The following is a 72,089-nucleotide window of genomic DNA, read 5'->3' on the forward strand; positions in this document are numbered from 1 at the left end:
GCACGCAACGAAATTCGTTAGAATTATTTATATGTTTACTCACCTGTAATCCTCCGTAATCCATAGATTACTGCTCCCCACCCTGCCCCTCCCCCTCCCCACATCACCTCCCAACAGCTACTCCCACCACCGACTGCTAATGGCAGTTTTATTTTTGTATTATTTATTGTCCACTTAAAATACAATTGCTTTACCTCCCGACAGTTTTGAAAATACGTTATTTAAAGAAATATCAGGGATTACTGGTGCAACAACTGGTACAGTTTTAAAACTTTGTTTTACATTTAATATAGGCAGTGTCTCTCCTAATGCTGGCTTGCTTCTACCTGCTAGCTGGCAGCTTTACAGCGGTCTTTTGATGCACATGAGTTGTAGACCTAGCATCTCTAGCCAGTAGTTGTACTGTTGGAGCAGTGTTAAATGCAGGAACTGGGTGAGTGTCCTAGTTTCTTCACTGGAGATAGTGCTATGGTTGTGTCCCTCTATAGCTGCATAGTGGGGGCAAATTTAGGCACTATGAGTGAGCTTCATTGATGACCTTTGCTGGATAGAGCGCCACGGTTGGTTCTTTCAGGCTCTAGCTCAGTGCGATATTAGAGGCAGGGATTGGGTGAGATTCATCACTGGTCTACCCTGGGGCTCATGGCATTGTTTGGCTGGTAGGACTGCCCTGGCTGGAGGCCTTGCCCACCTGCTTTCTTTTCCCCATGATCAGTTTTTTTTCTAATTCTACCTCTGACAGATCAACAGCTATGACAATTTTGCACACAAGCCGCAATACCGAGCCTCACTGTTTGCAAGAGTTGGGGGTTACATTCAGCAGTTAAGTGTTGTGTGGAGGTTTTTAAAGATTTTAAATTCACAGGTGGTGTAAATTGAGGTGTTTTAGAGAAGCGATTTAGAAGCTGGAGAATACAAACCCCAAATGCATATCTGTAATTCAAGATGGCATACTGGGTTATTTACTGTCTTCCCCTTCTGTGAAATGTCAGTTTTGTTTTTCTGCATTAACTCCTTTTTTTTAGAGGAGGCCACTCTTGTTTCTATAGGCATAAAACTATCCCTGGAGTAATCAGAATGTGCTCTACGACAGACACGCACCATTCATTTTCCATTTATCCGGGTCTGATGACTCCGTGGACTAATGCTTCCACTGCAGGAGCCTGTGCTTGACCTCATGGTCACAGGTTCATATCCATCTGAGGTCGATGAAATGAGTACCATTTAGTTGGGTAACAATAAACATCTGTTTCTGAAAGATGAGTGGCAATGGAGCACACTACAGCTCAGGCAGACAAATACAAGACTGCTCTAACGGGCTGGGCATGCGCCTGGGAACTGGCTAGGTCAAGATGCAGCTGTGGGAGCTGGGCTCAGACATTTGCTGCTCGGGCACTTTTTTCAGTTTCTTCAAGAGCTGCTCCTTGTTTGCCTGTGCCCAAATACTTTATTTTTACAAAATTATGTTCTTCATTATCGCACATGAAAGCGCTTTCAAATATGTGAGTTCAAAATACAGATGAGTGTGCTGTTGCCCAAATATTTTATTTCACCAAACTTTTTTTTTCATGATCGAGCAATAAAAGCGCTTTCAAATATGTGAGTTCAAAATACAGCGCAGGCGGGGTCATAGCGCGTTTATACATGACTTTCGCCAATGCTGAACAGCAGCTGTGCTGCTATTCAACGTGGCTAAGAGGCACTGACATTGAAAACGCCAATATCTCTCGAATTTGCTGCGAGCTGTTGGCGTTGCAATGCTTATTTCAATGACTCTATCCCAATAGCTTGGTTCAGTCTCTAAACCCGATACATGCATACATATCTATAGGTGCTGAAGTTTGTATTTCTTTATATTTGCACTGATTCATCTAACATGCTCAGTTCACTTCAGACAGTTACCCTGTGATGCATTACAGTGGTTTTTAAAAAAATATCGTTTTTCAGTTTTGATATAGAGGTGATTGACGAACTGGCTTGCATGGTACAATGATTAAGATAGTACAGTGGCCTGATAAACTGCCTCTGACGTCGATAAGTAAATCTCAGATAACAGGCTGGTTCCTCACAGCATCGGCTCACCCTTTCGTCCTTCTAAGATCAAGGAGTTGAGCAAGAAAAGTTATTTTATTCAAAGCGCCCAGGGCCAATTCCGTTTGGTTAAGCACTCTGTTAATGGTGAGCTTTAATCTAATGACCGTTCTCAACTTCCCGCCGCCCATAACTTACACTCAGCCTCCAACGCACTGTGGGGCAGACTTATGTTAACTGGCGCATCCCCAGGGATGCGCCAGTTAATGTCCGCCACAGTGCGCCACAGCTCCGCCACCCATGGTGCGCCGCATTTATAATGCGGCGCACCATGGGGCAAAAACGGCACAGATGCGTCACGCATCTGTGCCGTAAAGGTGGCGCATTGCTGGAGTTGCATCGCAAGCGCGACGCAGCTCCAGCAAGGCTCGGGGGTGCCCCATCTTAACAATGCTGCATCAAGACCTACGCCTGCTTCAAGCAGGCGCAGGCTTTTGACGCAGCATTGGCCTGAAAGTGAGTGAGTGAAATCTTATAGATTTCACTCAGCCACTTTTGCGAGGCGCACCTGCCCCGGAACGCCCACCCTGCGCCGGAACGCCCACAAGCGGCGCAGGGCTTTACAACGTGACGCATCTGCCTAGATGCGTCACGTTGTAAATCGTTCGTAGGGATGCGCCACGTTTACGCCGCCTTGCTTGACGCAACAGCGGCGTAAACGTGGCGCAAGGGCCTCATAAATCTGCCCCTGTGTCTTTGTGTGCTTCCAGTTAAGCACCATAAAAAGAGAAATATTTGGGGGAAAAGACAAAACCCTTACGTTCTCGTTTATTATTAGCAGTCATTATGTTGCTCTGACGTGACAGAATTCCAGATACGTCTGTGCAAATTCCAACATCTGCTCCCGTCGTACCTCGCAGACATGTTGACAGGTGTAGTCTCAGTGTAAATGTTGCCTGGAAAGTGACAGATGGACCGTCAGCAGTAAATAGAGTGCAAAACCAGCTCAGGGGGATAGGTTGATTGGGGGAGGGGGCGGTGGCGAGGGAAGCTCCCACTCGCAAAAAATAATCTGCATTTTCATTAATTTGCTTCATATTTCCAACTCACCTCCCTCCCTCTGGTTTAACCCCCATGCCGCCCACCCTTCATTTCTGAGGTGCGATGGCATTTGGCGTGCCTGTTTATCTTCCCCTCCTCCCAGGGGACCGCGACAAGTTAAATGATGTCAATCTGCCAGAGGGATCTGATTATTAAAGGCAGCAGAGAAAATTAGCATAACGGGTCTATGCAATTATTTGCAGAAACAGAAGGGCTTCGGAATGGATGGGGGAGGCGGGAGGAGGGAGAGCTGGCGGCCGGCAGCAGATTTTCTGCTTGTGTTTGGACTCACAGTGGTGGTGACCCAGGCGGCCTTGCTCAGCTTGGGGTCATCTTGTCACATTAGCCCAGCCCATATTCACAGGTGTTTCCAGATTAATTTAGGGAATTTATTCTGCACAGTTGTTCACCAAATGTTGAAATCATGGGCATTCTTCTGGGTCCATTGGCCAAGGGAGCAGCCACAATACATAAAATACTTCGCCTTGAGAAAAACCTCAAATGACTCACCGTGAGCAGGGTCGGATTGGGATCACAATTCGGCCAGGCACTCCCAAAAAAGCGGCCCACATTCCTGAATCACCCCCATTCACAAAACAACATTTGGCTAGTTTCATCTGGCTCATTTTTAGAGAAATGTTTTATAAATTATGGGGCATATTAGCAAGAACCTCGTTCAAATTATTACAGTTTTAGCGTCAGGAAACTGCAGATAAAAAGGCGATAATGGGCTTACTAATATGCTTCATAGATTTCCAATAAAAGCCCAGGTTAGATGTCCTGCACATCTAACCTGGGCTTCTATTGGAATTCTATAACGCATATTAGCAAGACCATTATCGCTGTTTTAGTAGCAGTTTCCTATCGCTAAAATGGCGATAATTTGAACGAGGTTCTTGCTAATATGCCCCAATGTATTTTAAAACTCATAGAGCCAGAAACATTGGTGAAAACTAGAAGTACTACATTTTGGCAGGGTGGGCATGTGAAATAAAATGGCCCAAAGGCCACAACTCCTGATTTGGCTATGTTTGCCACTTTTTTTTTTTCAACCCCTTAACTGATGGGCCTTCCACCCCCCACCCCCGTGCTGAGCCCTTTTTTCACTGTTCGGGGTAGCTCAAGCTTAGGCCCCTATAACTTTTTGTCCACATAAGGTATCCACGTCAAATTTGCGTCCTTTTCTACCAACATCCCGTGGATTGTAAAGATACCCAGGGTTTGTGGATTCCCCCAGAGGGGACCCAGATATTAGCCAAAAAACAGCAAAAGTTTAGGTTTTAGGTGAAAAATTTGAAAAAAGTGCTGAAGAAGAAAGCGTCTGTATTTTTCCCTGCAAATGGTATCAATAAAGCATTTGTGGTGATAAAACACTATTTTCCCAGCTTTCAGGAACAGGCAGACTTTTGTTAGAAAACCAATGTTTTCAACAGAGTTTTGCCATTTTAGTGGAACTTAGCCTATTTTTTTGATTTTTTGTGCTTTTAACCTCCTTTCAGTTAGTGCTAGAAATTCATGTAAAACCAATAATGGATCGCAGAAAGCTCTACATTTCAAAAGCAGACAAAAGTAATCATTTTAAAACATATTGAAAATAAGTTGAAAATAGCTGCTATTTGTGTCTGCATTTTCACCTGTAACTTCTTCTAACTTTGACAGATTCTTCCAAGCAATATACCGTTATGTCCACTGGAGCCTTATGGTTGCAACGGTATATAGGACTTGTAGGTTCACCAAGAATCCGAAGTGCCCAGAGGCAATAACTGAGCTGCACCTTGCTATGGTATTTCATTGTGTACCAGGTATACAGTAGTTCACTTGGTAAAATAAAAAGTGTGAAAATAGGTATGAAGGACAACTATGTATTTCCGAAATGGGAACAACATATGGAGTTTAGAAGCAGTGTTTATTTGTACGACTCCAGATATGTGGGTACCTATACCAATGTGACTTAGAGGACATTTTTGGAAATTAATGCTTTTTTAAACACTGTCTTATATTTGGAAGGGATAAATGCATAGAAAGTCAATTGGCAAACACACTTGTTCTACTATTCTCTGTTTCTCTAAATCTCCCGGTAAAAACGGTACCTCACTTGTGTGGTTAGGCATAGTGCACGCAACAAGACACAGCCCAAAATCCAACATGGAAACATCATTTTTTTTCCCGGGAAAATTCACCCTTTTTTTGCAGTGTGCCTAGTTGTGGTTTTTAGACCCTCGCTCTACCGGCACCTCGGGAACCCTAGCAAACCTATACATTTTTTTAAAACTAGACACCCAGAAAAATCCAGTATGAGGTGACTTGTGTGGCTCTCACCAGGTTCTGTTACCCAGAATCTCTTGCAAACCTCAAACTTTGTAATAAAAACACATTTACTAATATTTCTGTGGTGGAAAGTTCTGGAATCAGAGTGGATCCACAAAATTCCCCCCACCCCTTATTCCCCAAAGTCTCTCAATAAAAACGGAACCTCACTTGTCTGGTTAGGCATAGTGCCCATGACAGGAAACGGCCCAGAACGCAACGTGGACACACCACATTTTTACAGTCAAAACAGACCCTTTTTTTGCAAAGTGCCTAGCTGTAGATCATGAACCCTAGCAGCTCTGCCAGCACCTAGGGAAACCTGGAAAACCTATACATTTTTGAAAAATAGACAACCAGGGGAATCCAGGATGGGGTGACTTGTCTGGCTCTCACCAGGTTCTGTTACCCAGAATCACTTGCAAACCTCATACTTTGTAAAAAAAAAGAGCATATTTTCCTCACATTTCTGTGATGGAAAGTTCTGGAATCTGCATGGATCCACACAATTCCACCCACCCCACATGCCCCAAAGTCTTCAGATAAAAATGGTACCTCATTTGTGTTGGTATCCCTAGTGCTCGCAGCAGGAACCGGCCCAAAACACAATGTGGACACGCCACATTTTTACAGTCAAAACGGACCCTTTTTTTGCAAAGTGCCTAGCTGTAGATTTTGAACCCTAGCTCTGCCGGCACCTAGGGAAACCTAGCCATCCTATACATTTTTGAAAACCAGACACCCAGGGGAATCCAGGATGGGGTGACTTGTCTGGCTCTCACCAGGTTCTGTTACCCAGAATCCCTTGCAAACCTCAAACTTTGTAAAAAAAAACCACATTTTCCTCACATTTCTGTGGTGGAAAGTTCTGGAATCTGCGTGGATCCACAAAGTTCCACCCATCCCCGCATTCCCCAAAGTCTTCTGAGAGAAACTGTACCTCACTTGTGTGGTTAGGCCTAGTGCCCATGACAGGAAACGGCCCAGAACACAACGTGGACACACCACATTTTTACAGTCAAAACTGACCCTTTTTTGCAAAGTGCCTAGCTGTAGATTATGAACCCTAGCTCTGCCAGCACCTAGGGAAACCTGGAAAACCTATACATTTTTGAAAACCAGACACCCAGGGGAATCCAGGATGGGGTGACTTGTCTGGTTCTCACCAGGTTCTGTTACCCAGAATCACTTGCAAACCTCAAACTTTGTACAAAAAAACAAATTTTACTCACATTTCTGTGGTGGAAAGTTCAGGAATCTGCGTGGATCCACAAAGATCCACCCATCCCCGCATTCCCCAAAGTCTTCTGAGAAAAATTGTACCTCACTTGTGTGGGTAGTCCTAGTGCCCGCGATAGGAAACGGTCCAAAATGCAAGGTGGACACATCACATTTTCACAGTGGAAACAGACTCTTTTTTCACAAAGTGCCTAGCTGTAGATTTTGAACCCTAGCTTTGCCGGCACCTAGGGTAACCTAGCAAACCTATACATTTGTGAAAACTAGACACCCATGGGAATCCAGGATGGGGTGACTTGTCTGGCTCTCACCAGGTTCTGTTACCCAGAATCCCTTGCAAAGCTTACATTTTGTCAAAAAACCCATACGTTTCACACATTTCTGTGGTGGAAAGTTCTGGAATCTGAGTGGGTCCACAAAATTCCACCCACCCCGCATTCCCTAAAGTCTCTCAATAAAAATAGTACCTCACTTGTGTGGGTAGGCCTAGGGCCCGCAACAGGAAATGGCCCAAAATGTAACGTGGAGCCACCACATTATTACAGTCAAAATGGACCCTTTTTTTGCAAAGTGCCTAGCTGTAGATTTTGAACCTTAGCTCTGCCGGCACCTAGGGAAACCTAGCAAACCTATACATTTGTGACAACTAGACACCCAGGGAATTCCAGGTAGGTATGGCTTGCGGGGCCACCCAACAATTTCCTACCCAGAGTCCCATGCAAACCTCAAATTTAGCTGAACCAATCACTTTTTTCTCAAATTTCTGTGTGGGAAAGTTGTGGGATCACCAGGTTATCTCCCTGGACTCCCCCGGGTGTCTAGTTTTCAGAAACGTGAGGGATTGGTAGGTTTCCATAGATGGCCACCGGGCATGGGCCAAATACCCCAGGGGTCCCTCTTGCAAAACCAGGTTGTTTTGTGATAGGCAATTTTAATGTCTCCTCAATAAGTTTTGGGCCCTTGCCTGTCACGGGTACTTTGGCCACCCAAACGAGTCAGGTAGCATTTTTATCGGGAGACCTGAGGGAACGCTTTGTGGTAGGAAATTTGTGTCAGCCTAGTGATCCCACAACTTTCTCACACTAAAATTTGAGAAAAAAAATATTTTTGCTGCTTAAAGTGAGGTTTGCAGGGAATTCTGGGTAGGAAAATGTTGGGGGGGCTATGCAAGCCATGCCTCCCTGGACTCCACTAGGTGTCTAGCTTTCAGAAATGTGTGGGGTTTGTAGGTTTCCCTCATGGCCGCCGAGCATGGGGGTAAAAATCCAGGTGACCCTCTTTGCAAAACTGAGTTGTTTTGTGATAAGAAATGTATGTTTTGGGCCCCTGCCTGTTGCGGGTACTTGGGCTACCCACAAGAGTAAGGTACCATTTTTATCTGAAAACCTGGGGAAATGCTAGGTAGATGGAAGGTTTGTAGGTCACCGCAGATTCCTGAACTTTCCATCACTTAAATGTGAAGAAATGTTGAATTTGAGCTAAATTTTGAGGTTTGCAGGTGATGCTGGCAAAAATAAAACCAGCGAGAGCCACGCAAGTCATTCACCCCTGTACTTCCCTCATTGTCTACTATTCAAAAATGTGAAGATGTACCTATGTGAGCACTCAGCTAAGGCAAAAAGTCCCCTGCTACCCATGTTGACAAATAAATGGTCTTACGTAAGGCTATTAAACAGCCACAAATATAAATCTGACACTAATTTGATAAAGTTTTTTTTTTTTGTTTCCTCATAACCACCATGTAGACGTAATGCCTGAACGGATTGACAGAAATCAGCTGTCTCAGTTTATCAGAAAACTGGAAGGGATGCAGACATAGTGGGGGCCATCCATCCCACAGCTGTCATCAACGTTCCGGAAAGGCACGAAGTCCACCATTTACCAAGCTACGGTAAACCTTGGTGTATGTAACAGCCAAGTCGGGCCGGACTAAGACCAGGTATCGGCTGCACCAATGGTGCATGTAGGAGGGGCACCATGGCAGATCAATCATTGGACCCGGGGGAAAAAAAAAGAAAAACCCCGGTCATTTCAGTGGACCCATGATAATGGATAATAGATGCCAGAAAGCCCTTTTATTCTGATTGCCCGACCTGACCAAATCATTGCGTGAGGTCTGCAGGACTGAGGTTTGCCAGTCTCTAAAGGTAGGAGATGAAGAGTCCTTCCATTTCCTGCAGATCTCCCTTCTTGCTAACAATATTGGAAAAAACACTAGGCTTTTGGCTGAACTCTGAACACCCTCCAGAATGCCAAATATCACAAGAGATAAGTCTATGGTGACGGAGGCTCCCAATGATGTTGTGAGGGAATTGCCAATCTCCTCCCAAAATGTGGCTCAGCGCGGGCATTCAAAAAACATATGTTCATCTGATGCTGCAACAAGCCAGCATTTGGCACAAGACACTGGATTGCCTTCGGAAAACTTAGACAGCCTGAAAGGGGATTAATATGCCCAATGCAGGGTGAAGATGTGGTTTCTGCGTAGCCAAGAAGGCTTCACGATGTTCCACAAGAGTCCAAATGATGCCGACCAAAGATCCTGTAAATTGTGGTCCGTCAATGAGGAGCCCCACAGCGACTCCGGCAAAACGAAGTCACCATCCGACTTATCCAATATAAGATTATACCACTTGGATATCTCTTTTTTTGCTGGACCGCGATTTACCATGTTAAACACCAGTGGGCTGTGACCTCCAATTCTAGGCTTGCTCCTATTAGGGGCAGAGATTTTGTAAGCTTGAGTCCAGCTGGCCATTTGCAAATATTTGAACCGAGAGAGGTTAGGGCGGATCTTGGCCTGCAGGTGTTCCCACGAGAGGAGGTCCCCCTTATAAAAGAGATCTCCCAAAACTTCCAGCCCAGCCTCTCTCAAGGGAATAGCTATACTGTCTTCAAGCCAAGCAGGACTTTCAGGTAGACCCCACAACAATGTTTTTTCACAGAGGTAATTTTGCTTTATAGATTTTATAAGTTCGGCCCATGTTCTTGCAAGACCTTGTAGGACCTTTAGTTTGATTTTTTTAATGAATTTGGGATTGCCACATTTAAAAAGAAAGCCCAAACAATTCACACTCTCCCCGTCCAACATAGCTGCAAACATTGGGCCCGTCCCAGAATCTGTGGGCATTTTCAGCAACATTCGGGAATGGGATAGTTGGAAGGCCCAGGAATAGATCTTCAAGTCTGGAGCCGCCAGACCCCCCCTTATCTCTTCGCCGTAGTAGTTTTTTCCATGCTATTCTTGGGAGCTTGTTGTTCCAGATGAAAGATGTAATGTTAGACTGAAACCTAGTTAAAATGGCTTGATCAAAATATAAGGGAATGGTATTAAATAAAAAATAAATTTTGGGTAGGATCGACATTTTGATAAGATTGATCCTTCCTAATAATGAAAGTGGAAGGTGCGACCATGATTGAAGCAGCTTACGGCATTCTTTAACAACTGCTAATAAATTAACCTGGGCAAGTTTGTTAATATCCTTCACAATCGTCAAGCCCAGGTATCGCAGTGAAGTGCCTGCCTGCAAATCTGTCACACATTCATCATCATTCTAGATCAGCATTTCAGTCTTTGCCGCATTAATCTCATATCCTGACATCTGTCCAAATATATGAGCCAGCCTCAGGATAGCCGGTAGTGCGGTGGTAACATCTGATGTCAAGACAAGCACATCATCGGCATATAATGCTACTTTCCTCATCCACCCCTGATAGATAAATGGTTTGATGGTAACCTCCTCCCTCAGTTGTTGCGCGAAAGGTTCGATATAAAAATCGAAAAGCAGGGCAGAGAGCGGGCAACCCTGTCGGGTCGGGTCCCCCTTGATATAGAGAAAGGGTCCGACAGGTCACCATTAACTAGTAGGCGGGCAGATGAATTATTATACAGCAAGGCCACCGCCCGGCGAAACCCCTCACCCACGCCGAATTTGGCCAGGGCCTCCGACAGGTACACCCAGTTAACTCTGTCGAAGGCGTTGGTTGCATCCAGCGTGAGCGCGGCCAACGGAAGATCGCCAGCTGCTGCCATATCCATTGTGCCAATTAAATCGTATGTCAATTCATAAAGTTGTCTTCCCTTCAGGAAGACCTTCTGATCAGAATGAAGAACCGAAGTAGCAATAGAGGCCAACCTAGTTGACAAAACTGTGGTAAAGATGTTATAGTCCACATTTAATATAGAGATAGGCCTATACGACCCACAGGCCTCCTTAGGTTTACCAGGTTTTAAAATAAGGGAAATAGAGGCATTGTCCCACGACGCTGGAAGTGGCAATCCTTCAAGAAGGATTTGATTAAAAAGGATAGTGAGGAAGGGAACAACTTCTGATTCTAAGGCCTTGTATAACTCAGCCGGCAACCCATTGGGTCCAGACGCCTTCCCCTTCTTTCCCTTCCTGATGGCTGATCTTACCTCATCCTCTGTGATAATACTATCCAGATATTGAGACTGGTCAGGGGAGAAAGAGGGAAGATCGATGTTACTCAACCAGCCAACAATGGAGTCTTTTGGAATTACCTTATCCTCTTGGTATATCACTTGAACGAACTCCCTGAGGGCCCCCCTGATTTCCTCGTCCGATGAAAAGGTGAACGCAGGTATATTATTGCGAACCTGATCTACTTTGGTCTTCCACACCAGTAGTTTCCCCGCACCCTCGCCGTATTCAAAATGTGCCAATTTGCTGGCCTTCAATCTCTGTTGGACTCTAAGGTTCAAGACCGAAGCTAGGCTACCTTTTAATACCAACAGTTGATTCTGAAGAGGGTCTAATACAGACCCTGAGGCTGTGCGATTAATATCTATTTCCCGTTGGAGTTGGGCTATATCTGCTTCGATAGAAGAAATCTCCTCTCTGTATTGCTTCCTACGATGGACAACTTTACTCGTAATAAGCCCCCTCAAATTAGCCTTGAATGAGTCCCAAATAATTCTATTTGTTGCGGAGCCACTGTTAGATATAAAAAAATTGTGAGTCTCCGATTTTAGATATGAGATATCCTCAGAATGGGAAAGAAAAGAGCGATCAAAAGACCACATACCGGGGGGCTTCTTAGTATGAAGGACCAATTCCATCTCAACCGCCGAGTGATCTGAGAGGTGAGACGGAAGATAGTCAATGGTCTTAACAGAATCTACCAGTCCCTGACTAATTTGAATAAAGTCAATCCTTGACTGGTGGTGATATTTAAAGTTACGGAAAGAGACCCCTTGTTGTTGTCCGATTCTCTGTCGCCAGATATCCATTTGGTTGAGAATTTAAAGTGTTCATTACTGTAAGAGGGAGTTAGGTTTGTAACTGCTGTCACCATGCAGAATGTCACGGCTCCGCCCTTCTTCCTTTCTGAGCCCGGTGATCCCCCCATCCCTTGGCTTAAATGGAAAAAAGTTTTTGCTCACTACGCCAGGGTTTGTGGGACTTCACTCAGTGCAGAGAGACAGTCCTCTCTGTTCATGCACTGTCTAGGCTCAGAGGGGCAAGACGTTTTTGAAAATCTTCCTGATTTACCAGATGCTGTTTCGCTTAACGAATATGAGATATGCATAAAAAAAAATGGATTTGCATTATCTTCCCAAGCTGAGTATGGTATTAGAACGTTTCCAATTTAGGAAGAGGATGCAGAGGCAGGATGAAACTGTTGAGCAATATGTTACAGCTCTTCGTAAACTTGCTTCCACTTGCTCTTTTGCTGGGGCCTTAGATGAACGGCTCAGAGACCAACGTATGCTTGGTTCTTCTCTTGAAAAAGCGAAGGACAATCTGTGGCAAAAAGACAACCCCACTCTTCAAGAAGTGATAACTGCACTTAAGCTACATGAACATTCTAACACATGCTCTGAAGTGATTCGTAAGAATAGTTCTGAAGAAAAAAAGGGGGCTACTGAGGTCAAGGAGATAAAAACATCGTCAGTTGCTACGTCTCAAAAATCAGCTTCTCATGAGACGGGGAATTCTACTGACAACAAAAGCACAGGTTCAAATCCCAGATTAGCTAATGTCAAGTGTTTTCGTTGTGGCAATTTGGGCCATTTGTCCAACGCCAAAGATTGTCCAGGGTGGAAAATGACATGTTCTGTATGTAAGAGAAAAGGTCATTTTTCAAAATGTTGTAGGTCAAACAAGGGTCAAAATAAAGTGAGAGAGGTAGACATTTACGATCAAACTCAAGAAGAATCTGTGGTGTGTTAAATTAATACTGTTGGGGTGGATGGTCCTATGGAAAAGATATTGATTGACGAATGTCCTGTAGACATGTTATTTGATTCTGGGGCAAAATTCACCTTGATACCCATGCTCTTCTAGAGAAGTATCTTCTAGGTAAGGTTAAACTGCTCAAACCAGACATAATTCCTAGAGGGTATGGTGGTCAAAATGATCAGGGTTAGGGAGGAGGAATGAATGTCCTATCGATTCCCCAAATTATATACAATTAATCAAAAGGTGGATAGGACACTTGTAACTACGTTACACGGAGGTATGTTAGATAACCCTCATAAACGCTGTGTATTGATTGTGCGGTTTATATCTTTTTCTCCACCCCACACTCGCGTTGTGGCATTTATCATCGGGTTAACTAACGTGCTTCATGCCCGCCTCACCCAGAGGCATTCTCTAGTGTTGCGTGGCAGTATCCAGAGAAACTCCGTGCTAATGCCCTCACATGAAGGTTATAGTTAAAAAACGTCTAGTCTCCATGCAACCAATGGACTTTTTATTTATCGCTTGAACATACAAAAAAAACGTCGACATGTTTCAGCTCCTTATGGCCCAGCCGCGTCTGGTGCTGGCTCTGCCCCTCGTCCATGGGGCAGAGCCAGCACCAGACGCGGAATCAACCTTCCTCGCGGCCTGGGACGAAGCAGTCCTTCCCCCCTGAGGACGATTACTGTTTGAGAAACTAAGCGTTTTTTCTGGGAGAGATCACCACAAAATAAGGTGAGGAATACCGAGAAAAACTGTGGGTAAGAAAATCAAATAACCCAGATATACTGCACAAATCGTGTAAGTAACTTTTAAACCTTTCTGTCCTGACGAAGGCTCCACAGACCCTGCTGGGCCATAAGGAGCTGAAACATGTCGACGTTTTTTTGTATGTTCCGGCGAGATGCAACAGACCTAGTTACGCGGTTTGTCTAGCATACCCACCATTTTTTAAGTGGTCATCCATCCAACAAAATAAAAAGTCCATTGGTTGCATGGAGACTAGAAGTTTTTTAACTATAACCTTCATGTGAGGGCATTAGCACGGAGTTTCTCTGGATACTGCCACGCAACACTAGAGAATGCCTCTGGGTGAGGCGGGCATGACGCACGTTAGTTAACCCGATGATAAATGCCACAACGCGAGTGTGGGGCGGAGAAAAAGATATAAACCGCACGATCAATACACAGCGTTTATGAGGGTTATCTAACATACCTCCGTGTAACGTGGTTACAAGTGTCCTATCCACCTTTTGATTAATTGGTATGGTGGTCAAGTCATAAACTTGTTGGGATATTTTCAAAGGAAGACTTACTGCTAGAAAAATGTATGTTTCTATGAAAGGAGATTCATTCATTAGTTGGACTGATCAAAGGGACCTTGGTGTTTACCTTGACCCCAACCAGGTTCCGTCTGTGTGCTTGAGGGATTTGTCCCCTGGTGTGGCAGATAACTGTCACTGGGCCAAGAAATTTCCAAGCGTCTTCACTGAAAGAACTAGGGTGCCTCAAGAAGTATCTGCATCTTATAAAATTAAGAAAGGATGCTATCCCTAAAGTAGCCAAAGTTAGAAACGTCCCTTTTTTGGTTCATGATAAAATGAAGGTTGAGTTGGACAAGTTGATAAGCAATGGAGTGATAGAAGAGGTGGAGGGCACGGAGTGGGTTTTTCCGGTCGTGATGGCCCGGTAAGCCAATGGCCAGGCAAGATTGTGTATTGATATGAGAGAGCTGAATAAAGCTGTGATAGTTGACCATTATCCATTACCCAACATAACAGAAATTATGTCTTCTTTGGGTGGTGCCACACATTTCTCCACACTAGATCTCTCATCCGCTTATCACCAGGTCAGATTGCACCCATCATGTCAAGACTTCACAACCTTTATCACTCCTTTCGGCACCTATAGGTTCCTTAGAATGCCTTTCGGTTTGATATCAGCTACCTCGGTATTCCAAAGGGTGATGGAAGGCGTTTTAGTTGGCATCCAAGGGGTTAAAGTTTATCAGGACGACATTTTAGTGCATGGGGTGAGCCGTGAAGAACAAGATGGAAGGGTTTCTGCAGTCTTGGAAAGATTGCAAGACGCAGGACTCACTCTTAGACTTGACAAGTGTAAACTTTGTGTTGAAACTATTGAGTATCTTGGGCATCTGGTTTCAGGGTCTGGTATTAGACCTAAACCATTATTGGTAGAAGCAATTTCCAATCTTAATTATCCTAGCTGTAAAGATGAATTAGTCAAGTTTCTGGGAATGTCAGAATTCTACAATAAATTTGTTCCAGGGTTTGCACAGAAGACAGAGAGGATGAGAAGTTTGTTGAAGAAGGGTCAAGAATTTTTCTGGGACAAAGGTTGTTTCGACGAGTATGATCACATCAAGAGTTGTCTTAGTCATGCTCAAGATCTAGCTAGTTTTGATCCCACTAAAGACTCATACATTATGACAGATGCCAGCTGTAAAGGGATTGGAGCTGTTCTACCGAAAGGTGAGAAAGTAGACAACACCATCCTTTTTATTTCAAGACCATTAAGAGTTGCCGAGTGCAATTACTCGGTTGTTGAAAAGGAAGCCTTAGCTGTGTACTGGGCTGTTCACAAGCTTAAAACATTTGTGTGGGGTAAAAGCTTTTCGGTCATTTCGGACCATAAACCTCTTAAAGAAGTTTTTGAAAAGAAGGGTATAGATTGTATTTTACACAGGATAAGGAAATGGGTTGTTGCCCTACAAGACTTTGAATTTAGGGTTTCATATTTACCTGGCTCCAACAATATTCTAGCTGACTGTTTGTCCAGACTTACGGGTGATTGTGTTCCTGATGAACTGGATGATCCTTCCTTTTGCAATGAAGACTCTTCTGAGAATTTTAAAGTGTGTATTGTTACGGAGGGTGTAATCACGGAGAGTGAATGGACTACTGAATTAAATTCTGATGTTGATCTGCAGCTAGTCATTGAATTTGTATGTGATGGTTGGTGTCAAAAGAAGGACTGTAGAGAAGAAATTAAGGGGTTTTGGTGTGTGAAGGATCAATTGTCTATGCTCAATGGTTTGTTGGTTAGGGGCAGTAGACTTACTCCTCCTGTGAAACTATTATTTACTTCACCTCTGCCTACCTGCTCATCATTTCATCAGCAACACTACACACTGATGTTATTTTCTTATAAGGAGTGAGAGTTGAATTGGCCACCTGTCTAGAGCACAGTGTTCTACACTCTGAACCTTTGTGTATGAACGCTGGAACTTTAGCATGGATGGCTCTAAATGTGATGTAAAGGAACTAACTTCAAAATGTAGTGTTTAGTAATGGGAAGAGTGCCTAGAGAGCTAGTGAGATGTGATCATGTAGATGGACCTGTAGAAGTAGTTCTTGGTGCAGCACACTGAATTCTCAAGTCTTTGGGGCTAGTTTAGAAGTAATGGATATCCGTCCACTGTATTACGATCCCCACAGGATAGAATATGATCATAAAGCAGCAGAAGGGATATCCATCACGTTTGGGATGGAGTATTTCCCCACCAACTTCTAAATCAGGCCTTTATTTTGTTAAAGCAAGGTGCCTTTGAGAGAGGGAGAGGATGACACTCCAGGCACAAATCACTATCTATTACTTTGAGGAGAACTTGAACTCTGGATTGGCAGCTGTAACACAATAGGAGGCATACAATACCGCCTTGAAGGGTCACCCGATCCCCAAAATCTCTGGGAAATACAAGGCATTTCTCAAAGGTAGATGATGTTAGAAGTCCAGTGCACACTACATATCTACACACTAGGAAACTGCTGTTTCACAGCAAGCGTTACAACGCATTCCATTACCCTGCATGCCGTTGCGACGTGAAAGGTGTGTAGCAGGGGGTAGAAGGTGTTGGATTTAACTCCAACACCTTCCCTACTGTTGCACACACTGGAGTTGGAATAGTAAATTAAACTATTCCAACTTACAGAGCACCCTCAACTGCAAGTTGAGGTAAAGATTTGCGTTACAACGGCATGCGGGGTAATGGCATGCACTGTAACGTCATACAACCCTACACACTACATCATAACTCTCAATGTAAACAATGCAGAGCATTAATAAAAATTGTTCATAGAGTTCACTTTTATTCTGTTGGCAGTAAGGCCAGTAAGCTATTGATTTGGCTCAGTAGGCAGGACAAGGCTTGTCAGTGTCCAGTCCAATACTTACTTTGAAGAGAAAAATAAGTATTTTATTTCTAACTCTACATATTCAAAGGAATATTGACATTCATGAGCAATAAAACAATCTCCTTGATGTCCGGGCTCTAGTAGTTGTTAGGCAAATTCCTTATAACATATTTGGGGTTATTACCCATTCACTGATGGTCGCATCCATGAAATGCTCTCTTATAATCAGTACTCAATAGTTTCCCTTTGACTCTTTAACAATTAGTCAGACATGTCTATGGTGCAACAGCACTGTTAGCAGTGACTCCTCTGGGGCCCAAGAGGCTCAAATTTAGTTTTATCGGCTCCAGCGATATGAAAGCATTCAACAGTGCAGTGAGTGTCCAGTCCACGGGAGATCACAAGTCTTGATCTTGTTTGACAAAACCGGGCTGCTCTTGGTACATGGGGCATCAGCTGACAGGCACATTCTCTCCATTCTTTCTCCTTCAAGTCGTGCTGCCAGCTTTTCTCGGCAATAACAGCTACTTCCGCTCCGTGAAGATGAGGTAAATCACTCTTTTCCTCATGGGGAGTGGAGCAGGTTTGATCCTCCAGCTCCTCACTGGAGTCCAGTGAAGGTGCTATGTCTCAGGATGCATCCTTCATTGTCCTCCGGAAATCAGTCAGGTATAGGCCTTGGTGTGCGGGTATGACCCTTCGGTCACAGCTTCAATCTTTTGCCTGGGTAATGACCTGAACCTCTGGTAATATGGGTACTAGTAGCGCCATATGATCGACAGGGTTGCTACAGTCCCCCCAGTTGAAGGACAAACTCATCCAGTACACTCACCCTCACCATTGTAGACCCTCTTGGCACAGAGGATTGCTGAATAAGACGGTAACAAGTGTTGATGCTTTGGCAACAAATAGTTCCATGGTAGCCCTTTTTGGCATATCTCCATATCTACCTGATGTGAGCCAAAGTTGAGTTAAGCAACTTTAAAAAAGGTGAGAAACTGCAGAGGGATTGCAGCCGCAGGCCCCGAACCTCATCATTTGTGTTAGGTTAGCCTGCTCCAACCAATACAGATTGATTGATTTAGTGTTGTACAAGAGAGGAAGTCCTTCCCTTTCTGCCTAGGTGAGTGCAATGGAGAGCGGCAGCACAAATGAGACCACTTCCAGAGCTTGTGTGCCAGCAAGTCCAACCTACATGGTGAGTGTTTTGATCATTGTGCCTCATCATGTTGTAATGTTGCCGGCCGCCGCTGGGTAGCACTTTGGACCCCCTCCTGGTCCAACAAGACCGCAATCTGTGAGAAAGGCCTTTGTCATGGCTCACATGCATTCATGGTCTGTTTTTACCTAGAATACAAAAATCAGCATTAGGGATAAAAAGAACAGTATAATTGGGCACTCAAGGCAGGGGTTCATGTCTTGATCCCTCCAACGCTCTCCCCTTCCTCCCAGATCACACTGATCTTCGTGAGCAGACAGGAGCTGGTGCTCCAGGCTTCCGTGCTTGTGATCTTGGGTACCCTGGGTGATGTCCTCGCACACAGTGGGAGGCTAGTACACATTGCTTACCTTAAAGAGGACTTTTCCATCCTAACAAAGGTTTTCATTGTGTTCATCGTGGGAGAGGTCCAGGTAGGAGGGACATTAGGAGGATATGGACATCATTGAAACCTTTGCCTTTGTTACTAGTCACTTTAAATGTCTGCAGTAAAAAATAAAGGCATACCGTTGTGTCAATGGTGAACCTCTCAAGACTTAAACCTTGTAGTTAATGAATTGTAAGAGCAATTGCTTAGTTTAAACTTGGGAAGGTTCTGCGACACAATGACTTTCCTGATGAACGCTATAAAAGATTGTCTAATAGGTTGGTTGACACTACAGGTTCGGTGGTAACCTGTCTCTTCTATAGGAATCATAGATTTGAGAAAATTCCTTATTTGGTAAGCATGGTTTTCAATGTTTTTCTTTCGTTTTTTTACTTGTGGGACAATAGATCGTTTTGATTCCATGATCACTCAAAGGTTTTTCAGTTCTGTCAATGATGCTGCTTACAACAAGTTCCTGTGAAGATTATTGAGGGTTGGTACCTCCTTGTTCTCTGCATGTCAGGAACACTGTTTTCAATGAGTCAACTTTAAGATGATTACTCAATGCCCATTGGCTAATGGCTCAGTGGACTGATTCTAAGCACTGAAGTTTCCTTTCAAATTCCAGTTTTAGATTTACTGAGTGTTGTCAACAAAGTTGTATGTCAGAGTGACAGATATGATGACATACAGTAGTGGGCCGAGGTAGGCACTGAATAGTTGTGTACTAATGATTGATGGTACCTACCGCATTATGTAATAACATAAATGGAGACAACTGTGCATGAGGAGATCCAGTCAATGATACTTCCCTTAATGCCAAATTCCTGTAGTCTATATTGGTGAGATGGGTGGTGGACTGTATCAAAAGAAGTGGGCATGGTCAGTACAAGCACTGCAGCCACTCATCTGCTGTCTATTATGAGCTTCACATTAGCCCAGAAGTTTGGATGAGAGAGATGGAAAATGCAAGAATGAGACAAGCGTTCAAAGAATATATGGAAGGATGAGTGATGGGGTCATTTATAAATGGCTGAATGAGTGTATAGGTGCATAGAGTGATGAAAGAGTTAGTACTTGGATCAACAAATAAGTGACATCATGAGTAAGAGGACTGGCAAAAGAATGAGTGTGATGTTTTTGAAATGTTTATATAACAGCCAGGAAAACAGTTGTACATGCCTTAGTCACATCACAAATAGACTATTGCAACATCCTATACCTAGGAGCCACCACAGTGAGTCTAACTAAATTCCAAAACAATCAATATGCAGCTGCTCACTTGGTCCTAAATCTAAACAGTGGAGCATCTACCTCAAAAGCTCTGACTACCTTAAACTGGCTGCCAGTGAATAAGAGGATTATCTATTGAGCCATTTGTTCCTGCCACAGAATCATAAGGCCCTAGCTACTTACGACCCATGATAACACCCTACACACCTTCACGTAATCTAATATCTGTAGGTGCTCAACTTGTAAAGGTGTCCAGAGTGCAGGGGGCCAGGATGGGAGCCCGGTCCTTTAGCTATCTAGTGGCCAAAACGTGGAATACCCTGCCGTCTAATTAGGGATCAGAACCTACAGGAAAGACTTTCCACAAGGGTCTACAGAACTGGCTTTTTTGTAAGCAGACAGGGACTGTTTAGCCTTACCTCACTTTATTGTCTTGCTCACTTATGGCTTCAGGTTTATCCCCCTCTTCCCTCTCCCATCTCTCCCTTCTTCTTACGGGGTTAGAATCCTAGAATGTGGACACACCAGTGGGTGTAACCAGGTGCTTTATAAATGGTAAATAAATAAAATAAATAATTCAACGCAGAAATGTGTCAATTTAAAGAAGAACAGTCATTAATTTCAAGAATACAACGTGAAAAATCCTCAAACCAAATTAGCATAAATAATGAGAAAAAACACTAATGTTATTAAAATCAGAGAAGGGAATCAAATATTTGTTTTTACATTTGTATAGCAAAAAGTGGCAACTGAAACACATCGTTCGCAGCTCAGCAGGTCTTAGATGTTACTTCAGTCTGACTAGTAATATGGACAATAAATTCTCTGATATAACTCGTTCAGCTGACCTGGATTTCCCATGGGTCTTCTCTTTGGGGATATTGTCTTCAAGAAGATAAAAAAATGTCTCTTGACCAGACTCAATCATTCCTTCTATGAAAGATGTGATTTTGGCTCAGCTAGTGAGAGAGACAAGTATGCCGCACCAGAAGCAGAGTGCAATTTAGATATAATGGTTGTTTAGGCTTTGGAAGTGGAGCAAATTCCAGTCTTCAGTCTAACCAGAGGAACTTCAAAAAGAGAGGTACCACAAGAGGTAGAAGAGGCAGAAACACTATCCGTACTGATTCTTTGGAGCTAAATCAAATAAGCTTCAGCTCTCCATTGACACAGGAAAGGTAAGTGGGCATTTATTGCTATTTCTGAAATGTGAAATTGGAACAATACAACTGGCACTTTAAGCCATCACCGTCGAGGTTATCGAATACATTTTCTTTAAATCATGCTATTAAGTACTGACATCGCTGTGCTGTTTCTTTTCTACTGAAGAAAACTTGCTGAAGAACCAGAATGGGGCATAACTGGTATAAAAATGAGGCTAGTCCTCCTGCAACAGATTCATGTAGCTTTGCTGGTTAAAATTTATTTTGCAAAGGAAATGTAAAGGATAATCTTCTCAGACATTCCCTTGTTGGCATATTTTCATTGGTAGATCTAGGTATAAAAACTATTTTCTCTACATCCTCCTTTAAGTAGGAGCAAATCTTTCTCTAAAGCTTCAGTAAGATCTTGTGTGCTGCAGCTCCCTTGCATTGCCTCTTAAGGCATCACTAAGCAGGTCTTGTCTGGCACAGGCCATCTCTGTGCCAGCAGATTGTTTATGATCTACTAGATGACATTATGTTGATTGCTCTATGCCATCTCTTGATTCAGGGACAGCGTCGTCAGGCTGTAGATCTGCATTGCCTAGGCTCCCAAGTTAACGTCAAGAAGCCAGTTTGCTGTGAACACCTAACTATACCTGCTCAAGCCTATGTCACGTGAAGAAGGGCATTCGTGTGTGAGTACACTGGAAACTCCTATCCCCAACGGATCTTGCTTGAGTGATAGATCCCCTCACGTATCCAAACACGTAATTTAACCTCGGCCCCCCTTTAGCACTGGCTGACCCTTCACTTTAAGAAGGGCATTTGCTAGTCAGGTGTTAACACCCCTAGAGAATCAATGTTTTAAATGAGTAAAACTAGCGGCAGAACAGGGTATGTGTTAAATTCCAAGTAGCATTTAATGCAAGAAAGCAGGCAGCTCAGAAAAAAGATCAGAGCCAATTGTCTTTTCAACTGACCATGGCTCTCGTTAGAAAATCATCATCTAAAAATACACAAAAATTAAACCAGCCTATAATTATGTTTTCTATCAATACAAGTCAACAGAGCTTAATCACAAAACAGAAATGTGTTAATCTCAGTGAAAATGTACCGAATGAGCAGGTGTCAGAATCTTCTTCAGGAATCAGTGGTAGACGCCCTTGAGGAAAAACCATCATTCATACATAGAGTTCCAGGCTCTCCTGAATCCTGCTGTCACTGGCTAGGTTTAAAAGAAAGATTGCGCCTTTGCAATCATTTCCCCTCCTCCTCTAATTTCGCCTCCCCTTTTTGCTTCTGTTTTTCTCAACACGAGCTATTGAACATCTACTGTGTGGTGCTAGTCCTGACATTAGCTTCTTTTTAGGTTTATGATTTTACAAGGTGAATCACTTTTGTGGATAATTCTATTATGCTTCGGTACCTTTCATGATACGTTAAAACAAAAGTCTTCAATTGTTCTATGAATGCGCATCTTTGACCTAACCTCAATGCGATCCCTCAAAATACTTGAAAGCCATTTCTGTTACACAAATTCAACACCAACTATCGCCACCGTATCAACATCAACACACATATAACATCTAGCAGACAAAGACACATATTATTCACTAAACTATTTTAGAATTGAATTGAGAATATTTTGACTTTACGGTTGATATGATATAGTGCTACCATGTTGACTGCAGCCCATCTGTGGGCAGGAAAGCGGTGAAGTCTCCTGAGAAATAAATAATATTACAGCACATAGTGTAGTAAGCTCCAGAGTGCGAGCTTTGAGGTGATGCATGAACACACGTGGGATGTGTTCTGTGCCAGAGATAGCAACATCCAGCAACGTCCTACTCTGCAACAGAGTCCCTTTTTTCATTGCAGGTAGCAGCGCTCTACGTCAATCAAGTAACTTGTACTGGCAGCAATAGGACTGACTTTTGGATAAGACACAGCACACACAACTACCCGCAGTACTACTGTTGGTTGACGCTGAGAAGGCTTTAGACCGGGTCTACTGGCCCTACTGAAGACAGGTCCTGCGGTATTGGGGAGCGATATTCGTGCTGGGTGAATTGTATTTACAATGATCGAGAGGTGCGTACCTGAGTAAACAGGGTTGCTTCCCATCCCTTCTGGATTGGGAGGGGAACTAGGAAGGGATGCCCGTTTTCACCTCTTCTGTTTGCGTTCTATATGGAGCCTCTCACTGAGAGAATTAGGCAGCACCCGACCATCACTGGGATTCGGATGGGAGATAGAGAGGGTTCCATGATGAAATATCGATTACTAAAACATCGACCTACAAAAATATCGCCACAAATACATCGTCTACAAAAATATCGTCACCATATACTTAACCCTGGGCGGGCGGCTACGTTCCGTGCACGGAGTGTGCGTAGTGCCGGCTTCTACGCATTTTGCGTAGCAGGCGTAGAATCCGGCACTATGCACGCTCCGCAGACGGAGCGTAGCTGGCCGCCACCCGCCTCCCTCCCGCCCTCCCTAAATACTTTAAATTAAAAGCGGAAAAGAATTAAAAGGCACTTACCTTGCCCGCCGCTGCCCGCCGCGTCCCCGGGGCTCGCTATCTTCATGGCTTCCGTCTTGTGTATCTAATGCGCATGCGCGAGCGGCCGCGCATGCGCATTTCTCATGGTGAGTACCAAGAAACAAATATCCCTTTAATTTATACACTGCTGCCAAATAAAACAAATGCTACCTACGTAGAAATTTTAACAACTATCAAAGAATTTACTGATAATTACTATCCACAAAGAATAATAATAGACTTTGAAATAGCCATGATTCAAGCTATACTTAAAATATTTCCTCACACATCAATACAAGGGTGTTATTATCACTACAACCAAAGTATATGGAGGCACTTACAAAAATCTACTTTAAGCATTGAATATTCAACAAACAGTAACTTTGCTTATCAGATTAAAAAGTTAATAGCATTGGCATTTGTACCAACAACAGAAGTTGCTAACTATTACAATTTACTACTTGACAGCCCTTTCTACCGCACCAATGAGACAAAATTAACTCCCTTCTTAGACTATTTTGAAGATACCTGGGTGGGAAGATTACATCGTTCGGGCCACCGCAGACAACCTAAATTCCAAATTCCATGGTGGAATGTGTATGCTAGTACTATGGCACAGAAAGCCAAAACCAACAACGCGGTCGAAGGATGGCATAATGCCTTCCAAGCCACAATAGGAAGAACACAACCCACACTTCATAAACTAATCCAAAGCATCAAAAAAGAGCAAAGCTACCAAGAACTAAGAATAGAGCAATCTCTATCTAAAATCGGCCCTAAACTAAGTAAACAAACATTAAATATGTACAAATACCTACAGCAAAAAGTCAGAATGTACCCAAGTATTGAAGGTATTGAATACTTAGAACTAATAGCAAAATCTATCCTTTAACAAGCAACACATAAAAACATTTCAAACAATAAATAAAACAAACCTTTTTATTTAATGTAGTTACATTATGTCATGTAAAAATAAATGTAATCTATTATTACAAGACATAATAAAACGACATTAAACAAAATTGCACAATATAGCTCAATCCACCCCAATCTAAAATATAATAATAACTTAAGTGTTGTGCAGCTGTAGAATGTGTTCCAAAAAGATGGTTTCAAGACGAATAGAACATAAATAAATCCACATGGTTTAAAAAAATCCCCACAAAATAGAAAAAAACAACTGTTTTATAAGGGTCCCATGTAGCAATCCTCTCGAGAACAGAACCATAAAAAACGAGAAAAATAATGACGATAAAAACGCTCCAAAACCCCGAAAAATCAAGAAATGTAGTTAAACATTTAGCTGTATTTAACCAAAATTACGCGATAAAATCCCTCAGCTCACCAAAACGAACACCTGTAAATAAATACAAACAAAACTCACCCACAATAAATACGAAAGCCACTAAGCCTAAACATAACATATAAAACATAGGAAAACACCTAAATTAATTCATTTACACAATACATAAACCTTAATTTCATAATAAATATCTTACAAAGTACGTTATCAATAAAGACCTTAAATAACACGTATTTTTCACATAAACTGTAAAGTACAACACATACCAACACTTACACAATACAATTAGCTCTATAATGTCTTAAAATGTAGTTAAAAATAATGTAAAATAAACTTACATTCACCAACACGAAGCAGCTCCCAACCGCGAGGTTCCGTTTTCTGAATTGACCCAAACAACGATGTAGATAGACAAAAAAGTGAAGTTCAAAAATTAAAATGGCAGCACAATAAAAACTAAAATAGGACTAAATCCCCATAATTTAAACAAAAATAGAGATGAATAGCATTATTTTTTCCATGTATTGTAATAAATGTATTATTGTTTGTAAAGAACCTTTTGATTAATGTAAAATATACAATAATATTTTTAATATAATTATATATTAAATAATTATAGTATATTAAAAATATGTTTTTGATTGTTATTTTTTTTATATGTATAACACTGAACACAATTGTATGTACATACTGTAGAAAAATACAATTACATGTAAATTAATTAACATATTAAATTTTAATTTAAAATTTTAAAATTTAATATAGTAATTAATGTAATATAACAATGTATATATGATAAAAATTGCAATGTAGAATGTAAACAAATATTTGAAAAAAGTGTATTAAAAAATATGAAAATGTTTGCATCAACAACTGAAAAGTATGAATAAAAAAAGTGTCCAAAACTATATTACCATTGTACTTAATAAATGTTGACACTTGTGATATATATGTAAAAATGTACAAAAGAATCATATTTGTTTATTATTAAAAAAAATATAGCAAAATTATATATCATAATAATTGTAAAATATTAAAAAAAAATTAATTTCTTTTTTTTATAAAATATAAAATATAAAACATAACACATAGAAAATACTTAACAGTAAGCAAAAATAAATCACAATTTTAACTCCAATCCTACATAAGTCAGGTAAAGTGCTGGACAAGAAACCATAATAAAGAATTATTCTAACTCCAATCCTACATAAGTCAGGTAAAGTGCTGGACAGTGATATTATAACACATAAACATCACTATATATATTAATAACCACTCTTATCTATTATACTACAAAATAGACTATTAAATTACAATCACACAATATTTTATTTTGAACATAACAATACCAATTTTTTTAACCAAAATGTAAAATTTCAAAAATCTAAATTTTTTAACAATTTAAAAAAAGTTTTAAAATTTTTAAAAATGTAACCCAAACTTTGTATATTTGTATTTTGACTCATTCTTAGCATATATTATAACAAATACACAAACATAAAATATTACACACTTGACTTATAATAATATCATTTAAAAAATAAATGTAAAATTTCAAATTTCAAATTTGAAATAAAAAATTTAAAATTTAAAATTTCAATTTAGAAATTTAAATATTGAAATTTCTAATTTCGTATTATTTATAGAATTTTTTTATTAAACACTATATAAAAAATATAACACTTAATTACCAAATTATTATATAATACATTCAATTTCAAATAAATTAAATACATTTTCGTATTTCAATTTATAATTTATTTTAATTTAATTTAAATTGTATTAAACATATTTTAATATACTACCCACCCTTATCCCCTATATCACCAACAACCCGCTACTAAATCTTTAAAAAAACAATTCAATCAATAATTCAGTAATTTAAATTAAATTTAAAATTTCGCCATTGAAAAAAAATTTAATTTAAATTTTTCTAATTTTTTACCATTATATACATATTATTTACACTACTTTTTTAAATTACTACCCACCCTTATCCCCTATAATACCAATAACCCGCTCCTAAAATATTTACTAATATTAAAAAAAAATTACATTTTTATCCCTATAATAATAAAAATAAACAGTTAATTAATAATATTTAAACATAAAACAAATTTTTCTACACTTATATTACACATTCAATTATTTTGTCGATATTATATTCAACGATATTTCTCTAAACGATATTCTATTCAACGATATTTTATTTTGACGATATTTTTGTCATTCTACAAAAACGATATTTACAACAACGATATTTACTACAACAATATTTTTTACAGTCGATATTCTTACCTCGATATTTATGCTAGTCGATATTATCCCGTCGATATTCCTGCTTTATACCATAGAGAGCGCAAGATTTCGCTTTATGCGGATGATGTGGTGCTCTTTCTTACTCAACCGGTACTCTCCTTACCCCACTCTTGACAGAGATAGAGGCCTTTAGCTTGGTCTTGGACTTTAAAATGAACTTTCATAAGACACAGGCCCTTAGCCTCACCCTTCCCAAAGCCGATCAACAACAACTGCAGATTCCATCACTTGGGCACACGTGGGCATTACTATCCTGGGTCTGCTGATATTTTCCACTGTATAGAAGATATCCCATGTGAACTATTCAGATCTCCTGGCAAAAAAACACAAAGGGAGCTCCTTACCTTGAAAAAGCACACAATATTGTGGCTGGGTTGGTTGGCGGCAGTCAAGATGACCCTCCTTATTCGCATCCTATATATCATGCAGACTCTCTCGCTATAGACTGGTGACTCAACTCCAGCAACTCTTTGTGGGCTTCATATGGGGAGGGAAGAAGGCCTGCATGGTCGACACCTGACGTATCTGAGACAGGAAGAGGGGGGACTCGGGTCCCACATTTGGGCCGATACTTCGAGAGAGCACAACTTTGCTGCATGACACTGTAGTACAAATTAGTACAAATTAGAATTGGAAAGCACTGGTGTTTTTTTGACTGTGCCATTCATATGTGGAAGATTCCCTGGCTCCCGAAACAACATTGCCGGGTCAGGTGTAAATCTCCCCGGTGTTGTGGCCCACTCTTCGGGTGTTGGACAGAGTGCAAGAGAAGTGTAGGTTCTTGACCCCTATATCTCCCCGGACTTCCTTCATAGGCAGTCCTGACTTTTCCCCAGCCAGCAAAGTTAATGGGCACTTGCAATTAGCCCTGGTCGTAGTTCGTGTAGCAGCGCTATGCGTAGCTATGTGAAGTGCACTTCCCACTACATGAGTCACGCGTAGCTACGCGAACTGCATAGTGCACTGTGCAAAACGCTGTTTGCACTGATTGCACAGTGCTAGATGCTTGTCCAAACTGAGCAAGCAGTGCAAACAGCATCTTGCACAGTGCAAGCGGTCATTTTCTGCCGCTCGACTAGATTTCTACTCGAGCGGCAGCTTTCTCAATGCGGACTGGTAGTTTCTCATCGTGAGCATATGCGACCACTCGCAATGAGAAACCTGACCTCCCCGCATTGAGAATCTCGCTGGGAGGGTTATTTTCCACGCTCACGATCGGTAACTTGATGTTGTTGATCGGGAACGAGGAACAAGTCTTGCCGGGATGTAATTTTGCTTGCTCGTGGTTGCCAACTTTACGTTGAGGACCGCAAGCAAGCAAAAAATGACCACTACGCATGTTTGCACTGTGCTACGTGCATTACGCGTAGTGCGTAGTTGTACAAACTTCACAAACTACGAGAGCATAGCGTAGTACTTCGTCCAGGGTTACTTGAAATGGCAAGAGGTGAACTGCAAAAGGGGACCTTTTCAACATGCAGGGGGGCATGGAGTTCCCACAATTGGTTTCAGGCTTCGGGATTCCCAAAGACGCATACTGGCAATATCTGGTGCCACTTTGTTACCCAACCCCAGATCCATCCTCATGCGGGTCTCCCCTCACCAAATTCGACCTCTGGTTCCTCACCTCAGATAAGCATCTACTGTTTGATATTTATACCTTTTTAAATAAGGTTAAAAACAGCTCTAAGTGTCTGGAGAAATGCCGGTGGGAATCAGAGGTCAAGCAGGATTTGTCCGCAAAGGAATGGAGGTACATTATCCATAGAGCCAGAGCCTCCTCCTGCAGCACGGCCGGCAAATAAATGTTTTTAAAGATAGCACATTATTGGTGCTAAATACAGGCCTGAATTGCATGATGTAAGGTGGGGGGACGATCTCTGTTGGCGAAGGTATGGACAAATTGGCACACTGACACAAAATTATCTATCATAAAATGGCCTGGTTTTGCAGGGGAGCACCTAGATTTATGGCCCCAGGCTTGCGGCCAATTAAGGGACACCAACCAAACACACACATTTCTGAAAATTAGGCACCCAGGGGAGTCTAGTGAGGTACAGCTTGCATGGATCCTCAAAGGTTTTCCTACCCAGAATCCCATTCAAATTTCAAATTTAGCTGCAAAAATCACTTTTTCCACACAAATGTTCTACCACCTAGCGTTCCCCTGAGTCTCCTGAGTAAAATGATACCTCACTTGTGTGGCTGTCCAATGCAGAATTGGCTAAAAAGGTATTTAAAAAAATTAGCGCTTAGACTTCATTGGGTTTCTACCCTTAATCCCTATGTTTTTGGCCCTTCTCAGTCACAGGTCTTGACCCACCCACACAAGTGAGGTATCATTTTGTATGTGTGTTTTTGTATGAGTGAGTAAGTGCCTGTGTGATTGAGTGTTTGGGTGAGTGAGTCGTTGTGTGAGTAGCTCTATGGGTAAGTGACGGTATATGAGTGGCTTTATGGGTGTATGAGTGGATATCTCAGCTGCTGAATTGGCGAGTGACTGGCTGTATGAGTGCCTGTATGGCTGAGTGAGTGGATGTGTATGTAGACCTATGAATCAGTGAGTGGATATGTATGTACTGGTATTGGTGTGTCAATGGTTTCAAGAATGGTAGTCAGAAATTTGGAGTGGGTGTATAATAGGTTATATTGGGGTGTGAGTAGGTGCATTAGAGATGATGTGGATGATGTCATCAGCGATGTCATCATTGATGTAATCAGTAATGTCATTGACCATGTAATGAGTGATGTAATATGTGACATATTCAGCAGTGCATTGAGGGGGCACGAGTTATAGTTACCTTAGCTAACTATGGGCCAGATGTAGGTGTCAAAATACCAGTCGGAATCGGCCGAAAATACTGATTTTCGGCCGTTTCCGGACGGTATTTTGACATTGGTATGTAGGGGCACTGAAAACATACAGATTCGGCAATTTTACCGAATCGGTAAAATTACCGATCGGTAAAATTACCGAATCTGTATTTTCCTATGTAGGTAGCACTTCTAACAGTGCTACAGGGCCGATAGAATTCGTTATTTACAATGTAATACAATTGCATGGTAAATAACGAATTCTTGTGTACATGCACATCTGTGCATGTACACCTGTGCCATGTGGCACACAGACATGCCCTAAGGGCATGTCTGTGTGCCACATGGCGCACAAGCCAGTTACAGGGATGAAACAGGGTGTCAAAGTGACACCCTGTCCCCCTTTGCAATTCGGTATTTTTACCAATTCGGTAAATACCGAATCGGTATTTGCTATTGAATCCTATGGGCTTCAAGGCCCATAGGAATCAATGGCAAATACCGATTCTGTAATTACAGAATCGGTAAATACCGAATCATACCGATTCGGTATTTTTTACCGAATGGATGGATGGATGGGTTTTTATATAGCGCAATATCACCGCCAGGTCTCAAAGCGCTTTGCATTGGGAACCCGTCCTGGTTTTTCCCTGTGAGATAGCCCCATACTGGGTATCCCCAAGGTGAAAGCCAGGCATCCCGCCGTGGGGGGCCGTAGTGGAGATTAAGCAAGCTATTGCCCAGAGTTGCAGAGTGTGAACCTGTGATTCGAGTAGGCACCGAAGCGAGAATTACCAAGTCCGTGGACATTTTGGGCTCAAGACCCTGCCGCGTCGGGAATTGAACCCTGGTCCCGGGTCTGATCTCAGCGTCCGGGTCTGCCTCCTCTAACCAGTGAGCCACACTTCTCCACCGAATAAATACCTACATCAGATTTACCGATTCATGAATACCGAATCGGTAAAATTCGGTATTTATGAAGCAGTAAATCTGATTTACCTACATCTAGCCCTTGAACGGCTAAATTTCTCTGGTTTTGTATGAGTGAAATGTCAGCCTAACTATAACGTCCCTGAAATCTGTGAATTTTTCAATGAATTTCTAATGTTTTTTAAATGCTAATTACTAACCATAACTTCCCTGAAGCCTATGTTTTTTCAGTGAATTTCTAAGGTTTTTTAAATGCTAATTACTTACTAAAACATCCATGAAACCTGTGTTTTTTCCAATAAATTTCTAAGGTTCTTTGAATGCTATTTTCTAACTATGCCTATATAGGTAAGATGTGCCGAAAGAGATAGAAAGGCACAGAAAGAAGCAAGAGAAGTGAAAAAGAGACAAGAGAAGTGCAGAAAAAGTAAGAAAGGTGCAGAAAGAAGCAAGAAAAGTGCAGAAAGAAGCAACAGAGGTGCAGAAAGAGGCCTACTTCCACTGTACCTTATCACAGACTCATACACATTAGCCTAATTCCTAATCCTTCTCCCAAGATATCTTAAACCTCAGTTTTCTCTTGAAGGTTCACTATTCATTGACTGCTGAGAATGTTAGACGTACCAAATGTAAAACAGTAATAGTAACCATATCACTGTTGTAAGTCTCACCAAATTTGTGAAGGTATGCATGTGTGTGTCTGTGCTTTTACCTAGTGATTTGTTACATAAAAATAAACATTCAAATACTTGAATACCTGTCTTTCAAACAGCATACTCTTTACATTTGTGTACAAGTAGGTGTATGTATTTCTTTCTGCTCATAATACAGGGCACATGGGTATTCAATAGAATATTTGAGCACCCTATAACACCTACATACGTAAGACATGTCTGCCTGTGCAGCCAAATGACAGAGCAGAACTGAGAAGATTTGACCACCTATAGGAGAAGCTACCCGCTTTTTGAGCTAACATCTTCAGATGCATAATACATGTGATAATACATGGGTGCATTTTGGCTCCAACCCTCTTTTGTATCTTTATCAATGGCCTAGTGGGAGTCTTGACAGCGGGAGGGGACATAGATGCTCCAAAGCTAGTGAGCCGCAAGTTTCCTGCCTTGATGTTTACAGATGATACCCTCCTGCTGTCAAGATCACCGATTGGTATTCAAAGAGTTTTGAATATTTTTCATTTATTTTGTAAGAACAGGGGTTTGGAATTCAACACCTAGAAAACAAAATAAATAGTATTCAATGCAGGGCACTCAAAACGACCCAATCCACAATTAGCTGGGAAATTTCTAGAGAAAGTCCCTGTATGTGAATATTTGGTATTATCCCTCAATGAGAAAATGGAGTGGGGTGATCAAATTAAGAAGGCTTGTCTTAAGCTGGCCCAAACGTCAGGCGGCCTAGCAAAACAGCAGAGGAAGTGTGTACACAAGATGCTGGGGCAGGTGCTGTAAATATATATGGAGCAAGCCAGAGTGGCCGCCCTGTATGGAGTGGAACTATGGGTCCACAGGCCATCTGAACAACTTGCCAGGTTTATAAATTCATTTCTTAGACAACTGTTGTGGCTCCCCACTAGTACCCCATTAGCTTTGCTCCGAATGGATCTAAGTGTCAGCCCAATGGCACTGGAGGTTGCGCTTAGACCCCTACTTTATTGGCGCCGCCCATGGAGCACTCCAGAATTATCTATGTACAAGGAGGAAAGGAGTGATGTGGCAAACCTCAGTGGAGCAAGCAAAATACCTTGGCTCACCTACATTAAGATTTCGTTTTTATCCATTGTACTGGGAGAACTATGGGATAGTCCGGAAGAAAGATCTTTGTCAATATCCAGAAAGGCCTTGATAAAAAATGTTAAGGATCATATCTCAATTTATTATTGAGGGACCCCAGGACAGGCACACATACATCATCCTTTTTAGAAGTCAAACTGCAATGCATAGATGACATACATCAATCTCTTGCTAAAAAACTCTACTTGCAGTTTAGGTATGGTGTACTTCCTTTATGTGTTGTTACCTATAAGTGGGGGGTAGTTCTACAAAAGATTGTCCGTCATTTAACAACTGTACGGAGACTGACCTGCATGTGCTGCTTTTCTGCCCCACCTACAAGGCAATAAGGAATCGCTGGCTACGACAGCTTTGTAGGAACCTTGGAACTTCCCATTGCTCACAGACTTTTAGGATCATAAAATATGATACCGGCATGCCAAATGTATATTCAGTTTCCCATTACCTGTTCTCAATGTGCTGTGCATGCCATACAGTACTAAAACAAGATTAAGTCTAAATCACCCACTCTATGCATTTACTATGACTCGGGACTCCGTATTTTAATCTGTTTTTTTATTACATGATTTTGCACTATATGCTTGAGATACTCAGCGTCTATCAGGATATTTAATACTTTTTTAAACATTTTATTGCTCTCATATTTTTATGTACATAAAAAACCTTTATACTGATAAATTGTACTGAATATTGAAATGTTTTATCTGTGCTTTTATGGTCTTGTGAGGCCGAAATAAAGTATATCTTGACTTGACTTGATAATCCATGTACAACTAGATATATACCTAAGTCACGAGAGCACGCAGACCTTTATACTTGACAGCTTGCACTTCCCATTTGAGTACAGAAAGAGGCAAGAGAAGTGCGAAAAGAGACAAGAGAGGTGTCGAAAGAGGGAAGAGTGGTGCAGAAAGAGGCAAGTGGGGCACAAAAAGAAGCAACAAAAGTGCAGAAAGAAGCAAGAGAGGTGGAGAAAGAGGCAAGATGGGTGCAGTACTAGGCAAGAGAAGTTCAGAAAGAAGCAATAGAGATCCAGAAAGGTAGGAGAGGGTGGAGGAAAGAGCAAAAGGGGTGCAGAAAGAAGCAAGAGAAGTGCAGAAATAAACAAAGTAGTGTAAAATAAGAAACAGAGGTGCAAAAAGAGGGAAGAGGGGTGGAGAAAGAGGCAGGAGTGGTACAGAAAGAAGTAAGAGGGGTGCAGAAAGAATCAAGAGAAGTGCGGAAAGGAGTAACATAGGTGCAGAAAGAGGCAAGAGGGTTGCAGAAAGAGGAAAGAAGGGTACAGAAAGAAGTACGTGAGTTGCAGAAAGAAGGAAGAAAAGTGCAGAAAGTACCAACAGAGGTACAAAAGAGGCAAGATTGGTGCAGTAAGAGGCAAGATAAATACAGAAAGAAGCAACAGTGATGCAGAAAGGGGGAAGAAGGGTGGAGAAAGAGGCAAGTGGGGTGCAGAAAGAAGCATGAGTGGTGCAGAAAGAAACAAGAGAAGTACAGAAAGAAGTAACAGAGGTGCAGAAAGAGGCAAGAGGGGTGCAGAAAGAGGAATGATGGGTGCAGAAAGTAGCAATAGTTGCAGAAAGAAGCTAGAGAAGTACCAAAAGAAGCAACAGAGGTGCAGGAAGAGGCAAGATGCATCCAGAAACAGGCACACGAAGTACAGAAAGAAGCAAAAGAGATTCTGAAAGAGGGAAGAGGAGAGGAAAAGGAGGCAAGAGGAGTGCAGAAAGAAGCAAGAGAGGTGCAGAAAGAAATGAAAGAAATGCAGAAAGAAGCAATAGAGGTGAACAAAGAGGGAAGATGTGTGCATAAAGAGGTAAGTGCAGAAAGAAGCAACAGAGATTCAAAAAGGGGGAAGGGGTGGAGAAAGTGGCAAGAGGGTTGCATAAAATAGCACGAGATGTGCAGAAAGAAACAGAGGTGCAAAAAGAGGAAAGGGGTGCAGACAGATGCACAAAGGAAGAAGTAAGAGAGATGCAGAAAGAAGCAACAGAAGTGCAGAAAGAAGCAACAGAGGTGCAGAAAGAGGCAAGATTGGTGCAGAACGAGGCAAGAGGGGTGAAGCAAGAGAGGTGCAGAACTAAACAAAAGAAGTGTAAAATAAGAAACAGAGGTGCAAAAAGAAGTAAGAGAGGTGCAGAAAGAAGGGAAGAGGGGTGGAGAGAGGGGTAGGAGGTGGGCAGAAAGAAGTAAGGGATGAGTAGAAAGAAACAATAGATACGCTTAATCAGTCACTTTTACAATCAGTCATGCACCTACTAAATTATCCATTCAGACACTTATACACCCACTCATTTTTCAATACACCGTGGCATATATATATATATATATATATATCTATCTATATATATATATATATATATATATATATACATATATATATATATATATATATATTCACTGAAAAAACCATAGGTTATAGACCATATATAGTTAGGAATTAGCATTTACTAAACCTTATTTTACTCACACAAAACCATTGAAATTCCATATATAGTTAGTTGCACTAACTATATATCGCGCACCCGCAATCCACTGCTGATCATGTCACATATTACATCATTCATGACATGGTCAGTGACATCACTGATGACATCACTGATGACAACATCCAGTGATTATGTGTTTCTGTAAAGTTTAAATATGTTTTACATATTGAAGAATGAGTGGATGTATAAGTGTCTGAATGAAGGTTTTAGTAGGTGCGTGATTGACTGTATGAGTGAGTGATTAAATGCGTCTTACTGAATGCACGGGTTAGTGACTAAACTGTCTAAAAGTGTGCATCAGTATGTCTGTTGTTGTGCAAGCTGCTGCACGTGTTGATCAGTAGCTATATAAGTAGCTATATGGGTTATTGATTGGTTGCACAAGTATTTGTATGGGAGACTGAGTGTGTGTATGGCTGGCTGGGAGGTGTGTGACTCTGTGCAGATCAATGTGTACTTGTATCAGTGATTCTATAAGAGAGTAACTATGTGTTAGTATATGTTTCAAAAATGTAAGGTGTTCTGTGTTTAACTGTATAGATGAGAAAATGGAAGTGTGATTGATTCTTTTCAGGACTGACTAGGTGTGTGAGTAACTCCATGGATGAGTGGCAGAGTGTGAGTGTCTGTATAGGTGTATGAGTGCATATGATAGTGTTGTAAAGATGAGTGATTGTATGTATGAATGATTGTATGAGTGAATGTGTGTGTAGACATAGGAATCAGTGAGTGCGTATGTAGTAACTAGTATTGGTGTGTCAATGGTTTCAAAAATGATACTCTCTATTTAACACTGGGTGTAACGGAGGTTATATTAGAGTGTGAGGAGATGCATTGTATTATCACATGAATGATATCATCAGTGATGTGATCATTGATATCAAGTGAGATGTCATCAGTGATGTCATTTGAGATGTCATCAGTGATGTCATCAGTGATGTCACTGACCATGTCATGAATGATGTAATATGTGACATGATCAGCAGTGGATTGCGGGTGCGCGATATATAGTTAGTGCAACTAACTATATATGGAATTTCAATGGTTTTGTGTGAGTAAAATAAGGTTTAGTAAATGCTAATTCCTAACTATATATGGTCTATAACCTATGGTTTTTTCAGTGAATTTTCAAGGTTTTGTAAATGCTAATTCCTAACTATATATGGTCTATAACCTATGGTTTTTTCAGTGAATTTCATTGGTTTTTTAACAGCTAATATCTGTAGCTGTAAAATTTATTCTTCTTTAAATCCAAAAATATATTTTATATGTTTATGAATAATTATTTTTTTAAATATTTTTTTTTCTTCGTTCCCGCTTCGCGAATCGGGAACCTTACAGTAAAAAAATGTTCAGAAAAATTAAAAAAAAAGTTCTTTTCAGAACTACCTCCCCGTTATTAAAAAATTGGTACAATATTTGGAACTGTGCCAACCTCTATTTCTCTTAGTTCGCTTCCTAGTTCGCTCGCTGGTACGCGAACTGGAAGCGAACCAAAAACAGTAAGTATAAGGGAAGGAAACACACACTTATGTTAAAAGAAAGACAGCTATAGGGGAGTAAACTAGAGATACTATTACCCATAATCCACTACTGATGATGTCACATATTACATCATTCATGACATGCTCAGTGACATCATCAGCAGAGGATTGCGGGTTTTTTGGCAACATGCCTTATCGACGGTTTAATAACGCTGCCTTTTGCTTTATATAAGTTTTCAAATTGTATGAAATATATACCAATAGGTCTTTATGAACCTTTAGGTAGTGCTTTTGTTCATGAGGTCTGGTCGCTTCCATACACATACAGATGTTTCAAAGATGATCAAGAAGTTTATCTGAATGGAGAGGAATGCACTGAGACGCCAGATCATTCACTAATGTGTAGGCACATACAGTTACACGATTCATGCAACAAACAGCGACCAAATATGGCTTGCGTGATGCAAGGCACGCCAGTTCCTGCTATCATCCCCACGTTCAAGTTGTTGGAAAATGGTAGTTATTTGATGCTCAATAATGAAGATTGTTCTGAGTTAATTAAAAGTATTCCTTTTATCGTAACAGTAAGTGAACGGGTTATTTGCTGCAGAAATGTTCTATTTCCTCCCACACATGAACATAGGGAGTTTTCAATCTGGCCACAAATACCAACCTTGGGACACGTTTCAACGGCATGACAAGAATAAGAGCTCTTTTGTCTCAGAGAGAGGTGGCCTTGAGTTCGGCCCGTGAAACTTTCGTACTTCACATAGCGAACACCCGTACACAGGTTTGCCTTTCAATTTCAGCAACATGTTTCCGACTATCTTTAACGCATCCTCCACAAAATCCCTGGCACACTTTTTTAAAGTTGTTACCAGTGGTCTCGTGACTTCATTTGAGAAAATCTTTGGAGTCATCCCTGCTCCCTTTCATTCCATTTTCTCCACTCTGGTTCGTGGATTGCATTTTTACTTGCATTACCAGCGGACGCTCTTGTGCTTTTTTACATTTTTAAATATGGATGTCCCTCCTATGCAACCTCCGACCCTGCAGCTGCTGACACTGTTCCGCAATCGCATGCTAGAATATTATGGCACAATGCCGTTGGCGATATTAAGCACGGCATATGGATTATCTTTTCGGTTCTCCTACTTCACCTGTGTCCAGCCTGTATTTCACTGCCTGACCTGTGATTTCGATTGGGCCATTGATTTGTGTCTCTGCGGACCGGTTTCTCCTGACGTCGACTTTAATCAGCTGATGACTCCTATCATTACTCACGAGTTGATTTGTCCTGGCGAAAGGATTATGGCTGTGGCATTGATGCATGGACTACTTGGTCCCTGGAATTTACTGGCGGCAGCACAGTCTTTCTTGGAACACAGCTTTCTTGAAAACCCACCGAGCTGTCCTCTGATGGTGATAGAGGATCCGGTGCTGGGAGAGCACGTATGTTCTTTTCCGCTTTTAAATTGGATGGCTGAACTGTTTTCGGATGAAGACGGTGACTTCCTGTTGGAGGCTGTTGCAGCTTATTTTGCATACACAGTTATGTCATAGACCTTTTTCATGTTTCATATGCTGAGTACTAGCATTTCATTGACAATTCATTGACTTAATTGTCAAGTTTTTATTATTTACCTTGCCTATTGGCTTAAGACTCGATAAAGTACTTGGCTGTTTTATTTTTCTTTAGCATTGAATTTTCCTAGTTTTTAATGCTTTACCTTGCGGACCGTCCACATATAAACTTGCAATCTGCTCTCATGAGATGGCACTTCTATTATCTTATTCAGTTCGTTTCCAGATCATGAGGAGGTGTCATCTAGGTCCTGGATATCTTTACACCGTGTTAAGTTAGCATGGGCTCATTACCGGTTTAAACGCCATTTTTCCTTTTTTGCAACTTCTGCACACGACATTTAGTTGTTGCTTTAGCTTTCCACCTAGTAGTTCATCGTGGTTTACATGAGAATAATATGTTATTGGTCTACTATCTGCTTTACTTGTTAAACTATATCTGTACAGCGAGTGCTAAAGTTTCAAGAACAACACGGTACAGAATTGTTATGAGGTCTGATCTCCACGACTTCATACTCATAACATAAGTGCAACTTCTGCCAATTCTGGGCATGAGGCGGGTTTTATATTGCTTTGCCGAACACACATACACAACAGTTGATGCGGTTCACATGAAGAGAGAGCTGGTGTATGCTGATGTGATTCCTTCAAATCTAAGACACTAAAATATGGACACGCCCTAAACCAACACAAAGAGACCTTCTTAGCAAATAATATAATATGTGTATTAGGGAGGGTGAGATATAAGCAGGGTGGAGCCCTCTCTACCTTGCCCCTCCCCCTCCCTGCCTCCCTGCCCCACCGTAACTCCCTCCACGGCCCGCGGCTGCTTATAAGTGTTGCTAACTCTTATTCATTTACAGCATGTTAACATACTGTCACCATTCGCTTTTTATGTACTAGTAACTATGCTGGTAATTTTGCTACTGATAATATGTGTACTTGTATTCTCCACCCTGCTTCTCCCCCTCCCCGCCTCCCTGCCTCACCGTAACTCCCTCCACGGCCCGCGGCTGCTTATAAGTGTTGCTAACTCTTATTCATTTACAGCATGTTAACATACTATCACCATTCACTTTTTATGTACTAGTAACTATGCTGGTAATTTTGCTACTGATAATATGTGTACTTTTATTATCTAAGGTACTACGCCTGAGAAGACGGCATTAGTAAATAAACATTTCAAATACACATCTGTTCTTCTTAACTCCATGTTCTGGTTTCTAAGAAATCTATAACGACCGACTGTTCATGAGTTCCACGTATCCTGAGGTACTATAAGTTCATATTCTGGATTGTCTAAACATTGAGAGTTTGTTATATCCAATGTGACACTGTACCTAGCTTGCTAAGGAGTTTTTGATTACTAACGTGAGTTTTGGGACACCCTAATTCGCCGAGGTTCCAATCCTCTGTCCACAGTTCTGTGTGAGAACAGAAACCCTGCGACAGGGGCACCCCCGACCCTTGCTGGAGCTTCATCACACTTGCGATACAACTCCAGCAATGCATTCGCCGAGGTTCCAATCCTCTGTCCACAGTTCTGTGTGAGAACAGAAACCCTGCGACAGGGGCACCCCCGACCCTTGCTGGAGCTTCATCACACTTGCGATACAACTCCAGCAATACGCCACCTTTACGGCACAGATACATCACGCATCTGTGCTGTTTTTGCCCCATGATGCGCCGCATTGTAAATGCAGCACACCATAGGTGACGGAACAGCGGCACAGAATGACTAACACATCCCTGGTGATGCGCCAGTCATCATAAATCTATCCCTATGCTTCTTATCTTGTTAGAGATGAACCGCCATATGTATCATCAAAGTTATTTGCATTTCCTAAATAGCGAACTTTAAGGAATAAATAGCGATTCTTTACCATTCCTAGTTTGCGATGAGCTATTTGCTAATTAGCCGAATGTAGCCCAATGAAGCCCAATGTAGCCCAATGTAGCCCAAAGATGGCCGCCAGACACACAAAAAAACAAATGTAGCCCAAATATCAGCCAGATGTAGCCCAACTATAGCCCAGTGACAGAATGACCAATCAGCTTCGCAAACCTCCGTTACGTGAAGCGGAGCGCTGTTACAGATATATATCTTTTTTTGAACGTTAATTTCTCAAAATCCACTGGAGCACATATATTGAGACCTAGCAAAGGCACATCGGGCTACCAGTCCCTAATATTTTGCCAAGTTTCGTGCAAATCCATTCAGCCGTTCAATTATTATTTTTATTATTTTTTTTTGCCCCGCGGGGCCCTTTTAAAACCTCCACATCAAACCTAGGGGGTCAGCGAGGATCTACTATGCCCCCTTATAGTTATTTCCCCCTTTGTTTTGACCTCCTCTTGTCTCTCGATCCTACCGAGAGACAAGATGGCGGCCGCTACGGACTGTTTGGAATGTTGACAGACGCCGGAGAACCAATCAGCTTCGCTTCACAAAGCTCCGTTGCGCGAAAAGTCCGCGAACCAGAGCGCTAACCGGTCCGCTGTTACAGATATATATCTTTTTTTAAACGTTAATTTCTCAAAATCCACTGGAGCACATATATTGAGACCTACAAAAGGCACATCGGGCTACCAGTCCCTACAATTTTGCCAAGTTTCGTGCAAATCCATTCAGCCGTTCGGGCTAAAAGTGAGGCCAACCGCCCTATGGAAAACTCAATGTTAAAAACACGTTTTGGGACCCCCCTTTTTTCTCGGCCCCCACTGGACGAACCCCCCCCAAATTTTCAAGGGCTGCTCAGAAACAAAATGTGCCATTTTCCTGAAAATTTCAGCCAATTCCGTCCACAAACGCCAAAGTTATTAGACATAGAATTTTCAAAAAACCCATAGAGAAAAAATCCTAACTATATATACCTACTGGCGACCGCCAGTAGGTAATATATATATATATAGATAGATATATATATATATATGTATATATATATATAAAACATATTTAGACTTTACAGAAACAGACATTCACTAATTGTTGTCATCAGTGATGTCACTGACCATGTCATGAGTGATGTAATGTGTGAAGTCATCAGCAGTGCATTGCGTGTGCGCGAGTTACAGTTATCTCTACTAACTATAACGGCCGAATTTCTCTGGTTGTGTATGAGTGAATTGTCCAACTAACTATAACGTCCCTGAAACCTTTGTTTTTTTTGTGAATTTCCAAGGTTTTTAAAATGCTAATTTCTAACTATATTGTCCCTGAAACCTTTTTTTTTCAATGAATTTCTAAGGTTTTTTAAACGCTAATTTCTAACCATAACCTATGGTTTTTTCAGTGAATTTCGAAGTTTTTTTAAATGCTAATTTCTAACTATAACGTCCCTATTAAGTCACCTTTAATCCTGAGGGTCCATGGGAGCCAACTAGCCCACCAGGTACCTCCAGTAAGCGCCACAGACCTGCATTGCAGAGAGCTTTTACGAGGCCATGCCCCTTTTTACACCACACTGCGAACGCGGCTTCTGGTGCACTTCTGCTCGGAGAATATAGTCCACTTGTGTCGTGAGGTTCTCAGGACACAAGAGGACCTCATCGCCTAGGGTCTTTTTGAAAACGAAGCGCGGGAGTCAACGCTTCATTTTTGTTATTTTCACGGCAGGATTCGCGACCCCAACGCAAATTTTGCTGTTTAAAAAAATACATGCTTTCTTTGGCCCTGGGGGTCCTTGTGGGACTCCCTGAACAGGCATAGGGGGTTAGGGGGTTTCTACCCAGACCCCTTTTCTTGTTTTTTAACCTTTATTTCACGGTTTTCTTGTGACTCAGTTCTACCAAGTCACAAGATGGCTGCCAACACTGTCTGGTTTGGAGTGTTGGCAGCCAATCAGAGTGAAGCTCGTCCCTGGGAGGGTTCACAAACCCTCCTCGGTGCTCAGATATCGAAATGTTTCTTCTCTAATTTCTCAGGAACTACTGAACGGATCTACACCATTTGAAAAAAAGGGATCTTTCTGAACCAAGACCTACCTTTTTGCCAAATTTGGTGTAATTCCGTTCAGCAGTTCGGACTATAGCTTTGTCTAAAGTTCCTATGGAAATGAACATGGGAAAAATCAGTTTTTGGCCCCCCTTTTTTCTCGGCCCCCACTGGATGAATCACCCAGAAACTTTCAAGACAGGAGCTGACTGGAGCGCCCCATTAGTTTTGAAAATTTCGCGAAGATTCGTCAACTGGCGCCTAAGATATTGGCAAAAGAAAAAATGCTTTTTGAATAGAAACAAGGTCCTAACTATTACTACTTATATATCCAGTTCACCGCGTTCAAGCCAGCAAGCAACGATTTCCGCCCTGCTTTGTACAGACACCATGGACACGGACCTTTGGTAAGTGTAGATTTATACAAATCCTTGCAGATAAGACGCCATAAGGTTTCGGCTCCGTGGAGCCTTGATCACATGACAACGTGCATCATTCAGTGCTCAAATTTAAAGTGACAGTGCTCTATTGTGTTCAGATCCCGTGACTTGCTAAAGCATAGACACTGAAGAAAGATTTGCTGTACTTGTTGCTTAGTTTTCTGAAGCTCATGACAGTTAGTGCACAATAATTATTCGATATGTGCAAAATAAGCAAACTCTACAGAATTATAATAATATATCTCTCGAAACGCGTCACGTTGGGTTACCGTGTAAATAAGCCTTACTTTATTACAGACTAACTCTGTGACCTGTGGTTCTTGTGCCCGACTGCTGGTTTGGAACGCTGTTTTGGATTTATATTATTTCCGGCTTGCTCCGCCGGACACCAGCCACCCCTGAAAAGGGAAGGATTGCCAGCAGGAGCCCTCTTATAACGAATATATATATATATATATATATGTATATATAGATAATGGCAGTATTTATCTATTTATGTACATATGTATAGAAGTATTTATATATTTATATTTGGGTTTTTATTTATTCATTGATCTGAAAATGTATATGTATATGTATTCTAATTGCAATTTGCACAAAGCCCACACAATCCTGAATATGCCTGAGAAATGTTATTCAAGCACATCAATAACCTCAAGTGATTGTCTCATCTTTAAACAGATATCTCAAAACAAATGAAACGGAATCATGTAAAAACATCAGTGATTAACCAATCGATTAAGCACATTGCACTTTTCACTTTAGCACTGTGGGTCAATGCATAAGTGACATGAGTGTACTGATTAATCCGCATATTATGTGCAGCAAAAAATTGTGTTGAAACTTGAATCAACAGGCATTTTACCAGTTATGATTTAATAGAATGCTATTATTTCAAAATGCATTTTAAATGTATATAAATTATTCACATATCGGTTTTCGATGCATTGACATCCACTTATATTTGATGTGCAGGAATTGTATAAAAATGTTTACTATGTCTATTATCATATGACATCTTAATTGACAGTACTGGTCACTTTAACTTTTGCACTAACTCACCAAACCACGTCATGTGATCAAGGCTCCGCGGAGCTGAAACGCGCAATGGCGACGGGAGAATAAACACAATATAAGGCACTTACTTGGGTCCGTGTTTATGGAGTTTTTTTTACCGTGCAACGGAAGTACACGCAATATATGTGTGTGTATATATGTATAGATGGTTGTAACATATGCATGAACTCTGGAAATGAGCACTGAGTACTTAAAAATGAGTAATGGAAAATCAAGGGATGACTTCTTTCACAGTTTAGCACCTTGCACCTCTTTTCCCTTCCGTATACATCATATAAAAGTACTTCACTAAACAACAAGGATGTTGGAATTGAAAATCAAGTGCAAAATGGCGTTGACAAAGTGCCTTGTACATATGCTCAGGAGTAGTAGTCTAGTTGTATTTTTAATTGTATGGAAACTGATGAGGGTACTAACACAGAGCACAGTATAAATTGTCTAGACACATAGGACTCTATGGTCCAGTTGAAGACTGAGTATAGTCGAAACGCGTAGGTCGTCCTGTTGCTAATGCACATGGTGTTGTAAAGAATAAATAATTAAAACTTACTGCTGCTGTGGTGCCGTGACTTCTGTGAACAAAGGTGGGAACCAGAAGATTCGAAGTAATATATTTATATACATATATATCCAAAGAACAAACATCCCCAAGGAGAGCGCACTTTACATAGCGGGTGCCGGTGCAAGGGACGGGCTTGCCCTTCAATATTTTTCACCAAAGGTTTCTTCTCAAGGAAAACACCGCACTCCAACAGGATATTAATTATCAAGGATTTATTCTTTTTTTTTTGTAGTTCAAATTGTTTTAATCGATCCAAAATGTATCTGGTGCAACATATGCAGTGAAATTAGAACAGATAACGCAGTGTTTCTATGAAGTGCACATACATATATACAAAGCAATTGACATGTACATAAACACTGTAAAACACCCAGGTTGCTTGTACACAGATCATTGTTGAGGAGAATATCATTCTAACCTATAAAGAAAACTCTAAGTCTGAATGGATCATTCTCACCGCAGCGAACACTGGTTGTCCGTGTCGCTTTGGTCTTGCGACTACAGAAAGTGCGTGTAATTTAAGCCACGCCTGTCCCCCTCTTGCCTCATCCAAGTGGACGTTCTGCTTATATATAAAGGAAGAATTCTTGGTACTGGGGTCAGATAGTGATTCCTGCCCCAGCCCCACACCTCCGTGTGGGTGGGTGTGTTTGCTGGCTGCCGATATCTGTCCGAAAAATTGCAAGGACCTAGAAGAATAGAGTACCCATTGTCCTGATGAAGCCTATATCATCTGGCTGAAACGCGACCGCGACTGCGTCGACACCTTTTGCTTCAATTGGAGTCCCTTGTTTCGATGAAATAATTTGTTTGCTTTTTTTCTGATTAGCACCTATGCAAATATAGACTGGGTTGATTCTGTAATCCCCAGGTGCTTTACTCTTGGGACTACCATTGTGTTGTGCTCTCATTACAAATGAAGTGGAGGCACTGATCCGAATTAGGATATATATATATATTTTTTTTTATATATATTTTGTGTTTGGGGTACACAGAAACGTGATACTGTAAATGTGATGTATATTTGTATTTATGTATATGTGATATTTTGTAGATAGACTGTTGGTTGTTGTGCTTCCCTTGATGTTCGCTCATATGTGTGTTGATGAATTGTATATGTAATTCTTTCATGTTTAATTTCTGTTCCACAAGATAATTAATTGTTTCTTGTTTGAAAATTAAATTTGGATCAATCCCTTCGGTACCCTTTGTTGCTATTTTCTCATCTTAGGATGTCTCCTGCTCAGGCATGGGAGGGTTAAGTGGGCAGAACCCCTGACCATTTTTTTGCTAGTCTGAATGAATCAAATGGGCAACCATGGGGAAGGGGTGTTGACGTTTCAACACAAAATTACTTCACGGGTCTCATCAGGACCTGGTCATCTATCTAATGCATCAAAGTTATACTCTTTCTTCTAGAGCCCAAACAACTTCTAAAGCACACAGTTACCCAAACAGATGTCTGTGACTGGATAACCTTGTTGAAAGATGTAAAAAATAACTCTATATTGGGAAAAGATGAGTTTTCAGATGTTTGCAGAAAAAAGGATGAGAAGGAATAGACTTAAGGGAGAGACTCAGAGGAAGAGAATTCCAGGATTTGGTACTGAAATTACAAAAAGGTCATCCACCTAATCATGAACCTTTTATTTTAGACATACACAGAAGATGAACCGATGTAGAAGGCAGATGCCTTGTGGATTGATGATAAGCCAATAGCTTTTGCATATTTACAGGCTCTGTGTGGTGAAATACAACATGGCAGAGGTAAAGTGACTTAAAAGGACAATGTTTTTCTATTGTAAGCCAATGAAGTGGCTGGAATTTTGAATGACCTCAAGCCGATGTTTAAGATATTAGGTAAGCCGAAAAGGAGTTTGTTGCAGTAGGGAAGCATTATATAATAGAATGAATACATCAACTATTGACTTGCAGTATTAAGAAAAACTAAAATCGTTTTTTAGACATTTTAGGTAAAAGAAACAAGTGGAAATAACGTTTTGAAATATGGCTGAAAAGATGGTAGACTGCTGTGAAAAATTAACCCGATATTCAGAGCAGAGGAAATAGTGAAGTGTTGGGCCTGGATCGGTGGGCCACCAATTGGAATCCCAAAATGAGGCATTGCCAGAGACAATAATCTCAGTTTAGACAAATTAAGACACATTGAGCCTTGATACATTCAATGTGTTGCGGATGACAAGCATGCCTTAAACTGTGACTGGAGGACGGTGGCTCAGCGTAACTATTTTTCTTTTACATTTAATTACATGCTAATATATAACAAGTATAATCATTGCTTACATATAAGGCACTTGAAATTCTATATCGATTATAATGGGTTATTTTTACATTAACGGTTAATTATAGGTAGAGTGTGTTCATGTTAACTTGGCCGGACATTGCAGGCCTCAGATGAAAGACTCCATATTAAATAAAATGTCATATTTCTGTGAATAACTTTTTTCTCATCCAAGCACCAAGAGTTGCCACAATCTTGTTCACTTTTTTTTTTTAATATTATTTTTGTAATACTTTATTTATGCTTTTCATCAAAACAATACATAGTGCAGTTAAAGGCAGTCTGCAAAACATCAGAGCTATGAAACAAGGAAAGGGTGCAGTACGTGATCAGGAATCAATATGGCAGAATCCATACAATTAGTATGACACGGCAACTGTATCAACAGACACCGACATTTCCATAACATTTGTGAGCATCGTGTATCTAAGGTATCTCTCAATCAAGTCGAACTCGATGGGCACTACAACATGATAATCAGGAGTACAGCAGGGCTCGAGTGAACATTCCCCTCCCACACTCCCACATAGCATCCCTTATCAACTATGCCAGCTATCACCAATCGGCACACGCCATACATTATAACCAATCCAGCGTGATACTTCATGAGTTCAAGGGGGAAAACCAGTCGCAGCCTGTGTATTAACCCCGTTATCTCCAGGTGTCGCTGCAATGCTTAACAAATATGTCTGAAAGGGTCCCCAGATATCCCTAGGTCTGCAGTTCGTTGGTAGTGTATCAGCATAGACAGTATGTTGTTCCTGACAGTGTGTGAGATCTGCTATCCACTCTTTAAATTTCGGTGCTGAACCGCGACCCCATGTGCAGGCCACTCTACGTTTGGCAAGCAACAGCGCTTTATCAAACATCCTACGATGTTGTTTAGGAATCTGTGCAGTGTAACCAAGCAGCATGATCAGTGGGTCTCTGTCATAGTGGTGCCCCGTCATTGCTTGGAGAGCCGTATGTACTTCCGTCCAGTATGTCCACACACCCGGGCACTCCCCCGCTAAGTGTAGGAACCCTGCCCCTTCCACCCTGCATCTCAGGCACCTATCGTCCTCTGCCAAGCGGTACCGGAGCTTCAGTACCGGTGTATAATAGAGGCATTGTAGAAACTTATAGTGTATCACTTTTAGCCGGCAGCTCGCCGATATGTGAGCGGTCAAAGCGCAACAGTAATGCCATTGGTTATCCGTAATGTCTATTCCCATATCCACCCCCCATTTTGCGCGTGCCGGGCTGACCGCTTCTGGGCTGTGCATCCTTATGTCCTTATGTATCCTTGACACCAAGTGCCCATCTGCTCCTGAGCGTAGCATATTATCTAACGGAACAGTTGGGGCTGGTTCATTCGGATGATCCGGCAGTATTTTTTTCAAACCCTGGGATAGACGTATATAATAAAACAGCTCAAGTGGGGTAGGCTAGGCATCCCGGAACAGTTGCTCCTTATTTTTAAGTTTACCATCCCGGAAGAGATCTCCCCACTTCGTGATCCAGAGTTTCCTACATAGCACTCGAAAGCCTGTTTCCTGCAGGAGGGGCATAAGGGGATGGTACGTAAAAGGAGTCTGCGGGGAATATAGCAGGGTCACTTGCAATTTGTTCGCTATTCGTCGCCATGCATCCACCGTGCAATCCACAGTGGTGGGTTTAGTGTCTATCGCCGCAGCCGGTCCATATATCAGGCCGGACAACGGGAGTGGGTGCGCCACTCAATCCCCCGCAGCTAGCTGCGGCATGTAAGGCGTTGGGACCATCCAGTGGTATGCAAAGTGCGCCTGTGCGCTTATGTAGTATGCCTCGAAATCGGGGACGTCAAATCCACCTTTGTCGTATGGAAGTATAACAGTGGCCCACTTGAGGCGCGGTTGCTTACCCCCCAGAACAGTCGCAACAGTACCGACCTGAGCATTGCAAAGAAAAATGCACCTGGATAGTAGGGTATGTTCAGGAACAGGTAAAGAAAGCGAGGGAGTATTACCATTTTTATGAGTGAGGCCCTACCCGCCATGGACAGCGGCATGGAAATCCAGCGCGTTACTGTGTCTGTCAGTTTATATATCGCAGTCCCATAATTTAGCCTGAGCGTCTCATCCCTATCAGTTGATATTTGTATACCCAAGTATCTGAGGTCAGAGCTACACCATTGCAGCGGGTAGTCTAGTTGAAGCTCCTTAACTGCCGTCGTAAGCGGAAAAAATTGCAATTTGCTCCAATTTATCTGTATGCCTGACATTCTACCAAACACTAAGAATTCTCTCAACAGAGGATTAAGATTGGTTTGGGGATCTCTGACATATAATGTCAGGTCATCTGCGTATAGTGATATTCCCAACTGCCGCTGAAGGCAATTAAAGGCACTTGCTTTGTGTAGCTGTCGAATGTGTCAGGCCAACGGTTCGATCACCATAGCAAAGAGCAAGGGGGAAAGGGGGCACCCTTGCCGGGTGCCTCTCGTGATCAAAAGATGAGCGGACAACCGTCCGTTAATCAGAACCTTGGCAGTAGGTCGTGTGTATAGTAATTGGACCCATGAGACAAACAGCTTAGGAAATACCATTCTATGTAATATGGTGAAGAAGTAGGGCCATTCGACCGAGTCGAATGCCTTCGTAGCATCCAGAAAGACAGCGGCCACTGGCAGTTCCGGCGCTATAGTTTGGATCAATGAAAACAGAGTGCGTAGATTATGGCTCGTGGAACGCCCTGGAACAAACCCAGCCTGGTCCGGGAGTACTATTTTAGTAATGATCAGGGAGAGATGGTTGGCCAACACCGAGGCCAATATTTTGGCGTCGGAGTTCATGAGTGACAGTGGGCGATACGAGTCACAGCTCTCCGGTGCTTAAACAGGTTTCAGGAGGGAGGTAATAACCACCTCGCGCATCGAACCTGGCAGCAGTCCGATCTCCAAGGACTCCTCATACACTTCTTTAAGGACAGGGGCCATTATATCAATATATTGCTTGTAGATTTCTGCAGGCAGCCCATCGCTGCCAGGTGCCTTGCCATTTTGCAATGACATAATCGCATCCCTAATCTCTTCTATCTCCAGGGAAGCTGCTAAGAATTGTCTGTGAACGTCGCTGAGCCAGCACAGTGCTATGTCATCCAAGTATTTAGTAATACCCTCAATGGTGTACCCTTGGGTCCTGTATAGTATACTGTAGTGTGTCTGAAATGTGTGTACGATACCCTCTGTGTCTCGGCATAGTACACCTGCCATGTTAGTGATCTCTTGCACTGTGTTACCAAATTTAGGATGTTTAATGAGTTCCGCCAGTGCCCGTCCTGGTCGCTCACCCTCACAATACCTGCGGGCCACCCAGTGCTTCCCCCTCAATTTCATCTCCCGCTGCGCTTCCTCTTCAAATTCGGTCAGCTTTTGTCTGAAATCCTTATGTAAACCCATATCACCGTTACCTGCCATACGTACTTCCAGGGTTTTCAGCTCCTTCTCCAATTTGCTTATGGTACCCCTAATATCTCGTAGTATTCTGTAGCTTTTAGATATACAAAACCCCCAACAGTAACCTTAAACACCTTCCATACTGTCTCTACACTCTCTACTGATCCTTTATTGCGAGGAAAGAAACTCGTAATTTTCTCCCCCAGTTCAGCCCTAAAGGCAGCATCCAGCAGCTCTGTGGGTTGCAGCCTCCATGTGGGCCTAGCACCGTCGAACCCTGGGGGTGTCAGTTGTACTAAGACCGGGCAATGATCTGAGTAGGTCCTGGCTAAATGCAGAGCCTTGCCCATGCCCACGGTCAGACCCCTAGAGAGAAAGCAATAATCCAGCCGAGCCCATGAGTTGGTATGAGAAGTGAAGTGTGTGCCCTCCCTCTTCCCAGGGTGAAGGAAACGCCAGCTGTCAACCAAGCCTCCCTCCTCTATAATACCACATATGGCATCTTTGGATTTCGTATTATATTGCGCTGTGCCATCTGCTCTATCCAATGAGGGTGTCAGAGCCACATTGGAATCCCCACCCCAAAGCACATGAGTAGAACCTATATCAACAATTCTGCCCCACAAGATCGTAAAAAATTCAGGCGTATCTACATTGGGAGCATAGCAGTTCACTATGGTGATCGTGTCTGTACTGAGCCTGCCCCAAAGTAGAGCATATCTACCCCCTGCATCCCTGAACTCCCCAAATTTCGTAAAGTGAGTGTTTTTTTAACCAAAATGACGGTGCCCCTGGAATATGAAGAATAGGAGGAGAACACCCTGAACGCCACCCATCGGCCCGCAAAAGGATGAGCCGCACGGGGTGCAAGGTGAGTTTCTTGCAGCAATGCTATGGTCACCTGTTGACGGTCTAAATAAGCCAGGACTTGCCTACATTTCCTGGCATCATTAAGCCCGCAAACATTCCATGAGAGGACAGTCAGATAAGGTATTCTATTAGTGTCAGCCATGGCCGCGTATTGCAACAATTTCCATGCCTGTGAAGGCCATGTCCTGGATCACAACCGCACGATCCCCTGCGTACTTGCAGCTATGAGTCCGTATCTTGCCTTGTTCTGCGTAAACAACACCCCCACCCACCCCACCGCTCATTGCTTGACCAACTCCAACCATGTCAGGTGTTTCTTCCTCAGCTTGTCCTACTCTAGCCACATAGGTGTGTACAAACCATTCGAAGCTTGACCCACAGGTATGTCGCCACACCCCTCCCATCCCCTCCCACTGAAGCATCCCCAACTTGCCAGAAAACACATCCCGCCGCCCACCCTCCAACTCTGCCCCAACTTTGAACTGTTCCCAAAATACATTGTTCACATTTGGGGTACACCCTCTAGGGGAAACACGTCGAGAGCGCACAGCCACTACCCCCAGTTCCAGCCTCAGTTCCTGTACTACCCTCGGGTCGGCTGTGGGGGGGATAGTGGTCCCTGGAATACATTACCACTGGCTTCAGTCCGGGTAGTTCAGTTCTCTTGGGGCGACATGTGCTCAGTGTCATACACAGACAGCCTCCATTCAAACAGCAAGTGGAACGAGCGTAATTCCGGCAGTGTTCAGAGCAGTGACATCACCCAATGTCTAGGCCACTTCTTCTGTATCAGATTGATCATCCCCGGTCGCAGATGCTCTACCCTGGGCACCTCTCTGAGCTTTTCTGACAGTCTTCAGGTATTCCTCCGCTTTCTGGGGATTCGTGAAAAAAAATTGCTTCGCCTGGTGCGTCACTCGCAGTTTTGCTGGGTATAGCAACACATAGTCTATCTGCGCAGCTCGCAACTTTTTCTTAATATCAAGGAACTTGCGCCTCTGTTCCTGCACAAGTGGGGTAAAGTCTGGATAAATGGAAAAGTGTATGCCATTATACGTTAGTTGCTGTGAAGTACGGGCTGCGCGCAAGGCAACATCACGATAGCGGTAGTTCAGCAACCGCGCAATTATGGGCCTTGGAGGAGTACCCGGTTTCAGGACAGGTCCCAATGTTCGATGCGCCCGCTCCACAATGAATTGGGCCGAGAACGCGTCCTCACCCACCGCGGCCCTCAGCAGTTTCTCCACGTAGAGCTCCAATTTGCCAGTATCTGTGGATTCCGGAATACCCGTGACGCGGATGTAATTGCGTCTACTGCGGGCCTCCAAATCCTCATTCTTGGCCGCAATTACACAGAGAATATTGTCCATACGGGCCAGTTGGGTCGTGTGGGAGGCCGTGGTGTCTTCTGCGTCCGATATGCGCTATTCAGCTGTTGTTAAGCGCTCTTCATGCTGATCCACCTTGTGCACCAGTGCATCCATTCTCGACGAAATTTTGTCCACCTTGTCCACCACCGTGGCAAACCCCTGACGCATCTCTAGCAGGACCCGCTGGATGTCTGATCCGCCTGGGGACATTTCGGCACTCGCCGCTCCTGCGCCGCTCGTGGCCGAGTCCGTCTGCGGCGCTTTCGATCCCTTCTTCGCAGCGTCAAATGACAGTTTAGGTTGCCGATTATCTTGCCTGACCATGATGCCACTGGGCGGCCGGTTCCTCAGTTTGTGACCAGTCTATGCACAGTAGCTATATATCACAAAGCAACCACCACGTGGGTCCTGTCCCCACCAGTATTGAGTAGCGCTGTCCTGCTCTGCGTGCTGTCGCCAAGATTCCCTACTCGGGATGCGTGTAGCTTGCTGCGTGGCGCTGGCGTCCGTTACCAAGTATGTCCACGATCCCTCAAACAGTTCCACTGTCCAGTGGGTATTATGACACCAATCCCACCTTAGGCCACTCAATGACGAAAATGAGACCGCTACCCTTAGCGCTGGTCACCTCGCAGGTCCTACTGTCCTGTGGTAAATAAATAAATAATACCTCTCTTTTTGACTAGACATATATCATAACAGATAGCTCAATAAATAAGAGTCAAGATTCGAGGTAGTAGGAGTTTCGCAGGTTTATTACAGCATAAGGACAGGAACAGGACAACCTGCATAGGAATAGGATGACAGGGCCCAGCAGCTGCTGGGGCTGGATCTGGGATGAGCGCGCTGACTTTTAATAACAATACATGAGCATATATACATAACGCAAACACATAGCATTACATTGCAGTAGGCGTAGCAGTGGGTGGAGCAGAAGGCGTGACGCGTAGCAGTCGCGAAAGATAAGGGCGAAAGTAGGTGTAACTGGGCGTATACATAGACATGTGATGCAAACGTAACAGAATATGTCATGAATGGGGCGGAAACCATGGAGGGGGCTACCTAAGGAGCCGGGACCTCTAACCTGATGGTGCGCGCAAACTAGCAATGACGTATCACTAGGAGAAGCTGGGGGCTATGAACTCTGTGCTAGGAGCAGAGACTGAAGTCTGGAGAGTCAGGGCGACATGTACCTAAACAGTATCTAGTATCTGATATTTAGAGAACATGTTGATATAAACTAGAAGTCAGGAGAGGAAAGGCTAACTTGATTCTAAGACTGGACCATGCATTATTCTACATGTAGTGCGTGATGAAGAATATTAAATGACCATTAAATGCAGTATTTCTCTAACGTGGAGACGTGAAGGCTAGACAATGACGGAAACTATTGATGCAGTTCAGTAGCTTAGGAATGCAGAGAAGGAGGACTGAACTGATAACTGGAATCATAACATATTCTTGGCAGACTCAGAGACTGAGCCAGGCTGGACCGGGCACTGCGAGGCAGGAAGTAAGTGAAGGGTCGAGGATACAGGTGGGGGCTGTATCGCTCCTCAGCGAAGTGTCAGGAGACAGGAGCTGAATCTGGTGTCCAGGCCCTTTGAGGCCTAGAAACGGGGACTTTATATTAGAATAACGTGCACACTGAGAAACGTGGCAACGTAGCTTTACATAGGCCTGATATTCGTAGTATTCACGAGGACTGGAAACTGGCATACTAGAGGTGGACACAACTGTAATTGCGTCATTAATCGAACATGGGGAATGCATATGCATATTTAATCATACACACATAACATATGATGGATGACACGTAGGGACACAGAACATGGCAAAATTTACTTTTCCACATTCCCTCCTTGTCACTACGTTTCCATCAGGAAACATCAATATTCATGATACCATCTATCATTTCATACAGTATCATTTGCTCGTCTCGAATTATCCTGGAACGGGATGTAGAACGGGGCTTGGGACTAGGAATACAAGAGGTAGCACAAATGCCGCAAATCGCAGGGCCACATTGTATACAGAGGCAGCAGCTGAATATGATCGCTACTGAAATACCTAGAAAGGACAATATTTTCCATCCCCAGGCGGAAATTATATTCCAGAACCAACCGGACCATGTCCAGGTGCCTGGATCTTGGTGTATCAGATGGGCAATTTTATGGAGTCTGGTTATAGCTGAATAAACAGACGGCGCGTTATTTGGAATGAAAATGCAGCAACTAGATCCGATGACTCTACAGGCCCCGCCCCTATCGGCCAGTATGACGTCAAGGACGAGACGATTCTGTAAAACGACAAATCTCATAGCAGATTGCTCTTCGGTTAAGTTACCTAGAGCAGAGGCAGTCTCATTTACTACAGCTTCGAGGGTTCTGGTTAACCTACGGATCAGTTTACTATTCTGGATAGGTCCTATAAAGAAGAAGAAACCTCTGTTGAAATCTGTATACTGTTCTAGAGCAGTTTCAGTATAATCGACAATTGGGGACTCCCTTTTATGTCTAATGTGTACTAGATGTGTATTCCTATGATAATCAGGTGGGGCTAGAAAAACTGGTGGCAGTAGGAAGGCAATGTAACAGGTTCCCTCCCAATCGAGGGGCAGACGAACATATGCGGTTTGACCACAAATAAAATAAGAATGACGTGAAGCTTTGAAGATAGATTTCCCACTGTCACTATACTTGACAATAGTAGTACAATCACTATGTCCTACGTGTATAGAACCATAATTTCGGACACATAATTCGCCTTTGACTGGTAGTACTGAAATAGCAGGTAAGTCTGGAGTAGTATCAGACTGAACATTCAGGACCATGAAATTCGACGTATAATTACCTAAATTATACACTTCATTTTCTAGATCTAACCCTGTTCTGTGGGGGAGACCTTGCTTGTCTGGAAAACATGTATTGTTAAGAAAAGATATATCTGTTGAGGATGACGTTAACGTGGACCATGCTCCACACGAACCATTATGTGAAAATGGATAAGGAAAAAGTGGCAGGACTCCCTTCGGTATCTGGAAAGGGGGGAGTCGACCACACACCCAACAATTAGTGGCATTGCTGGACTGGTGTGAGTAATGTAACATGCGAATAAATGAGTTATTTCGCATGGCGAGGCGGTAAGAGAGTTCATGAGGAGGCAGATCACTAAACGTGTGCTCTACTGTAGCATTAGCAGACTTATTTACATGAAGAACTGGGAAATACAAGAAAAATGCATAACTGGTGCAGGAAATCATAAGGCTGAGAAACAATATGAAACATAGAAAAACGATACATCGGATTGAGTTTTGACTAACTCTCTCATTATGGGGGTCTATTTTATACATGTCAGAAACAGTCTAACCGTTTCACCTAGGGGAGGACTTAGACAATCAAACTGACTGACTTATTTTACTAGACCGGAGTTTTAGCTTGTACTCCTGTTGCGGAGTTTTCTCTAACAGGGGAGGGGTTGTAGCAATGTCTTTTGCGGGACAGTCCTTGAGAACAATGCTTTGGCAATCCTTCAAATCCTGGGAAATGTTCTTTAAGACGGGTTTCAGTCCATTAAAAAGTTTGACATGAGAAAGGTGCACCCAGCCTTTGCGTCCTTCCAACTTCACGGCTGTACGGGTGGTGAGGAGGACCTGTCGGGGCTCTTTCCAACGAGGTTCCAGCGGACTTGATCTGTCAAAGTTGCGGACCATCACCATGGATTCTGGAACGATTTCGTGCGGTGCCACCTCGGTATTGTCTGGAAATGCGGCGGCAACCTGTGAACGACATGAGTTGAGGGCAGACATCAAGGAAGCTAGGTAATCTGTCAGCATATTACTTGAAACATCGGTAATACTTCGGGGTCTAGGAGTACCCCACATGTTAGGGGGGCGGCCAAAAACGACCTCATACGGGGACAGACCTGATCTGGAATGTGCGACCATGCGCATATAAAATAAAGCGACTGGTAGAGCTACTAACCAGTCCACACCTTTCTCTTTACATATTTTGGCGATACGGATTTTCAGAGTCTGGTTATGTCTCTCTACGAGACCGGCTGCTTCAGGATGGCGTACACAATGAAACTTCCACTGGTACCCTAATAACAGGGAAACATGCTTCATGAGTTCAGATGAGAATGGCTGGCCGTTGTCAGAATATACGACTCTAGGGAGTCCATAACGGGGGAAGAACTCACGAACCAACTGCTTGGCAGTGGTCGCGGCTGTGTAATCTGGGACTGGATATGCTTCTGTCCACCTGGACAAAGCGCATACAACTACAAGGACATACTTGAAACCTCGACATCGCTCCATCTGAATATAATCCATCTGGAGGACTTCAAAAGGGTGGTCAGGGGGCTGGAATCCACCTTGTTCCACCGGGACACTTTTACCTGGATTAAACTGACAACATATCATACAGGTACGGACTTTCTGCTTGGCTGCAGCTCGTAAATGCTTGTTAAACCAAATGTTCTGGATACTGTCTAACATAGCTTTTTCTCCTAAATGTGCTGGACTATGTGCGGTATTAATAATGACTTGAACCATAGAGTCGGGGAGAAACCATGTGGCTCTACCCTTCGTTAACCATCCTTGATCTGTCTGGACCCCTCCTTGTTCGGACCATTTCTTGATTTCTTCGGGAGTAGCATGTAACTGTATGTCTATGACATCTTGTGTAGGGTCCTTAACTGTCATACATGTGGTCGGATCTGGAGTATGTGTCTGATTAACTGGAATGTCTAGAGTCTGTGCTGTAAGCTTGGCTGTGCGATCTGCTAGATCATTACCTTGGGAAATAATGTCAGTAACTTTCGTATGTGCTTTGCACTTCATGATAGCGATAGATGTCGGCAAATGTATGGCATCTAACAGAGCTTGAATAAGGAGACCATGCTGAATCTTGGTTCCATGAGAAGTCATGAAACCTCTCTCCTGCCAGAGCACTCCGAAGTCGTGTACAACTCCAAATGCGTAACGTGAATCTGTGTAAACATTAACTTTCTGGTTCTTGGCATGTATACAGGCTTGTGTCAGAGCAACTAGCTCTGCTGCTTGAGCGGACAGGGTGTCAATACGGTGTGTTTCAATAACTTCGGTGTCAGTAGTCACTGCATACGCAGCGACTAGTTCTCCTGTACTTGTTCTCATACATGAACCATCCACATAAAGTGTCAGGTCGGGGTCTGGTAACGGAATATCTGTCAGATCTTGTCTTGGCTTTGTCGTAATGTTAACTACTTCCACACAGTCATGTGGGTCAGGATTCGAAGTAACTGATGGTAACAGTGTAGCAGGATTTAAAATGTTGCAGCGTCTGATTTCTATGTGAGGCTGGAACAGTGTCAATTCATAACCTGTTAAACGTGCAATTGTCAAGTGCTGAGTTTGTGTTCGGTTTAAAAGAACTTCCACAGAATGTGGAACTTGTACTGTCAAGGAGTGTCCTAAGACTATGGAATCACTTTGTCTGATAGCTAGGGCTGTGGCTGCAACTGACTTGAGGCACGCAGGCAGAGCTATGTGATCTAATGTGCTCGAAAAATAAGCACAGGGCTTGTATTGTCCTGCTTGATCTTGTGTGAGAACAGATAATGCTGTACCTTCACGTTCAGTAACGAAAAGTGTAAAAGGCTTACTGTAGTTCGGTGTTGCTAGAACTGGAGCTTGGCATAGGGCTTTCTTTAACTCATTGAAACTAAGTGTATGTTCAGATGTCCAAGGGAGGACAGTCGATACGGCTGCCTCCTGTGTCGTTAACTGTATCAGTGGTTTGGCTAGAAATGCATACTGGGGAATCCATTGTCTGCAGTAAGAAGTAAGGCCGATAAAAGCACGTACCTCCTTCTGGGTCTTGGGCTGAGGAAGACTCGCTATTAACTGGATACGGTCTGGTGTCAACTGCCTACCCCTCTTGGACAGTAAGTGTCCTAAGTAGACCACTTGCTGGACACAGAATTGAAGCTTCGAAGGGGACACCTTGTGCCCCATCTCGGCTAGGAAATACAAGACTGTAAGTGATGCTCGCTCGCAAGCACGTTCAGAACGGGCTGTGATCAGTAGATCATCGACATACTGGAGCAGGGCAGTGTCAGTTGGCATGTGAATGTTGTCTAGTTGTCTCTTGAGTGCTTGACTGTAAATACTAGGACTTTCTGTGAAACCTTGAGGAGCTCGTGTAAACATATAGCTCCTTCCATTTAAACAAAATCCGAAAAGGAACTGGCTGTCTGGATGAATAGGAACACTGAAAAATGCGTTCTTGAGGTCTATGACAGTGAAGAACGTGGCTTCGGAATCAATGGCCGTTAATAGGGAAGAGATATCTGGGACAACTGGGTACTGCGGAATAATACATTTATTAAGCTCTCGTAGGTCAATCACTAATCGATATACTGGGGGTGCATTTGGATCAGTACGTTTCATGACTGGAATGATCGGAGAATTACATACGTTGGAGTCAGTTTCTACAACCACTCCTTGAGCCATGAGCTCGTCAATAATTTTGGATAAGGCTGCTACAGCCTCAGGTGGCAATCTGTACTGTCTGATTCGTGGTAACACTACACCTGGCTTGAGAGTCACACGATAGGGTGTGATTTGCATGTAACCTACATCAGTTGAACCTTGCGCCCATAAGTGCTGCGGAACATTAGACAGTCTTGAATCAAAATCTCGTAATACATAGTGACCCTTAAAGTCACGTAGGAACAATCGTATTCCCTCTGGGGAACAGCATATAACTGCACCTAACTCTTTCAGTGTCTTAATACCTAATAGATTTTCTGGACATGACTTAGTAAGTAACAGATCAGTAGTGCGGGACAATGGACCTACTTCTAGAGAAACTGGTTTTGAAATCTCATTTACGATAGGTTTTCCTGAAAATCCAAGGGAAACATTTCCTGAGCCTGAGAGCGGAGCCCCTGGAACTTCGGCATGACTAATTGTGGTCCTACTTGCCCCTGTATCGATCAAAAACTTTCTGTCTTTCCCTAATACTTGACTGTGAACATAGGGACCTTCTTGATCTACAGGTATCTCGATGAGAGGCAAGCCTACCTCCCTCTCTAGGCTGTTTCATGAATACTGCTGGTACTCTGGATACTCAGACTGTGCATACTGGTACATCTGCGATGTAACATGCTGTGTTGCAGCAATAGGCTGCGGTGCTGTAACTGTCTGTGGTGCATTCTGTGACTGAGGAATCTGGGAAACTTGTTCTTGTCTAGGCGGACGTGGTCTTTCTTTAGTCTTACCAGTAGCTATGTTGTGTTTCAGAACTGCACACTCATTTATAAAATGACCTGGCTGTTTACAATAATTGCAGTTCCCTTTAACGGGAGCTGCAGGATGACTGGCTTGATTCGGACCCCTCTTCTGACTGTCTTGAGGAACAGATTGTGCAACTAGTACTTTCATTTTCGTGTCTTTCATACGTTTTCTTTCGTGTTCTTGCTCTTCTCTGATTCTATTCTGATGATACTGAAGCATTTGCAACATCTGGGACGGGGTATTAGCTTGCCAGGTACTTTCGACTTTCAAAACTCGATTTTTAATTTGTGGACTTGAATTCTCGACTAATTTAGTAACAAAAAGGTGAGGGTATGACTCACTACTTGTCTTGAGGCCACTGTTGATGCTAAAACATTTTTCAAATCTAGAATAAAAATCACTAATATCCTCATCTTGCTTTTGTTTACAGGCTGAGATTGCATCCCAGTCTTCTTTTCTAGTTGTCAATAATCGGGGTAAAACTTGTATTAATAATTCTGGTAATTCTTTACATTTATCTCCAAGACCGGTACCTGGTACTCGTGCCTTATCTTCAGCTTCTAGGACTGCCCAATCGATCTTTTTCTCTCCCACCTCCCATTCTTTTTCCTTGAGCTTTTCATACACCCCTGCGGGCAGCAGAACCTTTAACATTTTAATTATATCTGGGTATGTGTATTCTCCCATACGGAGCATGTCTTTTAGTTCTCTATTGAACCCTGCTGGATCTTTGTCATGACAGGGAATTAATTTCTTCATCTCGAGGAGTTCCATCTTTGTTATTGGAGTGTATACAAACACTCGCTGCATTTCGCCACCCGTTCCTTTAACTGGGTGGACTTCTCGTAACGGATTCTGTCTCTCCATGTAAAATGGTTTACTTTCTGGAGGTGAGACATGAACAAAATGCGGGTTCAGAAACGTTCTATATTTGTGACGCTGTTCTAGAATGACACTAATTAAATCGGTACCTAAACCTTTCCATCTATACTGGAGTAACTCGTTCAGGATATCATGTAACGGGCCTGGATCAGAGTGCTGACCCTCATACAATGTAATGAGGTGCTGGATCATATACATACCCGCCAGTCGTTGTTCGGCTGGGGGCATTTTCAGAAACATTTGTGCCACTATTTCGTCTGGAAAAGTGGTAGAATCAGTAATCCATCGGACTGCTGATCGGGCTAGTTCTTGTTCATGCATGGTACTTAACTCACTGTAACCGATTCGTGATTTCAGAATGTGATCGGTAGCTTGGAATACTTGTTCTAGTGAACCTTGTTCTGGTGCTGGAGAATGAAAAATAGACTTGTGTTCTAGGCGTAAATGGCGATCTGGAAATCTAGATTTTCCTACATACGCTATTCTGGCGGGATTCTCGTCCTCTACCTCTTCAGTATCAGAGTTACTTTCTTTCTCGCTTACTTGTGCTGCTTTACGCTGTTCGTGTAATTTTATTATTTCTCTACGGATTTTCTTGTACATACTCTCCATAGCACCGACGGTCTTGTGCTTACCCTCGGCTATATTATCACTCCACCGTGTCAGGATTTTCATTTCGCCTGGATCTTTAGACGGGTAATCTTGTTCTCTTATTAGACAATTGATCAGAAACTTTAATATCATGAGCTGGATCTCGGCTTTCCTTTGAGACATGGCCTCGCTAATGCTTTCTGGATCATCCCCTGTACGGATGAAACGATATATTCGGTCTAGATCTTCTTTCATATTCGGTATGGTGACTAGATACTCGGCCACCTTTCTTACGCGGAATGAATATAAAACCATATTATCCTCGCCTGGGACTGGATCATAGCCGCATTCGGCAAGGGATTTTCTTATTTCTGCTACAGTCTGATGTCTAGGCGTACGCTGTGACGCTTGTGCATGTAATTCGGATAACGTTAAACGCTTGTGTGGCGGCGGGGTTTGAGGAGTACCTCCCCCTGCGGCCCCTAAACTGGAGTCGTCTACTGAGGCTCTTCGTCCCGGCAGAGTGGGAAATGGAAATGCAGGCTGGACTTGTATGGCAGGCTGGACCGGGGGTACCGTGACAGGTACTCCGGTGTCTGGAGGAGCGGGAAGTGCCTGATTTACAGGGACTGGCGGGGCGCGAACAGGATTTGCAAGAGTTCCGTCACGACTGCAGAGGGTCAGGGGGTCGGCGTGGCTTCACCGACGCGTGGGGAAAGGGCAAGTCCCTGTTCGGGCGCCATTATGTGGTAAATAAATAAATAATACCTCTCTTTTTGACTAGACATATATCATAACAGATAGCTCAATAAATAAGAGTCAAGATTCGAGGTAGTAGGAGTTTCGCAGGTTTATTACAGCATAAGGACAGGAACAGGACAACCTGCATAGGAATAGGATGACAGGGCCCAGCAGCTGCTGGGGCTGGATCTGGGATGAGCGCGCTGACTTTTAATAACAATACATGAGCATATATACATAACGCAAACACATAGCATTACATTGCAGTAGGCGTAGCAGTGGGTGGAGCAGAAGGCGTGACGCGTAGCAGTCGCGAAAGATAAGGGCGAAAGTAGGTGTAACTGGGCGTATACATAGACATGTGATGCAAACGTAACAGAATATGTCATGAATGGGGCGGAAACCATGGAGGGGGCTACCTAAGGAGCAGGGACCTCTAACCTGATGGTGCGCGCAAACTAGCAATGACGTATCACTAGGAGAAGCTGGGGGCTATGAACTCTGTGCTAGGAGCAGAGACTGAAGTCTGGAGAGTCAGGGCGACATGTACCTAAACAGTATCTAGTATCTGATATTTAGAGAACATGTTGATATAAACTAGAAGTCAGGAGAGGAAAGGCTAACTTGATTCTAAGACTGGACCATGCATTATTCTACATGTAGTGCGTGATGAAGAATATTAAATGACCATTAAATGCAGTATTTCTCTAACGTGGAGACGTGAAGGCTAGACAATGACGGAAACTATTGATGCAGTTCAGTAGCTTAGGAATGCAGAGAAGGAGGACTGAACTGATAACTGGAATCATAACATATTCTTGGCAGACTCAGAGACTGAGCCAGGCTGGACCGGGCACTGCGAGGCAGGAAGTAAGTGAAGGGTCGAGGATACAGGTGGGGGCTGTATCGCTCCTCAGCGAAGTGTCAGGAGACAGGAGCTGAATCTGGTGTCCAGGCCCTTTTGAGGCCTAGAAACGGGGACTTTATAATAGAATAACGTGCACACTGAGAAACGTGGCAACGTAGCTTTACATAGGCCTGATATTCGTAGTATTCACGAGGACTGGAAACTGGCATACTAGAGGTGGACACAACTGTAATTGCGTCATTAATCGAACATGGGGAATGCATATGCATATTTAATCATACACACATAACATATGATGGATGACACGTAGGGACACAGAACATGGCAAAATTTACTTTTCCACAGTCCGTCAATGATCAGGAGCTCCTCATTGCTCGCTATGCTGCTGCCATCAGTCCTTACTCGGGATGCATGTAGCAAGGAAGGCTATGTTGGCGCCTTTTTCAAGTGCATAAACGCTGCTGCGGGCCCTTGCACAACTTCCCAGTCCCGTGTGGTCAGTGAGACTGACCCTGCCTCAGGCTCTCATCCGGTGGTGGTCAGAGCATACCGCCCAACCCTCGACGATATATGCACATAAGGCCGGTGTGCCGTGGCAGACCAGGCACCCCGTCTGTCTCACTTTTCAAGTTCCCGAGTCCGCTCCGCTCCCGAGGGTAATGGGGGGAAGGCTGTTCCGCCGCGCACACACACTGCCGTCCGGGAGACCAGATCGTCGCTCGATTTCAGCCCCTCAAAGGAAGGTTCGCTGTGTGGGTTGTGCCGCCGTTGCCAGATGCCAAGGTACACAGCTGGTCCCGTCCGATCGCAGGGTCGAGGTCCCAGAGGCGCGTAGGCCGCTGGTGGTGTCAGGCCTACCGCCACAAGGCAGTCCCCGGACTTTCCTAGTCGCCGGGACCGCTCCTCGCAGTGCTGAGTGTTCCAGGTTGCTCCCGAAGGGGGCCGTCAGCGCCAATATCTCAGGATCTGCCGGCTGCTGTCACTCCAAACTCGAACCGAGTGTAGTTGAGCACTTGAGCAATCCTCAGAGACAGCTTCCAGTGCCAGTATCTGCCAGTTAGCAAGCATAAATGCCGGATATATGTTCCAGGGTGCAGGAGCCTAACCGTTAGGCAGCCATTCTGTTTGCGCGCCCTCTAGCGCCCCCATCAAGGATTTATTCTGCGCAATATCAGCACCATCGACCACCACCAAAGCGTTTCAACCAAAATCGGTCTTGCTCACGGTATGTGAGTCCTACTTTAGTTTCTTATTTATGTAGGCTCCCATTGATGCCATTTAGGAGGCATTGTGGGATATGTAGTCCAGATAGTATGTTACCAAATTAATCACAAAAGAAAAATAGTTACTATATACATTTCTTAATGAGTCTTTGTTCATATAATATGTGCTTTCATTATTTAGGTCCATGAAATTCCAATTCATTTCAGGTATCGATTTTATACTGTATTTACATGCTCCAGTTTTCCAAGCTTTCGATAGCATGGCATGTGATTGGGGCATTTGTTACTACTCCTTTTCATACGAGTGTTTCATTTTTGCTTAGTGTAATTAATTCCTCAAGGCTTTTCTGTTATCAATAAAGAGCTTAGTGCTCAATTATTACTATTTACATATTTCCTTACCATTATTCTGATATTTGATGGTTGATTACATGTCTGCTCAGTGCAAGATTACTATGTCCCATCGCCCTTATATTTTACTGTATACTGGACTCAGTACCTTTTGTAACTTCTTTTTCAGTTCAATTGGAATGAACAAAATTCCCTTTAATCCTCTTTAGTCCCTTGATCTGTATACTACAAATGACTGTACAATTCTTTATCCCCATTCATTCCAAATGGGGTCTTGGTCTTGAATCTTATGATCATTCGCGATTCCAATCTGTGTAACTTCAAAGTCATATTCCCTCCTCGCTCATCTTTGGGAACTGTTATCAAACCAAAATATTTGATATCCTTCTTGTCTTTGTTTTCATGGGTTTTTAGATGTTTCACAATAGCCCAATTCGTGTCATCATTAAGGGGGCAGATGGTACTGCCAATGTACCATAGTCCACAATGGCATACAATGACATAAACTACATACATTGATTCGCAAGTTATTCTTTCTTTGATTTTGAGATTCCTCCCATGCAATCCTTCACTTCTTTCATGTGTATACCTCATTTGCACGCTTTACATTTAGAGTGCAGTTTTTTCCTTGAGAAGGAACCTTTGGTGAAAAAAACCCATATATATATATATATATGTATATATATATATATATATTCCAAAACTCCAATCTCCTGAAAACTCGAAGCAATCCAGCCTAAGAAGCGGATACGGACCCAAAGATTTGTGCAGGTGAGATTTTTTATTTAGTGCAGTAAATCTCCATGACGTGTTTCGCGCTGCCCAGAGCGCTTGATCACATGGCACAATCGATCGCTAGGGTATTGGTTTAAATATACACATTACAAGTCACATGACTTGGCCTACAAGTTGCATAAATATAGAAAAGTTACTATTTCCAACAAAAAACTACAACATTTCAATAGGTATCAAAATAAAAAACTTGTGCAATGTATGTTTTTTTAAACCACAGGCTAAAATCACATTTCATTAAAAACTAGTATGTGTAAAACCAACAATCCTAATAAATATGTGCAAGATGGTGCAAGAAATAGTGCAAATTAATTTTAAATCGGTTTTCCTCGTAAGGGATAGCAGCATTTAGGTTCTTTTGCATAATTTCGGTTACAATTTTCTTGTTTTTTTCTTATTTTTACGGTGTTTTACTTTTCTTACGGGCCAGAGCAGGAAAATCAAAGCAATAGCATCGAAGCCCCAATGCTATTCCGTTGCAAAGGTGCCACATTGTTGAGTATAAAGTGCAAGCGCTATCAGAGAATGGAGATCTTGATCATATGTATATGCTTTCGTATTGGGGTAACATGGATTCTCCTATTGATCCGAGATGCACTTGAAAGAATTCTTTTATGCTCATATCATCATGTTTCATTTCTACACAATAAATAATAAATATATAAGCCATATAATAAAAACCTTTAAAATGGTTAAATACTGGCTATAAATCATTATCATTGTAACCAATTCATGAATAAGAAATGCATAAAATGTCCTTCCACAGAAAACTATAAACTATAAATATATACATATAATTTATATTTAAAACCCATTTAAAAGACATATATTTTCAAAAAGTCATTCTAATTGTTATGTACCCAACTGGTAAGTGATCCTTAGAAGGTGCAGATAACTTATTACTGTTATTTACTTGTTAGAGTAGTTAAAGACAAGTAAATAAATCCTCTGTAATGTTGAGACCTGACGGTTGCTTTGTATTTAATTCTAAAATATATCGGGTCTCAAGGCGGCGCACTTTCTCCTCTCTATTTCCGCCTCTTCTGATTGCAGGGACACAATCAATTACAAAATACTTGAGCTCTCTACTTTTTGAGTCATGTTTGGCTTTAAAATGCCTTGCAACCTGATATGTGTTATCTGGATTATTTATTGCTCTAAGATGTTGCAAGATTCTTTTGTGAACAGGGAGCTTAGTGCTCCCCACATAGAGCAAATTACACAGGCAAGACAGTACATAAACTGCATATTCAGTTTTACAAGTGAGTAGCCTGTTGATTTTGTGTTCCTTCAAGTCAAAAGGTGAGAAATAAGTAGTTCTATTCTCACCTTGCAAACAGGCTTTACACGATTTGCAGTTAAAAAAGCCTGTTAGTGTTTGTAACCAGCTTGATGACTCAATAACTTCTGGACTAGTTTTTACGAGCTCATCTTTCATTGATTGTCCTCTGCTATAAGTTATTGATGGTCTTTTAAGTAACCCTGCACCTATAGTCGGATCACTTAAAACTAGGGACCAGTTCTTATTGATTATAGATTACATTTTCTTATGTTGTTTGCTGCACTGGACAATGATCCTAAACTCCTTTTTGTTCCCTGTATTGTCTGTATTCAGAGTACTGATATTATCTCTTGTGGCCAATAGTTCTAGCCTGTTTTTCTGCATGGATTTGGAAATAGCAGCATCAATTATTTTATCAGAATAGCCCCTTTCTTCAAATCTTTCTTTGCTCTCCCTCTGGGCTATTTTGAGGTCACTTTCCCTACTATGGATGCGTTTTAACCTCAACATCTCTCCATATGGAATGCTGTTAACCAGGTGTTTCACATGCGAACTATTGGCATGTAGTGTAGATTTCCCTGTGGTTGATTTGCGTTGGAGCCTTGTTTCAATTTTGTTTTGTTCAATAAAAACCTCTGTATCTAGAAAAGTCACTGCTGTAGAACTTATACTAGCAGTGAAATGCAAATTAAGGTTATTGACATTAATATCCTGCACAAATTTCTCAGCTGACTCCATGTTGCCATCCCATATTATAAATAAATCATCTATGAACCGCAGCCAAGTTTTTACCTTGGAAGTTACTGTTTCTGCGTGTTCCATCATGAGGACCAGCTCCTCCCACCAGCCCATATGAAGAAATGCGTAGCTGGGGGAGAAGCTGCCCCCCATGGCAACACCGCGCAATTGTCTGTACAGGAGATTGTTGAACATAAAAACATTATTAGTCAAACACAATTCCACTATTTCCAACAACATTTGTTTATGTTTAGGCATGTTTCCCAAAGATTTCTCTAAATAAAAGTCAAGTGCTCTAATGCCATCTGAGTGTACAATACTAGTGTATAATTAACTGACATATAAGGCTATCAGTAAAAAGTTTTCTTCCCAGTTGATTTCTTTTATTTTGTGCAGGAAATTTCTGGTGTCACTTACATAGGATGGCAGAGTTTTTACATGGCATTGCAAAAATAAATCAACGTACTGGGACATATGTTCAAGGCATCCTTTCCGTGCCGAGATGATGGGCCAGCCGGGGGGATTTTGGAATCCTTGTGCAGTTTTGGTAAAAAATATATTGTTGGTACTACAGGGAAGTTGTTTTTAAGGAATTTATGCTCTTGTCCAGTGATAAGGCCCTCTGATCTCCAATTAGACAATTTTTTGTTAAAGTTGGAGTACATAGTTTGTAAGTCTGTCCCAGTGTATCTAGTATAACATGATTTGTCATTCAGTTGGTTATGAGCTTCCTTGGTATACATATCTCACTGCATTAGAACAATATTTCCTCCTTTGTCCGATGCTCAAATTATCACTTTGTTGTTTTTCTTTAATTTTGTTATCAAGGCGTTATTTATTTATTTTATTTATTTATTAGGCTTATTGAGCGCGACAGCTACCCAAGAAGGGTTTCCCGGCGCTAGAAGAATACTGAAACCAAGAGGGAAGAGAGAAGGACTTGGCAAGTAGACAGGAGCTAATTACTGGTTGAAGAGCCAAGTTTTAATGGCTTTGCGAAACTGAGTGTATCGAGTTTCCAAACGAAGAGGTTGCGGGAGGGAGTTCCAGAGCTTGGGGCCTAGAAGGGAGAAGGATCTCCCTCCCATCCTCACTCGGCGTATTTTGGGAACGCAGAAAAGGCTGTGAGTGGAGGATCTCAGGCATTTAGCCGGCGTGTAGGTTTGCACGAGGGTTTGGTATATTCCATTCTTTCTTTGTTGTATTTTTCTTTACCTCTATGGGTTTTTATGTTTAGGTCCTTTAATTGATTGGTTACCTGATCATGAAAAAGATCGATTGAGTCTTTTAACATAACTGGATTAAATGTTGATTTCGGTCTGAATCCAGTTAGTGACTTGTTCGCTTGGAATGTTGATAGATCATTATCCAAATTTGTTGGCCTTGTCTGGCTTGTTTGTAATCCCATGTCGCTTATGGAATCTGCATCCCACAGCTCCTGTATTTCATTGACAAGTGCTTCCGTGGTTTGAGTATTTTCGGTAATGTCTGTATTATTTTCATTCACTCGCGACGATGTTTGATCCTTCAGGTTTTTGTTTAGAGCATAGTACTTTTTCAGTTTTAGTTTCCGCGTACTTTTGAAGATGTCCAGTCTAGTGTTTACATAGTAGAAATGTCTTGTGGGGCAATATGTGAAACCCAGGCTCAGGATTTCTTTTTCTTCATTATTGAGTTCCACATCAGACAAATTTACAATGGTTTTGTTCGGTCCTAGGGTAGCATTTATTTCCCCCTTCTCCATCCGCCTCTCTTTTTGCGTGTTGTTTCTGTTCCGTTTGGCTTTCCGCCGCTGTCCCCGTTTCCAGTTTTTGTTTGACCGTAATTTGCTCTTTTTGTCCGGGGCGGAGGGTTTGCCGTCTGTCCTCGCAAAAAAGGGCTAGTTCCTCATCCAGGGTGCGTTTGGGTATTGCTTCCCGAGCTTGCCCTTCGCGGTCAGAGTCACTGTCAGGAATTGAACTTAGTTCTGATTGTGAGGTACCTGACGAGATTGTATCTCTTCTCACCCCTTTGGGTTTGGAAGTCGCAGTTTTGGTGGTATTTTTGCTGATTCTCAATGCCTCATATTTTTTAGAAAATGTAAATATTTGCCCCATTTCGTAGTCTGTTTTGACGTGGAAAATTTGTATTTTTTGCGCTCTTTTATCTTTTCTTCCTTCTTTTTAAGCCTTGCCGTAATTTCCTGACATAGTTTTTGTTTTTCGTCCTCTTGATTAATTGTTTCAATTTCTTCATTGATTTTTTCAATCTCTTCGAGCAATGCAGTTCTGTTGATGTCTGCATACTTAATCAGGATTTGCATTAAACGTTTAGAAGAATCGAGGTTACATTCGGCCCATTCACGCATCATTAAAGGATTGGGAGCCTCATAACTTGGTGCAAGGATGAATCGAAGTCCACGAGGCACTCTTTCCACATCTAAATACATTCTTAGGGAGCGTGATTCCCACCATTTGCTTTGTTCAGCACGACTCTTTTTCTCTAGTATTTTAAATTTGTATTTTAATGTGGTGTTTGTTTCTTTGTTTTTGGTATTCACATTTTTATCCTTATCTGGTTCTGCTCTAGACTCTTTAAACATTAATAGTGCTGCTGTCTCGCGTTTTTTCACTGTGTCAGACGGGATTGTAGCACTGCAATTATTCATTTCAATCTTTTGCCTTAAAGCTCCGATCCGCTGCGTCAGCTCTTGTCAATTCTTCGTCTCGCACACCTCTCACCCCTTGTTAAATCCGCTGTTATTCACGTACCTTAGCAGTCAACAGGATTGACTGGTTCCTCCGAATCAGTCGCATCCAGGTCCGTTTCAGGCTCCGTGTTCACTTCGTGGTAATAGGGAGTTCCACACCGCTGCTCCTTCCGGAGCTCCTTAAAGCTTTCCTTTTGGCAGGAAACGTGTCTCTCTAAGCGATGTGGCCCAGAATGAGAGAGGGACCGTAGAAGCCGGAGAGAGACTCACGCCGGCTTAAACATTCCAAAACTCCGATCTCCTGAAAACTCAAAGCAATCCAGGCAAAGAAGCGGATACAGACCCAAAGATTTGTGCATGTGAGATTTTTTATTTAGTGCAGTAAATCGCCATGACGCGTTTCGCGCTGCCCAGAGCGCTTGATCACATGACACAGTATATCACTAGGGTATTGGTTTAAATATACACATTACAAGTCACATGACTTGGTCTACAAGTTGCATAAATATAGAAAAGTTACTATTTCCAACAAAAAACTACAACATTTCAATATGTATAAAAATAAACAACTTGTGCAATGTATGTTTTTTTAAACCACAGGATAAAATCACATTTCATCAAAAATTAGTATGTGTAAAACCAACAATCCTAATAAATATGTGCAAGATGGTGCAAAAAATAGTGCAAATTAATTTAAAATCGGTTTTCCTAGTAAGGGATAGCAGCATTTAGGATCTTTTGCATAATTTCTGTTACAATTTTCTTGATTTTTCCTATTTTTACGTTGTTTTACATTTCTTACGGGCCAGAGCAGGAAAATCAAAGCAATAGCATTGATGCTATTCCGTTACTAAGGTGCCACATTGTTGAGTATAAAGTGCAAGCACTTTCAGAGAATGGAGATCTTGATCATATATCAGTATAAATATCCAACGGGAATCTTGATATGTATATGCTTTCATATTGGGTAACATGGATTCTCCTATTGATCCGAGATGTACTTGAAAGGATTCTTTTATGCTCATATCATCATGTTTCATTTCTACACAATAAATAACAAAATATATAGGCCATATAATGAAAACCTTTAAAATGGTTAAATACTGGCTAAAAATCATTATCATTGTAATCAATTCATGAATAAGAAATGCATAAAATTTCCTTCCACAGAAAACTATAAACTATAAATATATACATATCATTTATATTTAAAACCCATTTAAAAGACATATATTTCAAAAATTCATTCTAATTGTTATGTACCCAACTGGTATGTGATCCTTAGAAGGTGCAGATAACTTATTACTGTTATTTACTTGTTAGAGTAGTTAAAGACAAGTAAATAAATCCTCTGTAATGTTGAGACCTGACGGTTGCTTTGTATTTAATTCTAAAATATATCGGGTCTCAAGGCGGCGCAATTTCTCGTCCCTCCCTGAGGCCTCCTGGGTGCCAACTAGCCCACCAGGTACCTCTAGTATGGGCCAGGGGGCTGTATTGCAGAGAGGTGTTCAGAGGCCACGCCCCTTTTTACAACACTCTGCAACGCAGCTCCGTGGCGCTTAATCAAGGTACCTGGTGGGCTAGTTGGCCCCCAGGAACCCTCTGTATTGACAAGGAATTAATTACCCAACTTAAACCACGCCACAGGGCGTGTTTGCACACATGTGAACTCAGGCCCCGCCCCCTCCCTTCACCACTGTGCAAACGCGCCCCGTGGCGAGTTTTAAGTTGGGGGATTAATTCCCCTTGAATACTGAGGGTCCCTGGGGTGGAACTAGCCCACCAGCTACCTCCAGTAAGCGCCACAGAGCTGCGTTGTAGAGAGGTGTAAAAAGGGGCATGGCCTCAGAACCCAACTCTGCAATGCAGTCCCCTGGCACATACTTGAGGTACCTGGTGGGCTTGTGGCCCCCAGGGACCCCCAGTATTCAAGGGGAATTTGTTCCCTCTCTGCAAACGCGACCGGCGGGCAGAGTGGTGCAATAATGGGGCATGGCCTCTGGCCGCGATCCAGTTTTTTCAAAATATGTTTTTTTTAAGAGGGGGTCTGTGTAGCCCCTCTTCTTTTTCAAATTTTTTGGCCCTGGGGACCCCATCCCTCAGGGCCTGCCCTCAATTTTTTTTTATTTGACTTATTTGGAAGGGGGCGGTGGCCCCCCTCCTGAGGCCATAGCCTGCCCCGGGGACCCCATCCCAGGGGCATAGGCCTTTTTTTAACTTTTTTTATTAGGAAGGGGGCTACCTTGCCCCCCTCCCGGGCCACTAATAACCCCGGGGACACCATCCCCTGGGGCTGGCACTCACCATTGGGGTCCTCAATCCCCCCACGGTCCTACCGGCTCCCCACCTCCTGCGGAGGCCGGCATTGCTTTTCCATATGGGGAGCAGCTAACATGCTG

Source organism: Lissotriton helveticus, chromosome 5_1 (assembly GCF_964261635.1).
Source record: "Lissotriton helveticus chromosome 5_1, aLisHel1.1, whole genome shotgun sequence".
In the NCBI taxonomy this organism is placed as follows: Eukaryota; Metazoa; Chordata; class Amphibia; order Caudata; family Salamandridae; genus Lissotriton; species Lissotriton helveticus.